Source organism: Musa acuminata, chromosome BXJ2-4, assembly GCF_036884655.1.
Source record: "Musa acuminata AAA Group cultivar baxijiao chromosome BXJ2-4, Cavendish_Baxijiao_AAA, whole genome shotgun sequence".
NCBI lineage: Eukaryota > Viridiplantae > Streptophyta > Magnoliopsida > Zingiberales > Musaceae > Musa > Musa acuminata.
Window position 1 is genome coordinate 41067169 of NC_088341.1, and position 63615 is coordinate 41130783.

General features: G+C 39.6%; 7 protein-coding genes and 3 non-coding genes across 36 annotated transcripts in view; 3 read left to right on the forward strand and 7 right to left on the reverse strand.

Moving 5' to 3' along the window:
- The window catches only part of LOC135610910 (probable xyloglucan glycosyltransferase 9), a 3667-nt gene extending 844 nt beyond the window's left edge, over positions 1 to 2823 (forward strand). The window contains exons 1-5 of the mRNA XM_065105945.1: positions 1 to 113; positions 209 to 517; positions 603 to 893; positions 991 to 1104; positions 1907 to 2823. The exon at positions 1 to 113 is cut by the window's left edge and continues 844 nt beyond it. Coding sequence (XP_064962017.1) covers positions 1 to 113; positions 209 to 517; positions 603 to 893; positions 991 to 1104; positions 1907 to 2527 — 1448 coding nt within the window. The 3' untranslated portion in view covers positions 2528 to 2823. The remainder of the gene's footprint in view (positions 114 to 208; positions 518 to 602; positions 894 to 990; positions 1105 to 1906) is intronic.
- A 1430-nt stretch (positions 2824 to 4253) lies between these two features.
- LOC135611433 (small nucleolar RNA snoR8a) lies at positions 4254 to 4344 on the reverse strand. Its single transcript, XR_010486574.1, has one exon. It is a non-coding gene; the product is annotated as a small nucleolar RNA snoR8a (small nucleolar RNA).
- Positions 4345 to 4628: 284 nt separating this feature from the next.
- LOC135611434 (small nucleolar RNA snoR8a) lies at positions 4629 to 4717 on the reverse strand. The gene has a single exon (XR_010486575.1). It is a non-coding gene; the product is annotated as a small nucleolar RNA snoR8a (small nucleolar RNA).
- A 5198-nt stretch (positions 4718 to 9915) lies between these two features.
- Positions 9916 to 11255, reverse strand: LOC103982933 (uncharacterized). Its single transcript, XM_009400032.3, has 2 exons — positions 10630 to 11255; positions 9916 to 10493 (listed from the first exon to the last, which is right to left on the reverse strand). The coding sequence occupies exons 1-2, from the start codon at positions 11117 to 11119 to the stop codon at positions 10063 to 10065; spliced, it is 921 nt and encodes a 306-aa protein (XP_009398307.2). The 5' UTR covers positions 11120 to 11255; the 3' UTR covers positions 9916 to 10062.
- A 2827-nt stretch (positions 11256 to 14082) lies between these two features.
- LOC135585153 (protein DA1-related 1-like) lies at positions 14083 to 24056 on the reverse strand. 7 transcript variants are annotated; one of them, XM_065105947.1, is made up of 12 exons: positions 23856 to 24056; positions 22725 to 22869; positions 22362 to 22443; positions 21152 to 21281; positions 20093 to 20213; positions 19941 to 20024; positions 18736 to 18855; positions 18321 to 18533; positions 18162 to 18224; positions 17929 to 18047; positions 17570 to 17628; positions 14083 to 14767 (listed from the first exon to the last, which is right to left on the reverse strand). In XM_065105947.1, the coding sequence occupies exons 1-12, from the start codon at positions 23861 to 23863 to the stop codon at positions 14448 to 14450; spliced, it is 1464 nt and encodes a 487-aa protein (XP_064962019.1). In that variant the 5' UTR covers positions 23864 to 24056; the 3' UTR covers positions 14083 to 14447. The 7 variants fall into 7 exon arrangements, with proteins under 7 accessions (XP_064962019.1, XP_064962018.1, XP_064962024.1 ...); XM_065105946.1 differs by having other exon boundaries at positions 22362 to 22452; positions 23856 to 24054; XM_065105952.1 differs by lacking the exon at positions 23856 to 24056 and adding an exon at positions 23536 to 23620 and having other exon boundaries at positions 22362 to 22452.
- A 1902-nt stretch (positions 24057 to 25958) lies between these two features.
- Positions 25959 to 26062, forward strand: LOC135611486 (U6 spliceosomal RNA). The gene has a single exon (XR_010486613.1). It is a non-coding gene; the product is annotated as a U6 spliceosomal RNA (small nuclear RNA).
- A 1337-nt stretch (positions 26063 to 27399) lies between these two features.
- On the reverse strand, positions 27400 to 30988 carry LOC103982930 (uncharacterized). 12 transcript variants are annotated; one of them, XR_671535.2, is made up of 8 exons: positions 30810 to 30988; positions 30649 to 30709; positions 30185 to 30571; positions 29617 to 29957; positions 29322 to 29542; positions 28780 to 28848; positions 28581 to 28692; positions 27400 to 27674 (listed from the first exon to the last, which is right to left on the reverse strand). XR_671535.2 is itself a non-coding variant. In XM_009400026.2 (6 exons), exons 1-5 carry the CDS (start codon positions 30927 to 30929, stop codon positions 29324 to 29326), a joined length of 1128 nt encoding a protein of 375 aa, XP_009398301.2. In that variant the 5' UTR covers positions 30930 to 30988; the 3' UTR covers positions 27400 to 27674; positions 29322 to 29323. The 12 variants fall into 12 exon arrangements, 4 of the variants coding, with proteins under 4 accessions (XP_009398301.2, XP_009398302.2, XP_018679927.2 ...); XR_671536.2 differs by having other exon boundaries at positions 27400 to 27692; XR_671537.2 differs by lacking the exon at positions 28780 to 28848.
- Positions 30989 to 41105: 10117 nt separating this feature from the next.
- Positions 41106 to 46078, reverse strand: LOC103982929 (probable transcription factor KAN4). 5 transcript variants are annotated; one of them, XR_010486377.1, is made up of 8 exons: positions 45152 to 46078; positions 44978 to 45054; positions 44705 to 44744; positions 44365 to 44518; positions 43578 to 43661; positions 43356 to 43457; positions 42931 to 43039; positions 42124 to 42151 (listed from the first exon to the last, which is right to left on the reverse strand). XR_010486377.1 is itself a non-coding variant. In XM_065105956.1 (7 exons), exons 1-7 carry the CDS (start codon positions 45543 to 45545, stop codon positions 42051 to 42053), a joined length of 936 nt encoding a protein of 311 aa, XP_064962028.1. In that variant the 5' UTR covers positions 45546 to 46075; the 3' UTR covers positions 41106 to 42050. The 5 variants fall into 5 exon arrangements, 2 of the variants coding, with proteins under 2 accessions (XP_064962028.1, XP_009398300.2); XR_010486376.1 differs by lacking the exons at positions 43356 to 43457; positions 43578 to 43661 and adding an exon at positions 41106 to 41390 and having other exon boundaries at positions 41850 to 42151; positions 45152 to 46069; XR_010486375.1 differs by lacking the exons at positions 43356 to 43457; positions 43578 to 43661 and adding an exon at positions 41106 to 41395 and having other exon boundaries at positions 41850 to 42151; positions 45152 to 46069.
- Positions 46079 to 48404: 2326 nt separating this feature from the next.
- LOC103982928 (uncharacterized) lies at positions 48405 to 50785 on the forward strand. 6 transcript variants are annotated; one of them, XM_065105959.1, is made up of 4 exons: positions 48411 to 48638; positions 48716 to 48834; positions 49072 to 49141; positions 50371 to 50785. In XM_065105959.1, exons 1-3 carry the CDS (start codon positions 48490 to 48492, stop codon positions 49092 to 49094), a joined length of 291 nt encoding a protein of 96 aa, XP_064962031.1. In that variant the 5' UTR covers positions 48411 to 48489; the 3' UTR covers positions 49095 to 49141; positions 50371 to 50785. The 6 variants fall into 6 exon arrangements, with proteins under 6 accessions (XP_064962029.1, XP_064962030.1, XP_009398294.1 ...); XM_065105957.1 differs by lacking the exon at positions 50371 to 50785 and having other exon boundaries at positions 48405 to 48638; positions 48716 to 48885; positions 49072 to 49134; XM_065105958.1 differs by lacking the exon at positions 50371 to 50785 and having other exon boundaries at positions 48405 to 48638; positions 48716 to 48865; positions 49072 to 49087.
- Positions 50786 to 51346: 561 nt separating this feature from the next.
- LOC135610911 (serine/threonine-protein kinase SAPK10-like) lies at positions 51347 to 56717 on the reverse strand. Its single transcript, XM_065105960.1, has 9 exons — positions 56278 to 56717; positions 54656 to 54730; positions 54466 to 54567; positions 54326 to 54379; positions 54151 to 54243; positions 53884 to 53976; positions 52669 to 52773; positions 52426 to 52524; positions 51347 to 51839 (listed from the first exon to the last, which is right to left on the reverse strand). Exons 1-9 carry the CDS (start codon positions 56452 to 56454, stop codon positions 51534 to 51536), a joined length of 1104 nt encoding a protein of 367 aa, XP_064962032.1. The 5' UTR covers positions 56455 to 56717; the 3' UTR covers positions 51347 to 51533.
- Between the last annotated feature and the right edge of the window lie 6898 nt (positions 56718 to 63615).

Sequence of the window (63615 nt, forward strand, 5' to 3'; positions counted from 1 at the left end):
AAGGGATAAAGCCCATTCCCAAGAGCGCCACGGGAACCTCCAAGGACCTTGAATCCGGCGGCGAGGACTACCCAATGGTTCTTGTCCAGATACCCATGTGCAACGAGAAAGAGGTAAGCTTAGTACAAAGCTTGGATCCTTGCGAGTTGGATTTGAGAGTTTTGAGCCAAAATTACCATATTTGCGGATTATTCTTGCCATTTTGCAGGTGTATCAGCAATCGATTGCTGCAGTGTGTAATTTGGATTGGCCAAAGTCCAACATTCTAATTCAGGTGTTGGATGACTCCGACGATCCCACAACACAGGCTTTGATCAAGGAGGAGGTGGAGAAGTGGCAGCAGAACGGGGCTCGGATTGTTTACAGGCACCGAGTGGTTCGAGATGGTTACAAGGCTGGAAACCTCAAGTCAGCCATGAATTGTAGCTACGTCAAAGACTACGAGTTCGTCACCATCTTCGACGCCGACTTCAATCCGTTGCCCGACTTCTTGAAGCGGACTGTGCCTCATTTCAAGGTATCGAGTCGTCTGAGCTCAGCTTCATCTCTTTGGTTATAAAACTCAACATTTGATGGTAACTCTGGTTTGCTCGTGTTTACAGGACAACGAGGAGTTGGGATTGGTGCAGGCAAGGTGGTCATTCGTGAACAAAGATGAGAATTTGCTGACCCGGCTTCAGAACATTAACCTCTGCTTCCATTTTGAGGTGGAGCAGCAGGTGAATGGGGCCTTCATCAACTTCTTTGGGTTCAATGGCACGGCAGGAGTCTGGAGGATCAAGGCACTAGAGGATGCAGGAGGATGGTTGGAGAGGACGACAGTCGAGGACATGGACATCGCGGTGCGAGCTCATCTCAAAGGATGGAAGTTCATATTCCTCAACGACGTGGAGGTATGACGAGAATTCTTTGGATAACCTGACATTTCTTGAATTTGCAGTGCTTGATGGAAGTATTAGACTTCTTCTCATGTCTATGCACTCTGTTCAGTGCCAATGCGAGTTGCCAGAGTCGTACGAAGCTTACAGGAAGCAGCAGCATCGATGGCACTCTGGTCCTATGCAGCTGTTTAGGCTCAGCTTGCCGGACATTCTCAGATCTAAGGTATGATCTACAAACCAGAATCTGAGAAGCTTTACTTCAAAGCATTGAAGCTTATTCTATACTTGTGAACTTTGTCGATTATCTTATCTTAGAGATAACCAACCAGCTGGTTAATTGTTGGAGGATATGACCATCTCAATTAAGCTCCTGTTTTGATCAAATTTAATTGACATATTTTCATGTAATTGACATACAACATCAGTGCATAAATTAGCTGAAAACTGAATAGTGACTGCATTCTCGATCCCTGATTTGCGTTCTTATCATGATATCTTTCAGCTATATTTAGTTACAATGGCAATATCTGAAGATACTATCGTAGCGCATAAGCATTATTCTATTTATTGACCTAATGATGATTTCCTCATTATATGTTGTATGTTTAGATATGTACACACTAACTTTGTACAAATCTATGCTATACTTCGCGGAGGATCTTGCTCTCGAGCATGTGTCCGATCGTTAGGAAATTGCAGAAGACTACTATAATGTTCAGAAGTTGGCAATTGGATTACTGTAATGTTCAGAATTCAATTGCCCGGTTTTGATAACTGAACTGTTTCGATCGCTTATTTCCGGTTCTCTTTTCTATTTTGCTGAATTGGAATGCGAATTGCCGCAACTTCTAGAGCAGTTATTTTCAGTCTCTTTATCACTGTGTGTTGATACTTAATAGAGCTAAAGCTACTGAAATTTTCAGCAGTTCAACTAAGTCTCGATTGTGTTATTACCGAATATTTCTTGCCGAAATGTAGGTTAAATGCGATTTCTTTTGAGCTAACAAGTGTTGTATCTATTTCAGATTGGGTTCTGGAAGAAGTCCAACTTGATATTTCTGTTCTTCCTCCTCCGGAAACTCGTCTTACCTTTCTATTCCTTCACCTTGTTCTGCATTGTCCTTCCATTAACAATGTTTGTTCCGGAAGCTGAGCTCCCTGCATGGGTGGTGTGTTACATTCCTGCAACCATGTCCTTCCTCAACATCCTCCCAGCCGCAAGATCCTTCCCTTTTATCGTCCCGTATCTTCTCTTCGAGAACACCATGTCGGTGACTAAGTTCAACGCGATAATCTCGGGTCTCTTCCAGCTCGGAAGTGCCTACGAGTGGGTGGTGACCAAGAAGTCCGGTCGTTCCTCCGAGGGCGATCTTATTTCTCTCGCGAAGAAGGAGCTCAAGCAGCAACGACATGTCTCCCTGCCTAATCTTGAAGCCATCGCAAACGGAAAACCGCAGCCTGAAAGGGAGATGAAGAGAAAGCATAACAGGATTTATCGGAAGGAGCTAGCGCTTGCTTTCCTACTCTTAACTGCGTCAGCTCGGAGCTTGCTGTCGGCGCAGGGTATCCATTTCTACTTCCTCCTTTTCCAGGGGATCTCATTTCTACTGGTGGGTCTTGATCTGATAGGCGAACAAGTCGATTGAAGGAGTTGGTGAAGATTGGATTTACCAGTACAGCCACTCATCATATTGAAGAACATTACTTTCGAGAGGGATCACTGCAAGTAATACTTCTTCTGAGTGGAGATAACAAGGATGTTCTTTTTCTTTCAGCTATCATTCATTTGTAAGAAATTTTGATGTTAGAGAGTAAAATAAACTTGGGTGAATCACTACCATGTGAATTCCCAAGTAAGAAGATGTAACAGCTCCAACACAACTATTACAGGAAGATGAGATGTTCACCAAAGTGAAAATTCTCTTCTTTTTGCTTTCTTTCAGATACTATTGTCACATTATACTTGTGTTTTAAGTGCATTTTTTTCCTTATTCAGGCTTTGGACCTCATTGATAATGTGAGGTTAAACATATTAACATCCTGGAATTATGCAAATTTGATCAATGTTCTTCTGCATCCTTCCCATATAAGCCAAAGCATCATTAAACTTGAACAGGAAAAAAAGAGCTTACAGCATATCCTGCAATCTCTGGGAGATTTTTTTTCCCCATCCAATTGTAGAATCTCTCTCGTTTCCTAATATCTAAAATACCCCTAATCACTCATGAATTTCCTGTTAGTGTTTTCAAGGACATCACAAAAATAAAAACAATATAACAATATTATAGTATTTCCTAGTATTGTTGAAAACAATATTACTATGTTACAGTATTACTTTAATATTATCAAAAATATTATAACACAATGTAAAAAACTTATAACAAAATAATTTCATACTATGTTATAAGAAAAAGTAAAAAAAGAATATTCAGAAAAAATTAGAAAAGAAAAAGAATTGCTTGAGAATTTTAAAAAAGTAAAATACTTCTTGAAAAAAACTCAAAAAGAGATTTTTTTTAGAGAATTGATGTAGGGGTTCAGACACTAACCCAGGCAATTTTATTTACCTAATTTTATTGTTTCAGTCTCCATCACAGTCCACCAAACAAAATATCAAATTGTGTTTGTGGAACATCATTTATCAACATGACCAATAATGTACATATTAGTGAAATACTGTCAAAAAAACATGTACCACACTGTTAGATTGACTAGAAAATCTAATACAGAAACAAGTTATTGACCTCTCTTGTTATCTAAAGAAACATTTCTTTCCCTTTGCAACTTCCCGACACCAATCTGTGTAATGTCACCTTGCCAGAGAACAAATATTTCTCCAAATGATGCACAGTGCCAAACAAAACTCTTCAAGCATTCAAGGAAAGACAAGAGAAGATCAGATAGCAGCATCTGCCATCACCAGTCCTGGCTAACCTCAATGTTCTACAAGGAGCATTTTTCACTCTAAAAGCATGATACGCTCTATTGCTGCAGGTAGCAGTTGCAGAAATCTCATCCAAAAGAATACCCAAGAAAAATTCACAATATAAAATCAATTGTTAGACATGCAGTAGTAAATGTTGATTAATCTTATCTATGCACACTGTTTCTTTTTGTTTCCAACAGATGACATTAGATGAATCTGAAACATCCTTGTTTTTAGTGTGTTCTTCCTCAAAAAACTAGAACGATTGAAATGCATTCAGCACAGTTATTTTCTCCCAAGCAAATATTATTTTGCTGAAATATCTGCTATATTGTCTCAGTAAAAAAATCAAACTCCCAACAAGAAATCTAATCAAACAAAACAAAAACAACGAAATCAAACACTACAATGACTGATATCGGAAGAAAGCCAGAAGGCTTAGATAGTGGTGCTCATATTCTATGGGTGTTAGAAGAGTCTGTCATGCCGATTCTACAGCATTCAGAACGAGGAATTTTTTATAATCACAGCACCAAGAATCTGCACACCGAAATACAACAGATATCAAAACTCCCACCTAAACCATATAACTCATCAAAGATCTTCCTTTTATGACAACTACCACATCCTCTATGGATCCCCAAGTCAAAGACATACTTAGAATCAAGAAATGGATTCTATAAGCACGGCCATACCAGTTATTAAAAATATCAAATAAAATCCGAATAAAATTATTGGCGAGCGCAACCCAAGAACCGATCTTTATCGATAAATTCTGAGCAAACAATGTCTGATACATACGGAAAGATAGAAGGCAGAGAGGTGCTCATATTCTATGGGTGTTAGAAGAGTCTGTCATGCCGATTCTACAGCATTCAGAACGAGGAATTTTTTATAATCACAGCACCAAGAATCTGCGTACCAAGTTACCACAGTAGTGAAGGACTCCTATCTCGATCATATAATTCCCCAAAGATCTTCCTTTTACGTCAACTACATTATCCTATAGAGATTCCCGAATAAGAGATATATTAGAATCTCGAAACGAAATCGATAGTCACGGCCATACTAGTTCTTGAAGAAAAAAATAAAACAAAATCCCTAAAAATTCATTGGCGAGAGCAACCAAAGAAACGATCTTTATCGACAATTTTTGGGGAAACAATGAGATCTATAATCACGGCGATAATTCGTGAAGGGGAAGAAGAAAAGGAAATCACATAGAGACATAAAAATTTAGAGGCGGGCGTAACCCAAAAACCAATCTTGATCAGTGAGTTTAGGGCTTTAAACGCCTCCGATCCATATGGGAGCCGAAGGACAAGCCGGCGCCATCGATCTCAGAAGCGATGAGCGGACTGACAAGGCAACGACTCCCGTCGAAGTAATCCAAATACAAAAAGCGAAGAAATTTCTTAAGAAGCAATGCATATTGAAGAAGAGAAAACGAAGGCGCCTGCGCTCACCAACGGAGCAGAGCGATCGATTTTGTTGCAGTGGCGTAGATCTCGTCCTTTATATAGCAAAAACGTAACCCTAGATTCTATTCGACAGGTGTCCATCTATTATTGGTTGAATCGGCATCTCTTAGTTGGGCTGGGAAAACCTTCTATGGCCTGCAATGTTGGGCTCAGTAATGGGGATGGCAATGAGACTTCAGTTGAGGTGGCAGATGAAACCACCTCAACGTTAGGGTTTAGGATTGCATGAGGTTTTTCTCCTAAGATTTAACCATAGAAATCTCTCTTTTATTTTTCTTCTGAAATCGGGAGAAATACGTGATTTGATCGTATCTAAAATAACTTTTATATTTTAAAAATTATAGCATATAAGTTTCTTCTATCAAGTTTGAGTTAACAGACGTTATAGCCTACTTACGTAATATGTCAACTCATAATAAATAATTAATATAATAATATATATAATTTAAGTTTAAAAAAAAGTTAAGATCTATTTTAGCCCATATAGTTTTGGTCTTGAATTACTTAAATCCTTATGGTTTATTCATGTTTATAATAACCCTTATATTTTTAAAAATATAGCATATAAGTCCCTCTCGTTAAGTCTGGGTTAACAAATGTTAAAATATACTTAAGTGACATGTTGACTCATAATAAACTATTAATATAATTAATAAACTATTAATATAATGATATATATAATTTAAGTTTTAAAAAAAATCGAGACCATCATCAATGACAAGAGAATGCATCATCTTGAAAGTGACTATTAGTAGCAGCATCGAGCCGCTACTGCCTAGTAAGCGTCGTACGCATGCATCCTCTCTCGCATTAACGATAAGCTTAGGGGTTTCTGGTCCTACCTCAAGTGGATGTGAGCTGACCAGTTCGACACTAAGCACATAGTGATTTCCTAATTCATCTTTCTCCTCCTAGGTGTCTTCCTCCCCATCGCCTCCTACTTCGTCTTCTCTTGCGCCCCCACCTGTCATGCCTACGATGTGGTGATCTAACTCTCCCTCACCTTCGTCTTTGACCTCTCCTATATCTACCTCTTTGAGTTCATCCATCACTATAACCTTCGTCGCTTTCTCTTCCTCGATAAGATAGGCCTTAATCATTTTTTAAACTTAAATTATATGTGTTATTATATTAATAATTTTATTATGAATTAGCATGACATGTAAGTAAACTCTAACGTTTGTTAACTTACACTCGATGAGATAGACTTATATACTAAGTTTTTGAAAATGTATGAGTTATTTAGATATGAGTACACCATAAGAATTTAATTGGTCTATGACTAAAATCATATAGGTTAAAATAGACCTTAGTCCTTTTTAAAATTTTAATTATATATATATTATTATATTAATAATTATTGTAAGTTGACATGCCAAGCAAACAGACTCTAACACATGTTAACTCAAATTTGATAAGATAGACTTATATACTATATTTTTTTTAAATATATAAATTATTTTAGATTGTGTACGACCAAAATCACATTGACTAAAATAGATGCAAATCTAATTTCATAGCTAACGCGCTAATAGATTTAGAATCCTAGACACTTTTTGTCTTCATCAGGCCAAACAAAATTAGCTGACTTAGTTGACGAATTAGGCCTTCACATATTAATCAAATTGATGTATCATTAATTTATCACATAAATTATTTTGGTGAGGAAAAGATGAGATTCCACATGAGATTGTTAAGGAAATTGCTTGAGTTAGACTTCCAGATAGGCTGCTGTGGAAACCAACATCACAACTCATTAAGAAAGTTCAATACTTTGACACGGTTATTTGTCTTGATCACATATCAATTTCCACTTCTTCTAGTCGATGTTGATCTCCTTATTTCTCTATAGTTTCTTGAGCAAATCTATACGAACATGCTTGCTTGACTGGATTGCATCAGGTTGTAATCTATTAATGCTGCACTTGCCGTCCTCCATTAAAATAGTTGCCGGAGAAGTTTGTTTGTTTCCATGGCTAATCCGAGTTTGGCTGCTGACACACATCTCTGCAGCACCAACGATGTTTAATGCTCTGTACTTTTGTTCGACCTGTGAGCATGAATCAGATGAAGTAATTTGGCTCTCTTTTTGTTCAGCATTTATGATCACAAACAACTGGCGGATGCACGGATGCAGCATTCACTTCACCGCGTTCTTCCCATGAATCAACAGAAGATTAATGCATTTTAATTGAGACACGTTCTACTATTATTCTCAGAGACTCGGTCAAACCCTCCATTCAACCTTCTCTCGATCAAGTCTTCCCTTGGCTTGTCAGGAGTCACATTTCCACCGGACAAAGCAATCCACAAACGAAGACTAACACTATATGAGCGGTCTTCCATCTCACTTTCAGTGCCGAACGAATTCCTCCTCCATCTTCTCTCCCTCATGCTTTCCATTGTCGAATTCTCAAAGCCATAGAGACCGGTAGAGAAAATAGTGCATGAACAGCTCCTCTATAAGTGCACCACTTCTCCTCCTGTAACCCAACACCGGAGCAAGAAGACCATGAGCCTCCACAAGTCCCACTCCCTGGTGAACATCCCCTTCTCGTGGGAGAACCAGCCGGGGATCTCCAAGATCACTCCACATGCAGAGGAGAGCTCTGCACAAGAACATGTCCGGCTGCCGCCGCCGCCGTGCCAATCCGATAGCCCGAAGCTGTCGGCGCACGGCATATACGTGCCTCTTCCGCCCTGCGCTTTCCAGCCGCCTCCGCGACAGGTTCTGACGAAGAAGGAGGAGGGGGAAGACCCCTTCCTTGCAGCCTACAGGGAGTGCACCAGGAGCAGGAAACAGGGGACGGCAGCCACGGAGAGGAAGAGAGATGTTTGGGCTGTGCTCGAGAGGTTTGGGCTTGGGTTGTCTTGCAGGAGCAGCTCTGGGGTCAGGGAGGGTGCCATACTGAGGTTGAAGGAGCAAAAAAGGGTTCTTGCCAACTCCAAGGGGAAGAATTACATCTTTTGATCCCTTGCAACACTAGTCTTTTTCTTGATACAAAATACAGGCAACAATTACATCTTCAAGGAGTTGTGATCATGTGAGATTACAATGATATTTTTACAAATGGATATTTGATGAAGAACTAACTGTATGAGTAAACATTTGATGAACTGCAATCCAAAGAACAAAAAGGAAGAAATGTGGTTTTCTTTCTTTGTTGGCTACAAATGAATGCCTTGAATAGTTTTTTTCTGGTCCAAGTCAAATCTTCACTTGTTTTTGTTTCTAAACTGTGATTAGGTGTGTTAATTTAGTTTCTTGGATTCTGAGTGGATACCAAATTATAAGATGCACTAATGACATTTTGTCTATTAGTTTGTGTTGGGCTACCACCTCAACTGTCTTCTGAGACTGATGCTTTGTATACATATATGGAAGCACACACATCCAAAGGAACAGACAAATAGGAAGGCCCCATATGTCGCCTTCCCTCTATAAAAAATAAAGAAGAGTCATTTGTTCTTCACAAGTGCACAAACTATAATTCCTGATGCTATTATTGTATTCTCCAACAAGAGTCATTTGTTCCTCACTGCATGCATGAACTTTGATCCGAGCATCAAAATCACCTTGATAAAGAGAAGTAGACTTCCATTCCATGAAGTTTGGTGCAGCATTTTAGAGTTGAGTTGAAAAGATGTCAATGGCTCAGAGGCTAAGATGTTGCAGAATTCTGATGTCTCTCATGTATGTATCAGAATGAATCCTCAGGTGTACCTTCTGGTTTTGTTCCGACTTCTCTCATCCAAAGATGTCTTCTTCTTCGCCACAAGAAACAAATAGCCCATGGTAAGATCTTGCAGAACACCCATGTCTCTCTTCCTCCTCCGTAACATCCACCGGAAAACAATAACTCAGGCCAACATCATGTAGAATACTAATGTCTCGTGTACCTGACTGAATCTTCAAAGCCAGTAAGCAAACAAGTCTGATGGCTTTTCACTTTCACCGAACTGGAAATGGAGATGAGATTCGAGAGTCGAGGGCGCAGATTTCACAAGCTCGAATCATGGGGAACTCTTCCGTGGCACAACAGCGGCAACACAATCGCTTTAATCATGTATTTTAGACTGGTCTAAGGGATCAACATCATCGTGCATCCTTCTTCGATCGTCTGTAATTAATATGCACATGGTTTGATAGAACCGTGGACCATGACATGTCCAAATAACTCTGTTACGCTGGACCATCGCACCTCCAAATAACTCTGTTCCACCTACCAGCCATTGCAGCAGCAGCAGTACAACATGGCTCTCTCGAGTGGAAACTCCCATGTCTCTGCCATCCTCTCCCCTAAGCATCACTCATCAGCAACCCCTCTCTCTCTCTCTCTCTCTCTCTCTCTCTCTCTCTCTGTCTTCTACATGCTGGACGAAATGCGAATTGCGCATCAAATCATTCTGCAATTTCGAGTCACTTAAATTCCATTATGTGGTCCTTAATACCGCCAATTACGCCTCGAATTGCCACCACATTCTGACAGGCTTGTGATGAACTGTAACACCATCAAGTTTTTCTGATGCTTATCGCATAAATCTTCAATCGTAACCAAAAGTACATGACACTTATTCTTCTTAGACTCAGCATACAATAACCTTAAACAGGTATTACAATAGACTAGTAATCCATCATTGGTTCTGAAGCAATCCAGTAGACTGCAAGCGAGCAGCTGATGAAGCAAGGATTTGTGTCTTCCTGTGGCATGCATTATGTTCAGAGATTTGCTACTGTAAGCGAGTAAATTTCACATGGCGCTGATGAATAGAATCAACATCTTTCCAAGGTGGAGTGACGATGAAGAACATCGAGCACAGCTTCTTCGCTGATCTCCTCAAAGATGATCTGTTCGATCTCAGCCCCAACCTCTCCTATCTCATGCCGAAAGTGGCTCCATTCTTTCCTGGACTCGGAGAAATCGACATCTATCAACTGGGATATATTGCCCAAAGCACATCCTCGACTCTCCCGTGACAGGATCATCATCCCCTCCTCGGTGATCTTCCCACTCCTCTCTGGACTTGGGCATTCGTGAGATTTTGAGAGCCTTCCTTCTACCTCCTTCAGCCAGTCTGACAGAAAACGGTGTGGGTGAAGGAACTGGGTCCTTGTGTTGGGGTGCTCTTCCAAGCCGATCCATGGAGCTTCCTTTGTGTCCTTGGGTGAATCAAAACCTGAGGTTGATGGCACCTCTTCCTCAACTGCAAACGAAGAACACAAGGGAGAAGCATATCATTCGGTGAAACAAGAGAGACAAATGTACCTAAAATCCACATGGAAGTAATCAGACAAGACAGACAAACATCAATGTTGCGTGCAAAGAGGAGGAGAAACAACCTTCATCAGAATGCAGCTCGAGGACTGACACAGGGCTGCGCTGATCGGAGCCGCCCATAGCTCTCCACTGCTCCTCTCTGTCCGGATCACCTTCGTCGGTGCCACAGGAACAAGACAGCCGGCGGAACTCCACAGCATTGTTCTTGCCCTTCATCTCGAAGAACGATCTCAAGACATTCCATCTTCCGATGCCAATAGCTCCACCATCCCACCTCCAAGCTTTCCTGATCACCTTGCCGTAGACAACTTTGTTCAGCAGACACCTCAGAAGTCCGGTTCTCTTCCTCCTGCAGCCATGGGTGCTGAACCTTCTCAGCCGCCTACAAGCACCGCCATGCCAGCACATGAATGCAGCAGCACTGGGATTCATTGCTCTATCCGAGTACCCATGCTCCAAGAGGTAGACATCCAGAAGAAAAGGCTCTTGTTGCTCTTCCAGCAGCTCAAAGAGCCTCCTACCATGAAGCATTGGCTTGGGAACAGAAGCCATTCGTCTCCAGACTCCAAGGAAGAAGAGAGGAATGGCCTAAATATCAAAAGGGAAGACGAAGATGGATGGAGAAGAAGAAGAAGCAGATGCCCATTCCCTGCAAATGTATGCGAAGTAAGAACCCAGCCAAACCCGGAAGGAAGGAGTCACAAGCCTTTAATCTGGACATTCCGCACTGAGCCCTGAAACAAAAACATCATTCTCTGCACTGAAAACCAGCTCACAGGCGGTGATTGGAAGGCTGATGCTCTGATGAAACATGCAATGACCAAATGCCCAAAACCTGGCCAAAAGAGAGTTTTGGCAAGTATCTAGTCGTCCCCACTTGGTTGTTGGGTAGTAGGAGCAACCATGTGTCCATGACAAGAGGGAGTGGCAGTAGAAAAGATTGAACTGATTTGTTGTTGGGATTTGTGTCTGGTGGTAATGGTGGCTTGGCTTCTACTCTCAAAGCAGTACGACGCATGTCATGGGTGGGTGGGTTGTGTCTACCATTATGGGAGAGGAAGTCTTCAGGGTTTCAAAGCCATCTTCTTCTTCTTCTTCCCCAGAGTCCAAACACTGTTTCTACCTTTCAACCTCGAGTCCAAGAACATCTGCACCTTTTCCCACGAACAATCACTCCCACCTCTCTTTAAATATACTTAGTCTTAGCTACAGTAATAGTGACACATGTACATGAAAAGGTGATCGAAAAAAGCTAAAGAGAACAACTGCTTGGGATGGAACACCATCTCCTAAAGTGGCCAACAGATCAACCAATTAAATATACCCTAAATCTGCACTCCTGACAAAGTCAATGATGATGAGAGTTGTGAAAGATTTCTTTGTTAGATTGACTCCCTTGAATCATGTTATCTCTTGATTGATGCAAGTCTTGCACTCTGATATGAGGCTTATTTTCTGTTTGGCATCATGTCCACCACCAGCAGACCATCACAAATCCACATAAACTGTTCATCAAAGCAAGTCCTTGCTAATTAATGCTGCTAAGCTGATTGCTTTGCCCCCTCAAGAACATCTGGGTGGGCTATGCCACCATGTAGCTATTGTTTTCTTTTAATCATTTAGCAGACACATGGAATTAGAGCTGACATGCAACTCCCTGTACATTACCAGGAATCCATTTAGGAATATATATATATATATATATATATATATATATATATATATCATAAAATATAAAAGAATTATTTCCACAATGCACATGATTCTTGAATGTCCTTTTATTGAGGAAAGACAATGGGGGTGGAGAAGGAAACCAGGATTACTTCTTGAATTCAAAGATTACATCAAGATGTCTTCTTGCAAGTGTTGAACTTGCAGAAATCAAGGAGTGTATATAATTAAGAAGGACTTGACTGCTGTTAAGATCTGCAGCCTTTTAACTCTTTTCTTTACAGTCTTTGCTGAGGATTAAAAGCATGAAAAAAAAAGGGAGAGACTTTATTCTGACCCCCAACTCATGTAACTTCTGACTTCAAAGGCAATTTGATCTCCCTCTGCAGCAAACTACTACTTTATGACACAAGCAACAGAAGCAAATAACAAAGTTAAAAAGGAGGAGGAAAAGGGAACACAACATTTATTGGGAGCAAAAAGAACAACTTCACCATAAAGCAACTGCATCAAAAGGAAAGGAAACAACTTTTGATTTCTAAAAGACAAAATATAAATAAATTGGTCTATGCACTTATGGTTACAAAAGTTTTATATATACTTACAAAACTAAAACAATTATGAATTTGCCTTTGTAGATAGTCATGTCAACTAATTGACATCATCTATGCACTCCTCAAGACTTTTCTGTGATGACAAGAATATTAAAAGGTTTAGATATTTTGTGTTTTTGTCTTTCAAACTCAAACTAACTAATATGAGAGTGATTAACATCTTAATATTTGAAGGGACAATTATGCATAATTTTTTTAGGACAAATATATTATTTCTGAACTTTGAAAAAGACATGAGTAGAAGTGTAGAACCTCAAAAAAATGAAAATAGAAAGAAAAAAAAAAATCTATGGCTGTTGTGAGAGAATGATAACTATCTTCTCCACCAGAGGCTGGCATTGGATCTAAAATTAAGCTTTTGAAATGTCTCAACCCATGAAACTATATTTTTTTTAGTACATAAGTTGCTTACTTAAAATTCAATGTTAATTACCTCAAAATGACTAATTACCTCAAAATGTTAATTACCTCAAAATGACTTACTTAAAATTCAATGTTAATTACTTAATGTTAATTACCTCAAAATGACTAATTATTTCTTTTCAAAAAAAAGACTAATTATTGTAGGATATAGTTTCACAAATTAGAAAACATTATGGTAACCCGTTTAGCCGTTACCCGTTTCGCTACCTCGTTTGCGTGTCATCAGGAAGCAACTCGAACGCACGAGGGCCGAGTTTTATGCGCGGCGTGGCCAAGGAGCCAACGAGAGGTCCACGTGGCATGGGATCCACTGCGGGCTCCATTCGGGGGAAATAATAGCAAGGGGGAGAGGGGACAGAGAAGCGGGTCCCACAGATATAGGCCATGGAGTACGCCGTGGCGGGCGGTGGGTGAACCCACGCCGAGTTTGATGCTGACGTCAGGATGAAGTTGGCGCGTTGAGATTCGTACAATCGTCTAAGAATGACTCAGATGCGCCCGACGGCCAAGTTGAGCATAACCACGAGACAGTCTTAATGACGTCTTATTAAGGGATAATTATTACATTATGAGTACATGATAGCCAGTTCAGGAGCTGCTGACACCGCAGAGAAATAAATTAAGCTTAATTTTTCTTTTTTTTTCCTCATATTTTTTTCAAAATAATCGTTCTATATATACCTCGGAAATTTAATAATGGAAAACATTGGATCGACTACATCAAAACTTATGGTTGCTGAGCACAGAATCTCTTAGTTCATGAGTTTGGCAGTGTTCTTCCCCTGCTAAAAACTGTCGATCCTCAAATGGAATAAAGTTATACAAGTGGTGAATTCTTCAAGATGGAAAAGTATAAGAGCCATGATCATGGCATGTCTTTTGAGCAAACATGATTCTGTCATACTTGCACACACAACTTGAGCAGATAGAAACCTCAATTTAGCGACAGTAGCTAACTTATATGATTTAGATCACTATTATTGAAAGCAACTCTCCAAAGAGAGAGTTCTTTATCCTTCAAAGGCTCCAGATTACAAAAAGAGAGAGTTCTTTATCCTTTGCCTTTATTTTTCTTTTGTCATCACATTCTTTTCCTTTGATCACATGTAGCTTCAGCTATAGAATTCAATAGCAGCAAAAAGAGGGATTATTACCCAGCAAAATGGGTTCCTTCAATTTGGAAAGCTTCTTGTGAATTTGATATGGTCGAGAGTACGTCTGAGACCATACCGATTGACTGCTCTGGTTGCTGCTCTATAACCAGCTCCATATACCGGCGAAGCATCCGCTTCTATTTCGTGTTTGAAACATTCTCCCAGCTTTCTCTCGGACTGAGTTCGAGCACCTTTTTTCGACGGCCTGGTAGTCGAAGAGGATGATGAGGTGGAGGCAACATTACTACCTGAACCTGCAACAATCTCAGAATCCAACCACATTTGAGCCAGCACCTGGCAGATGCCTTCTTCAACTTCTAGACTGAGAGATCCATATCCTGCAAACTCAGGATGGAGTAACATCAGGCGCTGCAATAATATCTATCGATATAACCTCATGAATCACCCAAGATTGACACTAGAGGTAGTATGCAGCTAGTGAAGATTGACGGAACAAGAAAACCAAGACAGATCACAAATAATTTGTAATTGCTACTGTTTCTCTATCCCAATTTTAGTAATTCTGCTATTGTGTAGATATTCAGATGACAATAATATAACATATAATTGAAAATGTTCTACAAATGATAAAGCATTTATCATAATTCATGACTTATCATTCTATGCCACCTTGGCAACTACGAGTTAAATTGAACTTAAGGATATAAGTTGCAAATAATTTTATCAAATATTATTTAATCTAATTTATACAAAAACAGTTCATTAATAATAAAATAATAATCATAATAATTATTCAATATTAATTAGTATAAAAAAACTCAAGATGACTATAATCATGATAAAACATAAATCACGTATTTATGTAAAAATAAATATTATTTCATAATTTTAAATGTATGCATGTAAATAACTACACAAATATCCAAGAACAAAAATTGGAATTTAAATATCATAAGCAAAAATTTTACTAATATGTCATATAAGAAAACTACAAAATAAAACCGTAATTTATAAATTTTTTTTTTAATTCTGTAATGACATAAATGAGTCGATGAATCATATTTAATTGGACATCCCAAAATTAAACCAAAATTGGACTGTTCAGATTAGACCCAACATCCAACCCAATTAAACCAATCAAAATTGGGTTCAGTCAAAACTGATTGATAAAAAATTAAGCTAAAATTAGGCTTCGACCAAAATTTGATTAAAGTAGGTCAAATTGGTCAATTCTATAATTAAGGATATAAGTAAAAAAAAATATTTTTGAAGGGCAAAACTATAATTTGTTGGGATATATATTGAAAATATTTTATTTTTGAAGGGTAGAACTGTCACGGGGACACTAACTAGAATTAAAAAAATTCAAAAGAGTAAAATAATCTTTTAATAGGTGAAAAAACTCGTAGCCTGGCCTGCGCAAGGCCTACGACCGTCACGGTGCACAGTCGTCTACTGCTGCATGCCACATGCTTGAACACCTCCACGATCAATCGATCTTTAATGGCAACCAACGCTTTTCAGTGACGCAACATAGCTGTTGCCCATCGACCACCGTTCACAGCTAATCCCTCATCAACATTCCATTCCCATGCACACGAATATCACCACCGCACGAGTCCTTATCAGTCGTGCATCCTTACAACGACATCTCCTTCGTAGGGTCACCATCCGTCGTTGCTACACAGCATTTGGCCACCACGCAACCATTGGGCGACCCACATCAGTAGCGCCGGTGTTCACGCTCAACCAATGGCCCCTACGTAGCCGCTATGAACCCCGACCTTCATCGTTGCCAATGATGCTGGCCGTAGCTAACAAACATTGTCATAGCTTCTGCCTTTCCCAACGACATGTTTGCTATGCAGTTATCGATTAAAGGCAGCGCCCAATAGGGCTGCTGACTTCTTAGACTACCTCACACAATGGCACCACTACATGTGTAGTGCCGCCTGCAGCTAAATCCTACCCCCACAGGCAACAGCGATGCCAACCAAGGCTGCTGTTGCCCACGGTGGCAACTGTCGCACGTAATGGCATCGTCGCAGCACTTCCACTGCCAGCGCTGCTGCACATAGTAGTTTCTGACTGCAGCAGTTGCCCGTCCAGTCTATGGCCGACAACCAATGGAGGTCGTCGCCCTTAATAGTGCTATCGCTGACAAGCTGCCAACGACGATTGACCGATCAAACACGAGCAACATGTCGTCCCTAGCTCTACCTGCGTAAGGCGAGGAACCTTGCAACGCCTGCAAGCAGGCGACAAGACGAACGAGATAAGAAAGCGAATCAATAACACAGACGGATCATTCAAGCATCGTACAATCAAAATCGAATAGCACCTTTTCCGCAAGCGAAAGGTGCTAATAAATAGATCTAATATACGTTTACGATCTAAGGTATTTGATTTCAAAACAACTTGCTTTGATACCAATTGTAACATAAAAATTGTAATCATGCTTCTGTTATGTGAAAAAATTTTAATATGAAGAACTGAAATCGAATAACCATAGATCGAAATTTAGATGTACGTACATTTCGATGTCATTCATAAAACATTTATCTGATCTGCAAACGCATCATCATTCGATCCAAAAGTTACAGCGATTCCAATTTGTAAGAACTAAACTCACCTTCTTCTCTCTTCCTATTTTTTCACAATAACACTATAAGCGATGCAATAGAGATTAAGGGGAGATGAAAAAAGATATGTAATCTCTCTTTTATATGTTGTCATGTGTTGAGTCCCTAGAAAACCCTATCTATATATAGGCGAGAGCAAAGGGTCTAGGATAAGTAATTAGGAGAGTTCCTCTCATCAAGGTCATCTCCTAAGAAATCCTATTATAATTGGACTTCCTTTCTATTGGCCGATAACTGTAATCAAAATCCAATGAGATCTATAATATATCTTATCTAATTAAACATGATCATATAATCTAACAAATAAGCGTGTTAAGGCTAGCTTTTCACTGGACAAGTAAGACTAGCAACCCACTGATGATGAAGTATAATCCTTTTGGTCATTGTTTACATAGCGTTGCTACATTGTCCTATTCTCGTGCTCCATTAATATCTGGAATCATACTTACAATGCTAGCATGAGTTGCCAAAATTATAAAAATAAAGCAAACTGTACACAACAAAAACACATCTGTGAGCATAGAATGAGTTGCATACCATTAAGGCGTAGCCATGCATGCATCATCTCATGAGCCAATATCGACCCTGTTAGTAATCTGCAAGAGAGAACTCAAATATTAAAGCAAAGTTTGCATGGGAAGATGCAATAATTTACTAGTTTTGCTAGTGTGATACTAAATAAATAGAAACTTGACACCATTTTTTCCAAGGAGAATATATTTGACAAGAATATCTTTTTTTTGTCTTAGAATCTGGAAAAAAGAAAAGAATCAGAGTTGAATGTGTAGCTAGGATAATTTAGCTGAAAAGTGACAGAATCTTAAGAAAATGCTAGCAGGGAAGGCATCTAAGCTAACAAAAGTAGATTGGATAGTGGAAAATAAATCGAAAGATACCTTGGTAGACCATACAGTATAAGAATTGCTGTGACATCACACCGTCTGATCAATCTATATGGCCCTGTTATCATATCTGTAAGTCTGTGTCCAGACCCCATTATTGGCCTTCTCAAAACCTAATGATTGTATTTTCACCAGTGATTATGACATTCAATAAAAATATTAACATAATTCACTCATAAAACCACTAGCAAACTGAGAATAACAGTTCTAAAACTGAGAACTCTTACAGTTCTAACAATCTTCTCCTCAGAAAGACAGAGACCTCTAGTTTCAGGGAGGTGATGATGCCCCTGTCCTCAGAAGTATATGAAAAGATTGTTATTACCAAAATTCTAAAGGAACAAAGTGCATGCTGTTTAACTCCAAAGTTTTGTTCTTTGACTTACATTCATTTCACCATCCATAGCTTCATTTAGAGCTTGTCGCTCAACTAGAAGGAGCGGAATCTGCTGTTCCACTTTCATATATAAACCTTCATAGAATTCTTTTATGCCGAGGTAAAGGGGTTGGCACTCACTTGTGTCCATTATTGCAAAATTAAGACACTCAAGACAAAGCTTCCGACCATCATCCAAAGTAACATATTTCGTGTCCCTTGGCTGAAGCCCGGCATAAGTAAAAGACAAAGAGAAAGAGCACAACTAAGCATACAATATAAGGCACTTGAACATAAATAAACAATAGCAGAATCGACCTTGGTAGTCTTTTAATAGTATTATGCTTCACGATACAACTAATTTTGGATCAACAATAACTATTGTAAAATGCAGAGAAATTATGGAGCGACTATCTTTTACCAACCTCCATTCTTTCACAACTGCAGCACATAGGAGTGCCATCACGCTCATGTAAAGGACAATACCTTTGCCCCCAAAAAGGATGAGCCCGGTATTCGATATGGCCATCTCTTATTGCAGGGATCTGCAGAAAAGGTCATTATGATGTATCCACAATTCAGAAATTCAGGGGAGAAGGTTCCAGTTAAGGACATAAATAACATGAACAAAGTTAAACTGGTTGAATTATTTTAGGCTTGCATAACAGTCAGGTGCTGACTTATATCAAAAAACTGTGTGTGGACTATGTAGTATGTACAAGTATGAAACTTAGAACCCAAGAGTTGTAATATGTGATTTTCACAATTGTTATGCTACCATGACTACAGATTACTTCTGTACATGGAAAGAAGGTTAAAAATATTTCTGGTATCGTCAAATTGGTGTAAGCACAAAGCTTCATAGAAGTGTTAAAAATACTTGGTTATAAATGCCATCTACCAAAATCAGGGAGTAGGTAGCTAATTAATTTTTGTTATTTTTTTCCTAAGAAATCTAGCCACTTAAAAGAGATGAAGGTTTTTCAAAGTAATTTGAGGAGCCTTCAGTACCCTTAAGAATTAAGATAACAGTTTATTTTCATGAAAGCAATAAAAAATAGAACTATATATACATGCAATGGAAATCATCCATATGCTTTACTCACCGGTCACGCCTTCAAGAAATAAGCAGCCAATAACTAAAAAGCCAACAATAAACAATAACAAAAGGGCGGGCCTTGGTACAATGGTGAGATTGTTTTGTTCCTTTGTTAGAGTGAGCCTTGGTACAATCGTAAAGTTGCTTCTTTGCAACCTGGGAGACTAGTTTGAGAAATAAGACTACTTACATTGATTCTCCCCAGATCCTATATTGGCAGGAGCCTCATGTATTAGGTATGCCATACAATAAATAAAAACAACTGGCTTATACAACACTTGGATATTTTCAACTGCTTCTGCATATATGTCTCTTAGATGCATAGATGATCTCTCATTTCTCATAGTTGAATATAACCCCTATTCCATATAGTTTTATAGTGTTGTTCTTTCCATGACAATCATCGCAAGTCAGTCGAAATATTATATGCATCTAATACGATAGTTTTTTTTGTTATTGTTTCATATAGATAAATTGCATATACTCACTAAGAGTGCTGTTTACAGTAGAAATATAGAAATACATACTTACATACTGCTTGCAGACATCACATTTTGGGTGGTAGAGTTTCCTATAGCAAGATTTGTGATAAGGACGATTTTCGTACAAAGATAACTGCATCAGATAAGCCAATGAGATTTAACAGAACCCAAAGATGACAACAATGACAGTCAATTCTTCACCTCATAGTCAGTTATTGGTTTATTGCACCCATGGCAACGGAGACACTCTGGATGCCATACAGCACCCATGGTACTCAAAGATTGACCACGACCAACTTCTTTATTGCATCCAGCACATCTCCTAACCAGATATAAGATCAAGGAAGTTAGTTATGCATCTTAAAATATAAAGTTACGATTTCTCAAAAAAATGAAGCACCTAGCTTTCCTCTACTGATCTTAAGCTGCAGGATCTGATCCAGAATGGATGGATACTGAGAACTGAATACGCAATAGATTATTTAAGAGAATATTACAGAACCCTTAAAATTTTTGCCTACAATATGAAGTTAATTTCTTAAAAGATGGTCAAGTTGGTGACATATGGGATTGCAACATGATCATACGACACTGGTAGTTTGTACTAATGTTTACCCATATGACAAGTAATTTGAGGTACATGGGCTGCTGCCAGCCTGTATATTGTGTCTGCCACTGACATAAATGGTCTCACACTGCCATTTCTTTAACAATGTCTAACGTCCATGTCCATGAATTCAGAACAATAATGCAATGTTGCATAGTGCAGCATGCTGCCTCATGACTACACATACTATGGTGCGTCGATCCTTGGTTCCTTGCAGCAGCTGTTTCTCTACACACCGTGGAGAGAAACCTTCAGGGATTGCTTGCCAAGAGATTATGGATGGGGAAGAAAAGGTTAACCCCCTAGGTATTAGTTGTCTGAGACCACCTTAAACAGGAATGTGGGATCTTTCAAATCAAACTGATAAAGCAGATAATTTTCAAACTCTTAACAGATGATATCTTCCAATAAAGAACTTGATCCAAATACAGATCTTGATCTTTCCAAGGTTCAAAATAAATAGAAAGCCTATCGCAGATATCTCAAAAACAAAAGCTTCCCTTCAATTCTTCAAGACAAACTGATAACTAGAAGTAGAGACTTGCTACCTGGTTGAACTCATCATTCTTTGTCATGATTTATTATGGAACTAATGATAACATAAGAGAAATGAAATGAAATGACAAATAGGCAAATAATTCTAAAACAAGTACCTGGAGACTGAAGGAAAGGAAAATGGATTAGGTTGACAAATTTGGCCATTTTGACGGGGTGGATATTCAGCATTCAAACTTTCTTGTAAAGCCTTTGCAAGCTGTTCGTCTTCCTCCAGAAGAGATTTGTCTAAAGAAAAGAAACATATGATGTTTTAAAGAAAATAATATAATTATAAAAAGAAGAAAAAGATTATATGAAGACCTGAGGCAACTTCCATGTTCTGAAGCTAAGAGGGTTAGAAAGTGCACTAAGTCATGCTATTGGCAGAAAGGTAGGAATAAAAGAGATATAACATAAAGTAGATCATAGAGAAGAACCATCTGAATCCATGAAGTGAGTTAATCAGACAGCGATGGTTGAATAGGCTTTATAATAAATTTAATTACTAACAAAGATGGTTTTCAGCAGATCAGTTTGTGGAGACAATAGTAATGTAAACCATAGGGTCCTAACTAGATAATACATAATTAAAGGCCTTCTGACAAGCAGAAAATCCATATGGGAACGTGATATACTAAGATTACCATGCAAGCTTGTTGAACATATTTTTTTGTTGCTAAGTTTCTCAATTCCCTGACTGCCTCAGTAGCATATGCATAAATATCTAAAAACAAAGACATTGCTGATGAGCTAATTTTTTAGAATGTTACAGTTAAGATAGCGGCAGTTATGTTTCTGATGAAGTCCCACAACTGGAAGTTCCTTTTTACAAAAAACCAACAGTTGCTCCACAAAAGAAAAAGAAAGAAAGGTCCCTCGGTTGTAAACCATAGTGGTTAATAAATTATGAGCTTCACTGTTATCACTTCTGTCACTGGCTAGCCATCCTGTGCTCTTTGTTGACAAAAGGGCACTAAGTTTGATATTATTCTTCTCATTTCCTTCCTATCCCCCAAGCAAATCATTTATATGGTATTTCTTATTTTCCACAGAGTTTGTCATGTCTTCAACATCTGGATGTCATTTCCCCTTTATAAATCAGTATGTAGCATATCTGCTCTTCTCAAAGATAAAAATAAACAGAAAAATGCTTTAAAATGTTAAGTCTGGGAAAGTTCAATAAAATCCAGGAGCTTTTATAATGATCAGATCTTCAACAACAATCTAGTTGTCTTTGCATTACATCCATAAGCCATTTGAAACAATTAGCTCACACAAGAATGAAAATGAACAGCTCATTTGCTATAGCAGTGCCAGAGTGCTAACCAACAGTTTTGCCTTTCTTCTGCTCTTCTTCTGATAGTGAAAGTGCTAGAGCTTGATCAATGTCTTCGTCATCATACTCCCGCTGGATACCCTAACATCCAGAATTTCCTGAGGTGTGACTAGCAATCAAAGATACAGGAATAATAGCCTACTCAGATTATTTAGGCATGGGGATGTGGAAGAAAATAAATATTAAATACATAATAAATGCACCGTGTAAGATTGCAATTACAACCTAGATTATTTAGAAACAAATTTTGTCATTGACAGCATTAAAATTTTTATTCCAAAGAAAACATTTAGATTGCATTAAAGAGAGATCCTATAGAGGACAAAGGCAGAAAGTTTTAACAAAAGGGTTACCAATGAACTAGAGGGTTTATTCCAAAAGCCATCATCCGCATGTCTTCCATGGCACTGGCCAGCGGAAAATTTCAAATTTGAACCTTTAAAGAGTTTGTTTAACCAGATCATCGAGCCAGATGTAATTATCACTAGTAGATTCTGCCTGCACAAAGTATGCAAGACTTAGAAAACAAAAAAGTTAAATCTATACGCAAAATGATAAATTATCATCAGAATTTTGATATGTAGAACATTTCCACAAAACAAAAAGGTTGAATCTTTAGGTGATAAAGGCCTTGATTCAAACTCATGTATGCATAAAACGAAAAACAGAAGATCCTGATTCATAGTCACATACCCATAAGACAAAAAAGGGAACGTAATATAAGTTTACTACAGAAAATTTCTCTGAGCAACAAGCCTCTCATCTCTTAAAATTATGCCTAATGGTAAGGAGCAATGCTCGTTAGTTGCGGTAGGAGGACAAAAATATGCAATATTATGCAAGATGAAACCTTTAAACATGCAGAACTAAGACCAACAACAACAAGAACATACAATCTGCAGCTGATACTCCGATACCAGCAGAGCAAAACACACACTGACCGGTTAAAGGTCTACTGAAATCCACAATAATACGCGAGAAATTTAACTGAGGCTCACGACACCTTTGCAGTTCAAAGAAAATGTCAACTTCTTAATTGGCTAAAAACCCACAATAATACGCGAGATATCTAACTGAGGCTCACAATACCTTTGCAGTTCAAAAACAATGGCGACTTGTTAATTGGCTAAAACCCCAAGAACTCATCGTTCGTACAATTCATACCTCAGGAAGGGTTGCAATTGATGCCCAGATCAAATCAATCCGGTATCATATTCCCTTCTCCACAAGAGGGAACAAAAAGGAATTGTTTTGTTCCATTAGGTCAAGGTAATTCTAAAAGATCACAAGATGGTCGTGAACTTGATTATCTCATCAGCGACCAAAGTCAAAAGAAAGACGAATCTTTTTTTGTTTTTTCTCCTTCCTTTTCGTATCACCAGAGTCAGAACCCAACACAAAAAGTGATTTGCGAGGAAGACGACGTCGGACTCGGCAGTCCAAAGAGCCCAAAGAGAACTACTTTTCTACGGCTTTGAGCTTACCAGCTCATCTACCTGCGTCGACGGAGACAAATGCCGCCACCTCCTAGGTTTTCTGGAGAGCGGAATCGAGCTGGGAAAGTGATTCTCGAGTCGCGAAATAGAGTGCGGCGTCTGCAAGGGAAGGATCAAAAGGTGCGGTGGCCCCAAACACCCATCTTTGATTCTTTGCAGGAAGCATAAATGCTGCTGCTTCTGGAGGAAGCCTCGCCGTGCTGTGCGCATCGCGTTCAATGCCGGAATCCGCTTGCACTTCACGCTGCACTCTTTATATGCCAGTGTGATGAAGAATAAGAAAATTTACAAATAGATCCCTAAACTTCAAGTTTATCCAATTAAAACCCTAAACTTAAATTACTTGAGTAAAAGAGATTTTTTCACTCATAATCTTGTTTAAGTATATCTCTTCTTCCTCCTCTCATTCTCTATGTGATAAAATCATATACCAAATCTCCTAAAATTTTAATTGAAACAATGAAATAAGTTTATATTTTACCACATGAAAATTCTCTTAGTATTTTTACAAAATACAAAAAAAAAGTGAATATAATTAATTGTCACTGGCAAGAAGATCTTTTCTATGGTGTTATGAAACACATACATGAAACTTGGATATCAATACAAAACAAAAGCTTACTCCTATATAAATCATATTCCAGGCTCACATATGAAGTCTCTCTTAGCAATTGTTTGTTTTTCATGTGATATTTGTGGCTAGAATAGATAGATTTGGTCATCTCACATTTAGTTTGAAATACTTTTGAGTAGGTTAATAAGTGGTAAGTTGTGAAGTATCATAGCTAATCCATCCTGGGTTAATCAGCATGCATAGTTAATGATGAATACTGTGATTTGCTTATCTTTGAATCAAACATTAGAAGTCATGAGAATTATGCAAGTATTTCTGCTGCATGAAACCTCCATTGTGAGAAGGAATATGCTTGAGATTAAAGATCAGATTGCTGGGATGCAGCCATGTTGTATTTGTTGACATTATACAATCATTTTGCTGCCAATCCAACTATATTAAACATCTTTATCACTTTATAACTCTTTCTGTAAATTATAGTTTTGTGTCAGCATATTTATCCCTTTTTCTCTTTCCTAACTCTACTCCACTAGTTTATGTAATATTCCTTTCCATTTCTCACCTCTTATGCTTTTTCTTTGTTTGAAGGAAGTGGAATTTCATGAATATTCAGTAAAAATCTTATTACTTTTTGATCAAGTCTAAGTTCTTATTTGCTAGTTTATCTTTTTCTCTATGAGAGCTCCTCATTATATGTTTAAATCATCATGTCTTAGTTACTTAAGATCGACTATAAACATCTTTTCAAGTCATTAATTTCATATAAAATAATATCTTTAGTTAAATTAATAAGAAGATCAGATGCTAGAATACTTTTTGTGCCATCATTGCTGTGTTTTGCTTATGGAAACTTGCTTTGGAGGCAGATGATGTCTGCTACAGTAGTCTGCATCTGGGCATCAGTTCAGTTCTGTGTGCTGCACATCATAGCCTATGATATTTCATTCTCAAGTAGATGATAGTGAACTGACACTACTGAAGAATGGTGGAATTGTTGTTGCTCTTTGAACAGGCAAAACAAAACTGTTCAAAAGAGAATGAAAGGTAATGCTTTCTTTGTGGAGGCTGTCTTTTTTTTTTGGGGAGGGGGATGTTTCATCACCCTGTTGAGAGTCTCCAGTAGAACACTAACTATTATATCTTCTAATCCAACTTAATTTTATGGTAATAATTTAATATATCCACCGAAATTAAAAATGTAAGAAGATTTGCAATTGAAACTATGTTTTAGGACAAGCAGAGAGAGAGAGAGAGGCTTTTCGATCGAAAAACAAATGTGAAACTCACAAAAAAAATTATGAAAAATATTTAAAACAATAAATGTGTATGTTAAAGAGGAAAAATATATTTTGGGAGAATAGAGAAGAATAATCATGTTTCTTTGTGATGCTTCATCATCTCGTGGCAAGCATAGTGGCTCTGCAATCCAAAAACAAATGAGGAACTCATTAGAAAAATATTTGAAACATAGTGGTGTAAATTATCGATATTAATAAAGGGTATAATAAAGGATGAATATCTCTTGGAAGACATACTATAAAATTAAAATAATACTTAAAGAAATTAGCATGGTCTTTGTGTAAAGGTGACATACACAAATTAAGAAAAGGTGCCATTTTTTTTACTACTCTATGAAATACTTGTAGGTAGGTTTTATGGTAAATATAGAGCTTTCCAGTTGAAAAATAAATGAGAAATTTATTAAAAATAATATTTGAAATATAATCTCATATCGGTGAATAATGGAAGGATATCGATGTTAATAAATGTGCATATTAACATCTTATTAACATCTCTTTGGAGGTATCCGATAAAATTTGATCAATACAAAAGAGATTAGCATGGCCTCATGACAACACACAAATCGCGAAATAATCAAAATATTTTCTACTGCTATAGAGAATACTTGTTTGTAAGTAGGTTTATTGACAAGCATAAATCTTCTCAATTAAATGAAAAATATGATCTCACAAAGGCACGCATAGAGCTTGCTAATTGAGAAACAAATAAGACCTCTCACAAAATTATTAGAAAAAAAATCAGCAATATAGTCTCAAATGAAAAAAAAATATTTGAAATATAGTACCATATAGTATTATTAGAGAAAATTTAATTTTTTTTCTACTATGCCGAATAATACCATGGAGACAAATAATGCAAGGATGTTGACACTTAACAAGTATAAAGCTTTACAATTGAAAAACAAATGAGAATTCATAAAAATATTAAAAATAAATAAAATATAATCCCATATTGATGAATGATGAAACGATGTTGATGTTAATAAGCATGCATGTTAAAATAGTTCAATGTTCCCTATGCAAGAATAACATGCGAAAATTGTGAAATGGTTTAATTTTTTTTACTACTCTGTGAAATGGTTTAAATTGTGAAATGGATGTTAACATGCAAAGATGTATTTGATAAGCTAAAAGGAGACAGCATGAAGTATAAGAGGTGGTCGTGCATAGACCATCCACAAATGGCATCCAGACAAATGATGCACATGAGGAATAAAGCAACACATAGTATGCACAAGGATTCTCTTATACATAGCAAGAAAGTAACATCGCAGAAAGAAGCCATTCTTTTCCACAACCATTGAAAATCCTGAAAGCCATGCAGAAGGTTCACGGCACCAAAGATTTGTAATTACAGTATGCAGACAATCTCCGAGAGGTCCCATTCAACTAAAATCAAAACCCGATGCAAATTAACACTTTTGAAATCACTTGATGATAGAAATATTCAAATATCATGTTTAAGTGCCATGAATGGAGAACAGTTCAAAACAACTGGCACATCAGAATAGCATGCATGTGCATTCAGATTCTGTGTCAAACGATAGTTTTTAGATTTTAGTTGGTAAAGAATATTGGCAGAGTGATAAAAAAGCAATTAATGTTTTATCATCTATTACTTCCCATTAATCTATATTTATCAAAGGACATTTCACACTGAAAGAAACAAGAACACATTTAGACTTGGCTATCCATGGACTAGAAATACAATATAGTGATACATAAGAAAGCTATATCAAATGTTAAAAGTTTCATACATGAAATCATGGGAGCCTGTACTCTTTGGGTTGCAGTTTTGCAGCTTTTTCTGTCTTCATTTCAAATGTTTCTTTTTGGCAAAGGATGCTAATATTTGAACCCATCACGGTTACAGATGATGCAGGATACTTTATAGCCTTCACTTGCTTGCTGGTGGTGTCATTAGTCTGTATTCTGCATGCATTTGAAGGCCTATGGAAGTTTCGATATACACTTATTGAGACAAGAAAAAAAAACTAAAAATTTCATCTGCATTGTAACAAATTGTTCCCAGGAACAGAATGTGAATAATGATTTGTTAAATTTAATCTTCTCATCTGTTACGTCTCACATCTATAGTATGTATACATTATCTAAATTTTGCAATGACTTAAAAAAAATATCAATCAAGCTGGAATAGAATGTGCCATGATTTACTATATATCACTTTACTCTATCCAAGAAAAAATATACACAAAATAACAAATAGGCATTTAAACTGCAGCTAAGTAAGCATTAAAATCACAACACTTCAGTGGATGATGAAACTAATCCAAAAGTAACAAAACAAATTCAATTTTTTATTCTGGCTGGAAAAGTTGGCCACTTCCATGGGCAAGGCAAGCTCATGAATTTAGCTTTAAAACTATGTTCATCGTATCCAATCTCTTGATGGATTATTTCCCAGAGATTGTGTCTTAAATCTTGGACAATTCAATCTCCGGGTTGGCCACCCAACAAGTCGACCTTTTTGAAAACATCTCTGAATCATCTAATATCATTATAGATCTGGCCTGCTGTTCGAACATCTTAACACTTGTATTTTCCATTTACCAATTCCCTTTTTTGTTAACTGGTATGCACAGTCCCCAGATTTCATACATTATACCTACATCAAACAGAAATCTTAGTCTGAAACATTACCTTCTTCTACCCTTCATGCCCAAATCATGCAACATTTACTTTCGTATGAATTTTTATGTCTTGAAGAAAATGTAAAAGAGACTTGCTATTGAATATCAACACTTCTCAGCTGTTAAAAACACTCAATCAGCAATCTATATGCATATACCAATAATTATAACAACTGCACCAGATTACCTTCAAATCCCATACTGTCCATTTTGGCACCAGCTAATTTTGTCAGTTAGTGCTTTTAAAGAGGTGGATTCTATTTCGTCACAATCATCCATCATCAAAGTCACCAATCACACTGCAGGAATAATCAAGGATAATTTAATTTCTAGATCAGACAAGCAATAAGTTCTTTTATTAAATTTGAGTCATGCCAGTGGACCACCAGTTCCTCAGGTACCATGCTGCTCTGCTCATGTGCACTATCATGACAAATTGAGAAAAGCTCGAGAGACTGCATTGCCAAACCAGAACTCATGAGGGAACATGCTTGTGCTGACAAAGCTGGCACAACATGTCATCTCAATAAACTGTTACTTCATGTGTTTTAGCACAGATAATAGTACCATCAGCAGTATAATATATCCTATTGGTTTGGAGACTGCAAAAAATACACAATAAGGATTCAAATGGGTCTCCAAATCACTTTTTTTTATAAGAGTTATGCATCTGCTATGAGTCTTTTGCCTTTTTACCTAACGGTTGCTCCTCAAGAATTAATGTGTCTCATAAAAGAAAGCATCCACCTTCATATCAACTAGAACTTCAAAATTTTCTTTTTTAATTTAGATCTTCAATTACTCTTGGGCATATTATGCTAGTTTAAGTTCCATTTTCAGGAATCTGGCATATCAAAGGTACTGTGCATCTATAAAACTTAACTAGCAGGTTAAACAATTTTAATAGCCGAATAAGCAAGGCACTTACATTCAATAGTTCTCTGCCACAGGTCTAGAAGGGAAAAGTCGTAGAAGAAAAGTCATTAAAGACCACAGGCAAACAACACCAAGGATTTGGAGAACGGCTAGCATGGAAATGAATGCGCTACTTCTTTCCATTACTGCAGTGTTCGTAGACGATCCTCTCATTAGAAACAATAACCTTTCTATAAAATGTGCACCCTTGTTCAACTGATACAGTCTATATACCTGCAATATAAAATCAGTCCAAGTACTAGAATTTGAATCGGAAAAGGACTTCAAGACAGGATCATAACCGATACCTCAAAGATTATTGGCAATACAGGCCAACAAGATGAATTACGTCTGTCGAGGTGTGTCTCAAATGCATATTGTGCAGCACAACCCATCAGAAATGGAGCAACGGCAACCACAGCAGGGAGACCAATCACTGGCCAAACAACATAGGCCGCAAGAAGAGGAGCAAACACCTTGAAACCCATGGTGAAGAAAGCCGAGGAAAGGTAGCCTCTGAGGCCGGTGATAAGGCTCCATCTTTTCGGGCTGAAGTCAAGATATGGGCGTTGGACATGATCAGTTACTGACAGAAATGCAGCAAGCCCGACATAGAATATGGCCTCTGAAGACAATGAGGCGACAATTTCTGCAGAAAATAGTTATATTCTTCAGGAAAAAATAACAAAAACAAAGTGGCCTTTATACATTAGGAAAGACTAAAATTGACATAGTTAAGCATGATGTTTTTTTTTCTTGTTGAAATAATTCTAATCTTATTGGTTTCTAACGTTCAATTTAATTGATACTTGTAACACTGCCCAAAGAATTTAATTGATCAAGTACTAAGTTATTGCCAAGAACAACGATATGTACCTGCAAGGATCTCATCTCGTAGAACCGACTCGATAACGTTGCCGAGAAAAAATTGTGGAACCACGAGCGAAGATATCAGCGCTAGAGGACCTAAAATCCACACGAGCGATCCTGTGCCGTCCTTGAAGGGGGAAGAAACCAGCTTCCTCTCTTCCACCATCTGGTGAGTCAATCCGCAGAAAGACACAGAACCCGACTTCCCACGAAAGGGGTCAAAGCTGCCCCTCGCGTGAGACCCAGACCGGAGGACCGCGTCGAAATCCCTCGCGCTAACCAAGGATCCAACGTTCGAATCAACACTGGACGGATTCGCCTCTTTTACCGCGCCGTTGGAGTTCTCTGAATCGGGCAAATAGGCTAACACCTTGCCCGGCAGAATCGATCGACCTTTCAGAAATCAACCGAAGCAACATCAAGATGTCATTTTTCTTTGAGATTCGGTCGACGGAGGAGAGAGAATTTACCTGTGGATGCGTTCCGGAAGCGGAAACTGCGGCCGTACCATCGAAGGTTAACAGGAGGAAGCTGCATCCAAAAAGTCCAAAAGGGTCAGGAGCATGTGGGGTTAGGGTTTTAGGGGGAGGTTTTGCATTCTCAGAGTCGCGATGGCGGGACGAGATCTTACGACGGCGGAAGGGCCGGAGAGGCTTCTGCGACGGGGGCAGAAGGGAGGAGTAGAGGAGGGAGGCGAGAGTTGGAGAAGGCGGCGGTGAACGCAGCAAACGGACTGTAGCCCCGTCGTCATCTCCTCCGGATGCGGTGGTCGCTGGGAAATCCAAAAACCCCGTGGCCTACTACTACTACTACTACACGAAACCCTCATCGGATAAAAAGTAACATGATTTTACAATATTATATTATGTTAATATTAATACTGTATTTCTAAAAGTATCGAAAAGAATCTACAACTTATTTTGAGAAATTCTCGTATAACTTTTTTAAATAAATATTTTAACAATATTTTAACTATTTTAAGAAAACAATATTTTCATCTATCCCAGAGTGCTTTATAAAAATTTTTCAAAGTTAGAAATTTATTTTTGAGAATTTATCCAACTTTATATATATATATATATATATATATATATAGTATTTTTTCTAAAAATATCTTTATTTTAGATATTTTCTAAATAATTACTCTTTTATTTTAGATATCCTAGAAAACTATCTAAATTACACCTCATTCACCCTTTGTTGGTGAACAAATGTACCGTGGCCGATGAATCAGCACGGCTTAGTCCACGGGTCAATGTCGAGAGTCTTCTGCCGGTTGAGCTGGATGCCGAGGTCGATCGGGCCCTCACGACGGGGTGCTAATCAGCGTTCCTTGGTGTGCTGATCCGGGCGCTATGTACGCTGTGCTGCGTCTCTCCTTCTCCGGGGTGGTTGGTAGCTCATCTTCGTGAGATGATCGTATTTTCCTATAAAAATAGCCCTCGTCGGGATCACGAGGCCCCTCCGACGAGCAAATCAGTGAAGTGATCAATTGATTTTTCTCCCCCCTCTCTCCCCTTTTCCTTGATCAGGTCGGGGGTATTTATACCTGCGTGTGGAAATTAGTCGGGCCCTGATCCGACATGGCCATTGACTCTGGGGGCGGAACAATCTCTCTGACGAGGTGACGTCTTCGGGGGTGCTTAAGCGACGTCAGATGGCACTGCCCTAACAGTAAACGACATCGCCCCCAGCTCTTGGGATGGTCAGGTCGCACCGTTGGAACTTGACATGACATGCACCCCGCTGTCACGGACAAACTTCTAAACAAGGTGTTTGATGTAATGCTTATGTATGTCCGTGTCGTTTGGCATGTTCATGCCTTGTACAGAATGTAAAGGGGCAGTCGAAGGCTTATAAGTCCCATTTTAGTTGGGTTGGTGGCCTCTTTAGGCTTGTAAATAAAGGTTGTGTCATGTGGACACGTGCGAGAGCTTTTCGGTCTGTAATGGACCATTTTACCCTTTGTTGTGCCACTGTTCAGAGCTTGTAAAGTCTGTTTGTAATTTGCTTTGTCTATGAAGTGTTTTTCGGACATGTTTGCTTGTGGATCCCGTTTGAGGCGTTCTCTTTAACCCGTTCTCTCTTTTGTTGGTCCTAAGGGACAATGGGAGGCTTCGGGGAGGCTGACCTTTGTGGACGGACGCGCAAGGGTGCCGCACGACTTAGGCAAAACCAGCTAAGTCCGTGTCATATGGTATCAGAGCGGGACAAGCACTCATAGAAACACTTGACATGCAAACGTGGGGGACCTAGCGGGGCTGCGTTGAGGGCAGTCAGCAACGCGCGACCGTTTGAGGGAAAACGGGCATGGAGATGTAGGGAAAAGAGTCGCTCAGAGGAGCGGGCATCTGAAATTGGCATTCAGAGGAATGGCCAACCCTTCGCGCAAGAGGCACCACGAGAACAGGCAAGCTTGGAAGAATTTGGAGCACACAAAGGTTGGGATGGCTGAGTTTGAGCTACGGCTCAACGTTGACAACTATACTTGATGGTGCTATAGGCAAGCGAGGCGCTTGGCAAGAATGAGACCATGCAAGGTGGAATGAGTTGCGCAACGACCAAAAGAGTTATGCAAAGCTCACAGAGGTGAGGGGAATTGCTAACTCGAAGAATTTGGTACTCATGCATGGGCTTGTATGCGGACGACGGAATGTTCGTGGCCATCCCAAGGCGACCGAGACTCGGCGCCATGGAGCATTGAAACTTTCTCTTTGGCAAGCGTAGGATACGTCCGTAGGAGGCTGAAGTGTGCAATGAGTTCAGCATGTTGCTAGGCCTTGAGGGGTGCAGTGGGGGTTGTATTGACGTGGAGTCGCAATCTAGCAAGTGCGTTTGCAGGAGGCAGAACAATGCACAGTTTGTTCAGCAGATCGGAGTAGTCCAAGGGGATGGTGGTCTCCGAAATGAAGAGAGATGTTGCTCCAACGGGATAGTTATCCAGGAGGGATAAGTCCCGGCTCTCCAGAGGGAGAATCATGTGAGACGGACCTCACATGTTGAGGAGGAGTACCTCACAAACAACAACTCCACGAAGCTCGATGGACTGAGCAAGCGGTAAGGAGTTGTCGCATGATCTCGCTCGAGAGAATGCATTGGTGGATGCATTGCGAGATCAAGTGGGGGAAGCAACTTAAATGAAGGCACACTTGGAGTCGATGTGGAGATCGGACTCAAGGGAGGGCTGACCTGTGGAATGGTGGGCACGAGGGCCACCATCGACTCAATGCGAAAACGAGGAGCGGAGCAACTTGGGCGTAACTTGGTGAAGTACCCAAGCCGCATGAAGGGAGCCAGCAGAGAAGTTGGAACATGGAGCAGAAGCACAGTGCTTTCCTTAGACAGAGGTCAAAGACATGAACTCTTGCAGAGGCAAGAGTAGGATCATGTTGTTCGATGGGTCCTTCATTCTGACGGAGCGGACTCATCTTGCATGGTGCCAAAGACGAAGGGAGCTTCGGGGCACATGCACCTTATCTCGGAGGAGCATTTGATGGAGGAACTAAGGCGACTCAATTTGCGGAGGCGAAGTTGAGTTCAGAAGGCCTTAGCACGGGGCAAGAGGACGCAGAGGCGGGTACTCTTGAAGAATATGCCACAGTGTTGTCATTCAAGTTGCCATGAAAGAAGCGGTGCGCAGCGGAGATTGTGCTGGTAGGGGCAGAGGCCCAGGATCCAAACAATGGTGCACAAATTACAGTGAAGTCGGTGGACTTCGGGAGCTACTAGGCGACGGACTGTCCTAGAGCGGTGCTTCATCTAGGTGTGACCCAAGAGTGGGTGGATGAAGGTCGATTGCCAAAGGAGCGAACAAAATCGAAGGTGGAGGAGACCCTGCGATGTATTGGCAGAGGCCACACATGGAGGGTTCACAATTCGAGTTTATTCCACAAGGATCAGAATGCAATGGAGATGTCACCAGGAGGCGACATGGTGCAGCGGATCGTGGTGGGACAGTTCGTGGCAATGCGATACACACGACAGAGTCCCGGGAGGGACTAGATCATATGGAGGTATGATCGGGAGCTACTGGGAGCTCCACTTCGGTGAACAACACGACGGCAAGAAGGGCTATCGATTCAAGGAGTGAAGGTCATGGTACCGCAGAGGCGGGTCTTCCGTGCGTGCATCGAATTTTGCATCGGACGAAAACCTTGGTCATCAGCATATGGGGGCTGTGTTCCACTAAGGGAAAAGTTCGAATGCAAGTACCAGTGAGTTCCATGGGAGGGACTTGATCATGCAGAGGTATGATCGAAGCAGCTGGAGAGTTGGACTGCTCCAGAGCTCATATTCGCTTAAGGGAGCCCGACAAGTCAGAGGACAAGGTCGAGTAAGCGAACGTTGCTACCAAGGAAGCTAAGGAGAACAGAATCGGTGCAAACTCTACAACGTGATGGCAGAGGCCATGCATGGGAGTTGCAGTCTGTCTTTCCATCGACAAAACGGACTGCTTGGAAAACATAGAGGTGTTGAAGCAGGGGGTTGAAAGGGGCGAGGAAGCGACGACGAGTCCAGAGGGACTTAGCTACCCAAAATCAAGCATCAGTTAGAATGGAGGTGGACTCAGAGGAGTGTCACAGAGACATATCTACTGATTGTGAAGAAAAGGGATTCAGAGGCGAGGCGACGGATAGTAGCGCCATGGGCATGGCAGCGCCATGGTACCGCAGAGGCGGGACTTTCGTGAAAGTCATTGATCCCTTGCTCTCACGGAGGGAGAGCGCTTGGTCGTGAAAGGGGCCGAGGAGGTGGAGCATGCAGAGGCAATCTCCAAGTACCGAGACAAGGCTGAAGGGCAGAGGCCAAGAAACTTCATAAGACCGGTGTCAACAAGTTTCTCATCAAGATAGCCGTAAGTGAAGGACTTCGGGTCATGCAAGAGTGCACGACCAAGGAACGAAGCAAGCAGTACGCGGTGCTGTACCTTTGCTACTCAGTGTAGTAGGCGGTAGGGTTGATGGAGAAGACGGTACAATCCCAGAGGCGACCTCATCTATCAGAGAATTACACCAAGTTGGGGTGAAAACTTCCTGCATTCCAGAAGTTCAATGGCATTGAGAAGGTGAATCACAGTAGCTAACTCAACGCAAGGAGTGCAAACACTTCAAGTGCTTCAGAAGTGTGAGCAAAGAGCAGGCGAAGACCAGTAACCAGCTCGATGCATGAAGTACAACCTCGAGGAGGCGGGCGAAGTCAAGTAACCTTTGCCTTCTCAACTCTTAAGAGAATGGGCGAAACCGAGTACCCCAGTTCTCTTATCTATCTAGCAGAGGAGCTCTGCACAAGTTCAAAGACCCTTCGAAGATAATGGAAGACAATAGTTGTCAAATCCTCACCAACGGTGATCAGTGCTACTGAGAGTAGATTGTCCGCCTCATTTCCCAACGAAATACCAATCGAAAGCGGAAGTGATGCGAACCTACTTGGATGTGACAACTAACTGAAAGAAGAGTCAATGAGCAGATTTTGTGGAGGAAGGACCCAAAACTTCAGAAGTTTGCGAGGCGATGCTCGTTAAAGCTCCAACAAGCATCCACCCAGTTCAAGCAGCATGTGGAAATTTTGAGAGACTGGCGCAGTAAGGATGGTCTTTTTCCTTCATTTGGGGGATCCGTAAGAATCAACACAACTCAGCCAACCCCACACCAGAGTCAAGAGTCATTGGTGAGTTGAAGCAGCATGGCGGATCAAAGGTTCGACTACTCAGAAACAGCAGCGGAGAGCAGCTGGGAGCCAGGAGGCGCATTGCAGCTAGAGCAGAAGATTGAAGACTCAGCAAAGGTGAAGAGTTGCAGTGTTCACAAAGGCTTCGACGAGGACGTCGAAGGGGTAAGTGGGGGAGAATGTCACGGACAAACTTCTAAACAAGGTGTTTGATGTAATGCTTATTTATGTCCGTGTCGTTTGACATGTTCATGCCTTGTACAGAATGTAAAGGGGCAGCCGAAGGCTTATAAGTCCCATTTTAGTTGGGTTGGTGGCCTCTTTAGGCTTGTAAATAAAGGTTGTGTCATGTGGACACGTGCGAGAGCTTTTCGGTCTGTAATGGACCATTTTACCCTTTGTTGTGCCACTATTCAGAGCTTGTAAAGTCTGTTTGTAATTTGCTTTGTCTATGAAGTGTTTTTCGGACATGTTTGCTTGTGGATCCCGTTTGAGGCGTTCTCTTTAACCCGTTCTCTCTTTTGTTGGTCCTAAGGGACAATGGGAGGCTTCGGGGAGGCTGACCTTTGCGGACGGACGCGCAAGGGTGCCGCACGACTTAGGCAAAACCAGCTAAGTCCGTGTCACCGCGGGAGGCGTACGGTGTTGCGTCGGTCTGCAATATTTGTCGGTGGTTCACATAGGGCCAAAAACATGTCTTATCACCCTTCTTACATTATTATCATCATATTCACCATCACCCTGCATTTTGCATCGTCTCCCTTTCTCTCAGCCTTGCTAGAGCTATTGCTCACAATCCTCATGCAAGAAAAGACGGGTGCATAAGAATCATTATTACCCTCACAATCATTGTCGAAACTATTGCTGGTAACCCTCACACTAGAAAAAAGAAAAGTACAAGAACTATCATCGATCCTATGCTCCACGGATTTGTCTGATTCAACCATAATGCTGTATTTTATCACTGACGAGTGAATTGTATATATTGACTTGAGCAAACCAAAATAAGGCATCTCCAAGAAGCATAACTTAGCATCAAATCTTCTCCACAGGCATCAAAGTATAAAAGGCTGCAGTATGTTTCAGTACATTGTGATCAGGTCAGACTGTGAGAGACACATGCAGATCTGCGTTTGCATGGCAGTTTGATCGCAGTGTAGAGTGGACAAGAGGATAATCAAACTAGTTGTAAGCCTGCTGCTGTTCTTGAGCTACCCTCACATCTTCCTCACCATCGAGAGTCCTGTCACCATCATCATCATCATCATCAAGGGCAAGAGAAGGCATCATCGAGCCATCTGCTGGGCTCACCGTCCTTCTCCATGGCCGGTTGCGAACGGAGGTGGGACTGGAGAACGGTCACCAGCCGGTTGACGCGCTTCCGGTGGCGGATCCTGCTGAGCACGACGTCCTTGTCGAGGGACCGCCGCTCCGCGCCGTCTCCTGCGTCCGGACCCTTGAGGTAGAGGGAGTTGCTGACGGGGCTTCGGGCCACCTCCATGGTCTGGTTCTCGTCGCCGGAGGAGGAGGGAGGCTTCTTGGCGACGAAAGCCATGGCTAAACGCTGCTTGAAGCTTCAGCGACAGCGAAATGGAGATACTGATGAGGCTGAGAGGAGGTGGGGTTCATATAGAGCTGGGGTGGGGCAAAACCAGGTTCGGGAGGACATGGTTTCTTCTTCTCGTCTCTATTTCTTCTCTTCATCGGTTTGCCTTCAATTGTTTTATGGATTTTGGAAAACGATCCCACATGCATCCACCCAAAATTGCTCTTAGATGAACTAAATTTTGGAAAACGACCTCACAAGCATTCACCCATGAATGAAATTGATATTAGTGAACGATCTCACATGAATGAATTAAATTGCTATTAGATGAACTAACTAACTATGTGTTGGTTGGTGTAATGCTTATCGATTTTAATGAATTATGGATTTAAATATAAATTTAAACGAAAAGATGGCTACAGAACTTGAAATGTTAAACGTGGATTGAATATACTTTTAAATCAGATTTAGACACTCTTTAATTAAATTTAAAATAAATTCAAATGAAAAATTATAATTAGTTAATTTCAGTATATTCAAAAATAGTAAACACATTATTTTTTTTTCAATTTGGGATGATATTGCGTCGTTTTTTAATTTAAAAATATGTAATGTGATAAAATCAAGTTAAAATATTTTTAAAACAAGTGTGAATAGAAAATTAGATTATCCTGAGGGTTAATTACGTATTATCTATAATATTCGTTGCTTCAATAAAATTTTTTAACGTTATATAGGGATCTTAATGTTTCACTTTTATAAGTATAAAAATAAATTTTGAAGGGATAAAAATTGGAATATTAAAAGTAACTGATTATAAAAGATAATTTATAATTAACCTCTGAATTTAGTGTGATTAAGAGGTTAGTCAAATCAGATGGATCTAGTACTTCCGGCCAAGTAATGCTTTGAGATTCGTGCACTGTAGGATGCGATTACCCACCTTCTAATCCTCATCACGTACCCATTGCATTCGATCACATCCACATTCAGATTCCACATGTCTTCATCAAGATCCGTCGAACACGACTTTTACAGCCGGCAGGACTAAACTATTGATAGCTACACGCAAAATTTCATAAGACCTGCGGAATGTTGCATGCATATATATGCGCCTGCAGAATAAGTAATTTCCGTATTTTTACGACTAAATTTATTTGGACATATATAAATTATTGTAAAATATATTAAAATATGCATATATGTTCACTGTAGTTATTCTCTATTAATTGAAACATTAACTGAAACATTTAGAGACATTTTAAATATTATATATTTATATATTTTTAAATTGGAATTATCTGATGTTAACTTCAATTAGCTGTGGTTGACATGAGATTTTGGATGAGTCCAACTCTTTGACCAATTTGGGTTGGTCAAAGCGCTCAGCCTGATAACTTAGCAGCGGAGCCAACTAAATCCGTCCACGTGTTCGTCTCTGTGTGTGCTTCGTTCCAGGACCGAGTGACGGACTTGCCGCGTGTCCGTCCGGCCACAAACAGAGGACAGGAGGAGGAAGCAAAACCAGCAGCTACCGACTCTCCTGCGCTGCCAAACCAATGGGAACCAGGTGGGAATTGTCGCCCCAATCCGAGGGCGCGGCCGAAGCGTCATACTTGCCCGTCGCCTCCGTTTAGAGACGGCAATCGATGCCCACAGTTCCTTGATGGCGTTCTGTTTCCATCCTTCCCCCTCTTTGATTGAGATTTCAGCAATATTAACTTGTGGCTCGTTCAGAAATGGATCTTTATCATCTGCAGCTATGTTGCTTTAGGAGAGATTTAGCAGTGGATGCGATGTTCCTGCTTTGCTGCTGAGAGAGAGAGAGAGAGAGAGAGAGAGAGAGAGAGAGAGAGATGGATGTGTTTAGGGAGTCGTCATCCTAATTGCTTCAGTCGACCTATCCATATCAAAAATCTAATCAATCTATTCATGACTGTTTAGCCAATTTGTACCTCAGGTGTTGGTCAACTTGATCACTTTGGGTGCTTTGCTGATTTGGTCATGTCGGTTGCTTGGTCGACTTGGCCACCTCGAGTGTTGATCGATCTAGCCAACTTATGCATTGGCCGGCTTAACCACCTTGAGTTTTGGCTAACCTAGTTGCACTGGGTGTTAGCCAACCTAGTCACCTCAAGTGCTAGTCAATATGGCCATCTTGGGCATTGACCGACCTAGTAGCATCAGGCATTGGTCAACCAAGTCACTAAGTGTTGGTTGACCCGACCACCTTGCGCATTTGATCGATTTGCCTACATCGAACATCGATCAGTCTGCTTGCATTTGGCATCAATCAAGCTACCCACAATAGGCGCTTGGTCGACCTATCCATATTGAGAAAGTGAGCTCTATGTTAGAGATGCCAATGCTTATAAAGAATGTGTTAGCCACCAATTTGCTTTTCATCCGCAGGCATGTTGAATGCCTTAGATGCTCTCATTCGCGAAGGATGTATCATGTGCTAAAGATGCTTATGTGTGCGAAAGATACATTGGTTCTTGGGATTTTTTTTTTTTGTCTATAGAGGATACATCGCACGTAAGAGACTCTTATGCCCGTGAAGGATACATCGAATATTGGGATGCTTTGGACTATTTTAGTCATGCTATCATCGAAAGGAGCACTTTAGGTCATTTTGATCATATTGTTATTAAAATGAGTGCTTCGAGACGTGTCGGCAACACTACTGTAAAAGAAAGTACTTTAGGCTATGTCGATCGTACTATTGATAGTCTTCGGGTTATGTTGATTGTACTAACATCATATATAACATTTCGAGTTGTGCTAACCATCCTAACGTTGTAGATAGTGCTTTAGGTTGTGCTGATCATGTTGTCCTCATATAAACTACTTCGGGCCATTTCGGGGTTGTGCTGATCGTAGGGAGTACTTCGGGCCATTTCAACCATGCTTCGGGTGTGTCAGCCACACTTCGGGTCATATCGATTATTCTTCAAGCTATGCCAATTATGCCATGAGTTGGGGGTGACACACTCTTGCTAGTGTGCTCTTTTAAGCAAGTGAGCAAGATAATGTTCTTGTGACATAGGACCTCTTTCTAGTGATAAAATGATAGAAATGATGTAGGCGATGTGTGAATTAGCTCAACTCAGTTTGGGTTCATATGCGTAAGAAGTCTGATGTGGTCAATAGGATAGCTCCAATACTCACTTGGGGGTTGAGACATACTCGGATATATACTTTGTAGTCGATATATATAAAGATCGAGATTGGATCAAATTCTCGATGTGATTTCTTAGGTATATGCTTTGTAGTCGATATACATAAAGATCGAGCTTGGATCATATTCTTGATATGATTTCTCTTACACTTAATTCAGTAGCCAATAAAGGTAAAGTAATTGTAGTTAATAGTTACTTACCTAGATTGTTGTGGCCTAGTGGTCATTTTATAGTAGGTTTACCCTGGGGAAAATTCTCATAGGATTTATCTATTATCTTGCTTATGCTGGCTATCTACCATATGTCTGAGCCTTTGTTGGTAGAAATATTTCCCCTATTAGACCAACACATTGCTAATTGATCTCCTCTTCCTCATTTTGGATGTAAATTCTAGAATTTTACATGCAGAAAGAATACGTTCAATAGGAGGCAAGTATTCCATCACGAGCATTATCTTTTTAGGTGTAAGATTACAAGTGATGTTGTTAGATCATTGAAGATTATATATGCCGAATATTTTGAAGCTGATACATGTCTCAAATGCTTGTTCTAAATGCTGAAGCAGTCTACAAGAATTGGCAGAGTGGTTTCAAAGACAGAGCAATCTTATGATTGCTGCAACAATTTGCTCTTCGTGGCATGGCTTAGAACTGGGAAGCTAAGAAGAGAAGCCTCTCTCCCTTTCTCGTCACTATGCCCTTCTCCACACTCAGGCCTGAACTCCCAGGAGAAGAGAAGATGTCGTGGCGTTCGCCCCGCAGCTTGTCGAGCTCCCCACTGCATATCTCCATCAAGCTCCACATGGCGAAGTCACTACCTGTTCTGCTAGAAATAACAAGATGAGGACTTCTTGAATGAGACTGCAGAAGCCTCTTGAACGGGATGTTCCCTTCTTTTCATTCCCTTAAAATTTTCTTTTCCTTATACTTTATTATTGACATGAAGCTCGAAGGAATTGACTTCTGCTGCTGCTGAGGCTCGACTGCAAGCATGATGCGAGGAGGCAGCAGCAGCAGCCATGACATACCCATAGTAATTGTCCACTGAATCAAGAACTTGCCTTACCCTTTTGATCTACTAATCCCATGGTTCTTAAAGCCCGCGGACTAATCAAATAAATGCTGGATTGGAAGTTGAACGGGAAAGATCTTTTTCTTAATATCTTAGGAACATTTCTTCTACTTAGATGTGAAATGTTTCAGAGTCTTGTCAGAATGATCTACACAGTCTCACCCTAAATTATCCAGAGACCAGACTTTACAGGCACATAACTCACCGGTTGTGTTTGGCTCTCCTGCAGATTCTCGACAGCGAGAGTTCATCATCTTCCAAGCAAAACTTGAACACCACCAAAACAAGTTATCTCAGTACCATCAGGATCTCTTTCTCCTTTTTCTTCCAGATTTCTTTAAATGATCAAGCTATATAATTCACAAGCATTTTAGAAGCGTCATGGCTTCCTAAGGAGATTTCAAGGTCAGGCATCTTGGTATGTGCAGCACCAATGGAGTTTGGCACCAGGTTTAGCCGTTGTTCCTGTGACTGGGTAAGTGCTCGTGGTTGATCTTCCACCAGTGCCTGCTCACAGGTGAAGAAAGGTCAGATCTTTTTTGTTGGATCAAAGAAAAAATATGAATGGTGCATCAGTGATAGATATGTGGTGAAACATGATCAGATTTCATCCTATAACACTTTGGGTGTCTGTTCTTTTGCAGACATTCTTGTTTTCTGTTTACTCTTCAAAAATAGAAAAAAAGCACTTTTAGATATCCTTTAAGTGTTTAAAAATAGTGTATTTGTCCATATATTATGAAATTGCTTGTTTTGAATGAATATAGACACATAATTAGTGCTGAAGAATATGATGTATAGAAATCTCTACCTTTCTCCAGGAAACCAGCTATGCCACCAAGTTCAAGTACATTATTTCTTGAGTTTCCCCTCTAACAACAGTAAGATATACTGAACATTTTCAGTGTATGTGTGTGTATATATACAGTTAAATGCTTGTAAGAGATGGAAGAAGAAAGCAGAAAACAGAAATATATCAAGATGATCAAGGATATTCCACTAAAATGTAGGATGCAAGCAGTGACAGGCACAATAATTATCCATGTCCTATTCAATGGCTTCATCAATCTAAATTCACCCTTATACTTTCTTCTCATACTATCCATTGAAACTACAAATTCAAGGTTTTATATCAGCTGAAAATTTGTAGGAGTGCTGCAACTCTAGGTAAAATAAGTATCAGATCCAGCTCCTACTTAGATGTTTTATTGTCTTCCTTGAAACTTAAATTATCCTCTTGTGTCATCAATGTCAGCACAAGGGAACCAGAAGTGTTGTCTGCATACCTGGTAGTCATTGCTTAGCAAATCATCACTTCTGAAGAAGGGATATGCCAATCCATTTTGTTTGATTGATGGGTTCCAAGCATGCCTCTCTGCAGATGGATACATCTCTCTGCACACAAGATGGACAATGAAATCAGAAATTTATTGGGCAACAAAATGATATGGTGTGTCAACATTAGATGTGATATATATGTTTGTTGCTATGGACAGATATAGATCCAGTTTCAGCAGCAACAGTGTTGCACAGTTCTCACTGTTCCAGCCACATCACCCTTTCACAAAGTTACAAACTGATTTGGTTGTCTTTTGTCATTGTTTGTAGCCTACAGTCATGAACCTTCAATCCAAATGGGACAGGGGCAATCTGACATCCTAAGGACCTCATAAATAAGAAATAAGTGAGACATAGCAATCAAAATATGTACCTTTGAAGGATCAGAGGCAAGATAGAACAATAATGTCATGAAAAATGAGGAGATGTGTGTGTCCAAACACTTCCAAGAATTATCCAAATGAAGTTGTCCTGCCTAAAAGAATAAAACCTCAAGTATAATAAGCAAGTGATAGAAAAAACTAGGCTGAATACTTGTGGCTTCCTTGGCAATGTTAGGCCCAAGTGTAAGTGGTGACTAATTAGAAAGGATTACCAGATGTGTGACACAATGTGCAAAACCTTTTCTATCCCTTCTGTAGCAATTCTTGGGACCCTTCTCTTCCTCATCTTGGAGTTCCTACATGGGACAAGATCACCTAAATGTTAAGGATTTTATGTTGCATCATACACTTTTTTGCTTACTGCAGTCATTTTTCCTTTTTCATTTTTTGTCTGACAAAAGCTACTTGTTTAGGGATTTTCTGACAAAAGTCCTTGAGCAACTTTTCCTTCTTCATGGACTGAGTCATATAACTATGTTGGCAAGAAGGTGAGATTAGGCAACAGCACATGATCTAGTGATGCTTTCATCAACCAGTGGTTTCCCTTAATTCATTCAAATTCAAACATTTTCTGGATCTGGTTATAAGAACAATGTCTTATACAATTAAACAATGCCATTACACCTAGTAAATGCCTGGAAGCAACCTCCATGTGTGCAAGACAAGAACAGTAGGCACAAATCCAGTGGTCAAACACATGAAACCCTTGTGTTCCTTTGTCCTTAAATCACCACAACCTCAGTAAAAGAATACAGGGACAGCTGGATCAAGACTACTTGGTTTGACCACAGCTATCTATCAACTAATAACTACAGAGACAAATCATTATTAAGTGATCTACAGAACAAGATGACACCCCCAGTTCATCTCTAACTTGTTTCAAGCAGCATCAATTCACCATTTCAAGGTGGCAAAATGGTATCCACCACATGCATGGGCATTCAATGGGAAGGTGAATAGACTGATGCAGAAAGGAGCATCTGGAAGAATTAGACTGACCTAGGAGATTTGACCTGTGTGGTTGGTGGGGTTGGTGTGCTGAGGGAATGATAAGATGAAGTGATCTCACTCCCAGCTTTATCACATGGCAGTCCTCCCTCCACTTCCTCCATCCCTGTCCTCTGGCTAATGCCCATATCTGCCTGACCTTGACCTGCAAACCATTTCACCCACCACTGAGATCCAAATGGATGTGCTTCTCGGTACAGCAGACTAATAAATCAAGCAAGAAAAGGCCAAGCCATGGCCGGGTGATGGTATCGGCGTCCCTTATAGAACAAACACCAAAGACATTTTGGTGGAGGAGGCTTTCTGTGTTGGAGAAGGAATATCCATGTACCTGCCTCTCCTCTGTCAGTGCTCTTCACTGTTCTGTACATCTGCATCGACATGCACATGAAGACTATTAATGTAATGCAACCAAAGGAAGGATCCAAAAGGTCACCATGCTAAGATTAATTACTTCAATAGATGCCAGTTTGTCCTTTGCACTTGGATGCATGTCGTGAACCCAACACAAAACCCTAATCCTACTAGAATTACCAGGAGTTGTGCAGGAAATTTAGGGAATATGAGATCGACAAGCAGCTATTTTCTGTGGTTAGTTCTGTACCTGCAGATGGCTCTTTACATGAGCAAGTGTGAGATCCTTGACGTTCATCAGCTCCAATACTGATTTTGGCGTCGCTCCTGCGTGCCAAAATGACTCGAGCAGGATGATGTTATCACTCTTGAGCATGACAAGAACAATGTCTACTATAGTGAAAGCTGGAGTTGGGATGCTCACTCTCGTGGCCGCCGAGGAGCTTCACCGCATGAACGAAATGTGCGTGTAAGGTGGACGTCCACCTCATTCTCGGAGCCCTAACGCTCCTCTTCCCTCCATGGGCCGACCTCGAACTCCGCTTAAATCCACAGATCTGAGGACGATGAAGCTTCTCATGGTGATTGCTGAGACTTGACCCTGGTGACTGGAGCCCTAGGCTCAACCTCGGTTCAGCATGGTTTAACTCCCCGCCGTGGTCATTCTGCAAGAAGGCTTGATCGTGTCCCATGTCGCCCTCGCTGCTACCAGAGATCGTACCTGCCTCCCCCCCAAAAGCCCCCATCATCGAAGCTCCGTCGACGGAGACCGATGGTGGACTGATGTGGAGTGAGAGATCAGGATTGATGGTTGACATTTGAGCTCGATGAGGCAGAAGGTGGAAGATCGGGATCAGCAATATGTAAAGAGTTTCCCCGCTGAGAATTAACTCCTAAATGAAGAGCAGCTTCTTGGAAGAAAGAAGGGCTGGAAAGAGAGCCAGAGGTGGTGGAGTAGAGTGAGCGATGAGAAGGAAATCGAGTGGGAGTACTGGGATAAATAGAAGCTTTTTTCCGTGATTATTAGGTCATGAGTGGGTTATGATTTCCAGGGGTACAATGTTCGAAGACTATATAACAAAGAAACTAGAGAGAGAGAGAACAAGACAGTGAGAAGGCAGGCCTGGAGATAGGAGAATGGCAAATAATAAATGCTGCAGCATCGCGGGAAGAGGTGCAGCCATAATTGCAGGATTCCCAGATTGCTAGGCACGAAAAGAAAGATACTGACCCAGAGGAAGAAAGAGAGAGAGGTGTATTGCCTAGAGAGAGAATGCAATATCTCTTTCCTCTTCCATGAAAACGAAGGGAAGAATGGCTTTAGGTATAAATGGAGATGGATAAAGAGAGAGAGAGAGAGAGAGAGAGAGAGAGAGAGAGAGAGAGATGTCCTGGAATATGAGAAGAACAGGAGAACAGTTCATTTGACATCAACAGATAGTGACCTAATTTGCCCACTATCTCTCCGATGGTGCGGTTCCTGAGTTGGAATCTGGTGGAGCGATTGGAAGATTGCCAGCAAGGTGAACAGTAAATAGACACAAGTAAATCAAAGAAGACAGCACCACCGGGCACGTCAGATGTTGGCAGTGCATAAACAATTCTGTATATTAGGACTTCCAAGTTCTTCATGTTCAGCAAATTCCTGTGGCATATATCATCATCCTGAGCTAGATGTACTCATTACTAATATATATATACTGCAGTGGAGCTCTCCCCCACGCACGCGTTGAATGCATGCCATTCCTGTGCTGGACACATGTACGTGTGGGATTAGGGGAAGAGGAGGAGGTCGCTCGCCACGGCCGACGCCGGGTTGGGATGCCCGGCGACACCGGAGCCGAGCCTCCACGTGCATGGATCTGGGCCGATCTGGGCCCTAAGTTCGACCACTCGACGGCTAGCATTTGTCGTCGTCCCTTCCCCGTCTTCCCCTTCTCCGGTATTCCCTCCTCCTGTCCATGGATGTATTCTCGAGCCCCTCGAGAACCACGTGGCGCCCACTCAGCGATCCACGCTGCTCCCACGTGCCCATGTCACGTGACACAGGGAAACCCTAATCCCTGCATAACTTTGATCATGACAGACTTTCCCATCTCTCTCCTTGATGTAGACAGTGCAATTATTGGATTGGATCCGATTAGAACGGGGCGTAGATCGAGCTTTTGACCTGAATCGCATTGAAGAATACTTTGGAGAAGCACTACACCTGCCATGCAATGGAAGCTTTTGGCTGCTCCATCGAAGCACTACACCTGCCATCGAACAGCAGCAGAGCTGTGACCAGAACTGGAGTTCAATGCCAGCATATATTGCACTCGTTGAACTTTTTATCTCTTGGTAAGTCTGGTCCCCAAGAATCACAAAGTAAAACATAGTTTGTTTGGGTGAGAAACAAATGGAAGCTTGTTCTCTACAACATTCACAGGCTGTGGTAATCTCTCTCCTCTAATACTTTAAAGAGGCAATCCCTGTGACTCCTCAAGAGCAAGCTAATGGAATGATCTTGTCTTCTCTGAGTCTCACTCCTTTTTCTCTCAGTTCAGTACTCCAATAGGACCACCGAGTCTCGTGTCCGTCGAGCTCAGAAGCACTCAATAATTGAGCTCAAAAGCTTGCCTCCTTTCTTACTCCACCCCCCCCCTACCCTTTTCCTTTCTCTTCGAGGAACGAGAGCCACACACCATTTTCCTGCCTCAAACTTAGCCCCCAAAAGCCACATGTTACGTAGAAGTCATACACCCTAGAGACGAAAGGAATACACTGTAAAGATACTCATCTTTGCTGAAGGTTAGAAACAAAGGAACGTGCGTTCATGTTCATGCCAATCTGTCGCCTCGAAGGTTGAATCAGTATTATTAATCGATTTGTAGGAGCATATTGTTCTTGTGGCTGTGATGTCGCCTTTGGATGGAGTTGGTGTCGCTGCACCTTCCACAGGTATGGCAACCCATATGGCATGGATGGATATGAACCGAGTCCTGCACTTGGTTGTGAAACCGCAAGAGAGCTTGCATTTCAAGATCTTTCTCTTGTAGATTGTGATCTCTGTGCTCTTTCTTTACTTGGGGAGCATCTGTGTTTGAAAGAATTATAAGTAACAATCAATCAATTGTTTGTTGTCACATCTTGTGTCCATCAACCTCTACTGGTGAAACGCATTACTTATAGGGGATTGTGGCAGAAGATACTGTGTGGGAATCTTTGTCTGCATCGTAATATAAGGAGATGGCGACGATCCGAAGCTTCTCCTGCAGGAAATGGAAATATATATGCGGTGGTGTTGAAGGCCTCCAAAGAGAGATGACAGAAAAGACAGTGAGTGATATTGGAACGAGATGCGTTTTCCAAGGTGTAGAGGACGAACTGCGACACATAGTCCGATTGACGGAGGACGTTCACGTAGGATGAGAACGATGTTGTCGCTTTATGATTCGTGCGCGTTGGAATCTCGAGCGCCGTGAATGATGTTGTTGGCCGTTGATCGTTCCATCATTTTACCCTCGAGTGTTGTCGATGAATGGGCCTTAGTCGTCGAGGTTTGACCCATGAGGCCCATGGATCGGTCACAGACTCCGGGTTGAGGCCTATTAAATTAATATAAGGCCTCTCTAGTCAGATCCGGATCGTCCAAAGCTCATGTTTCCCGTATCGGATCATATCATCCGCAATCTTAAAGCACCCTGGATCTGGATCACCCGTCGTCTCGCTCCTTTCGAAAACCCTAAACGTTCGACGCGGCTACTGTTCTTCTATCTCCAAATGGCGTGGCGCGGATCGATCTCTGGATCGCTGCTCGCTGCCGCGCGGTCCTACTCCCCCCGATCGCCGCATGCGGTTCGCCGACTTCCCTGTCCGCCCGTCGCCGGCCCCCGCCTCCAGCGCCGCCGCCTCCCCCTCTCCCCTCCCCGGTAAAAACTTTTAGCCAAAAGGTCTTCGCTTTTTCCGGTTCTTTTTTGATCCCGGTGGTTCGTTTATTTCTCCATAGATCTCTGGGAGAATTAGGGTGCGCGCAGTCCTTCCTTCCACTTTACAGCGTGGTGGCCGCCCCTCGTCTCACCTCCCACCTGTCGGTCAGCGCGAGGGCATGCTGTGAGCTCTCTCAGGGTACCTTCCGTCGCACTTGTCAAGATCGCTAGTTAGTCCTCTCGCTGTCAAGTATGCCAAGTTCTTGTGAAAAGATGGAACTTTTTTCTTGGCTCAATAATGATCATGGCATGATGAGATCTCTGGTTTAATTACTAGGGTTTTAACTATTTTTCTTGATTCTCTATTCTGCGTTCTTTTGTTTTCTCTCTTTTGAGTTTTGGTTGATACGAGGAAATTGGAATTGAGATTTGATAGGGAAAAATGGAAAAGATGGTTGATGCAGAAGAGATGGCGTCGTTCAGTGGGAATCGCGGTGTAAGCCGATGTAGGTCTCCTCTTTTCCCAATTGATCTTCCCACGGTAGATGATCAGGAGAGCTATTTTAGAAAACTTGGATGATCATCTAATAACTTTTAAGTAATAGTACTGCCATTTGATCATTAAATCACTTGAAGAAAACAAATACTACCCTCTGATCATTAAGTGTTGCCTTTTCTTTTTATATGGATACATGTATTCTTACTACATTTTGAATGTGAAATGTTGACTTGATGGTTTCTTAATTCTTCTCTCATGCATTGTATTAGTTCGTTATGGCTTGATTACATAATAGACATCTTTTATGGTTTATCTACTTATACTGGAATTAATTTTACTAGTTTCTTTTTATATCCCTCGGACGGCTTTTGAGATGACATCTCCCGAATGAACATGTTGCATCACTATGCCACACCTTTCTGGAGTAGTTGCTCATAACCATCGTTTTCTAAATACTTTGTTAGGGATATATGCTGATCTTTCGTTCATTGAAACTTCGGTCTTGGCTGTTTCAGAGAAATATTGGATGCAAATCTACCAACCAGTCCTTTTATACTATTGCCTAATGTAAGGCTGAAAAGTTTGTACACTTCTGTGAACGTCGGACAGAAGATCCATAGACCAAAAAATTTCATGCATAATGCTACAATTTTGAGAAACAAAGAAGCAAATATGTACACAAGTTTCTCCAATTTAGAGAATATAGTAGGAGAATATGGCAAGGAATATAGCAATGATATGGTAAGAGGCTAGTACTAGATGAGTGGTAGGAAGGAAGAAATGATGGCTAATTGCTTAGAAAATCTTGATCTGTATCAATCAGATTCATTAACACTGTGTTTTGACAGTTAGGCAAACCCCGTTATAGTCAAACAACAAAAGTTTTTTCAGAAATCAGAGGACTCAAATTTTTATGACTCTTTATCTATGTTTGTCATGAATGTTCCTATGGAGAAAATTCTAGACCAATCTATCTAAATGTACCAACAGTAGTTCATCTTTGACCAGTGAGATGGGACCTACTGACATCTTGTATTTTTTTTATACGATAGTTGACAGAAATTTGCAAACATTATCTCTTACAGGAGTTCGCCCCTTGAGTGAAGAAGATTTAAATTCTGACTTTGTAGGTTGCATCCATGCCTTCAGTCTAAGGATTAAGTTTTAACTCTTGCACAAAACTATATTTACATCCTGATAGAATTGGTCACTTAAAACATGTTATAATGTCTGCAGGTACCTGAAGGAATTAGGATCGCCGCATGGTTGGTAAACGAAGGATTCTTGATAGGGGTTGTATGAGAACCTGCTCATGCATTAACCGAAAGATTTGGAGAAACTTTAAATGGTCTCTTTGCTTGTGTCGATGCAAGAATAAGTGCGACTTTTGCTTCTGATGAACAGCTGCTGGGGAAATTATGCTTCGCTGGTTTAAGTGGCGCATTCTTTCTTCAACTGGTGTTACAGTTATATGCAGTGTGCACAACCCAACTTGATGCTGGTTGCTGCCCTTATTATTAGTTGTCAGCTGCTATCCTCCAAACAATTCCACTGCAATTCATGTAACATAACATTGTGCTCATTTTCACTGTCAGTAGCAACCTGCAATAGTTTACTTTCTAAAGGCCAGCTGATATGGATCCTTTTGCCATTGAGTAGCGTTCAAATCTTGTCTGGTATCATGAACTCCCAACAATTTTGTTTGAACCAACAGTGGCAAGCACCTTTGTGAGTATTTTTCTTGTGGAGATTGTATAGGGGTACAAACTTCCTGACTGTAGGGAGGTGGTTTGTGCTGACTAATAAGAAAAGGTTAAGATTGATCTCTTGAATTATTTGCATGGAGGAGACTCCACCATCATTATGTAACACCAACAAAGATGGAAAACACAGACTAGTTCTCATGATGGAACTTTGTGCCCCAACAGCACTCTGAAGTTTGCAATGGTTGATGCTGAAAGATGATGAACTGAAAACTTCACAGATATGAGCCACAGGTTAATCTTGCATTGTTGAATCTAATTAGATTAGAAGAAATCACAAGCAGAAGGGCCGAGAGATACTACAATCCTTTCCTTTTACTCTGAGATGTGTCTTGTGTAATGTGAAAATCCACTTTTTGAGCCAAAGAGAAATTAGCTTCTCATCACCTTACCATGTCCTGCAGATTACGAAGTGGTTGAATCCACCGAAGCAGCAGCAAACATCCGCATTAATAGACAATAAACAACCATGTTTTTATGCAAACATCACCAATGTTTGAACTTTAATACACGACCCTTCTAGCATCAAGGGAAGACAACAACTGGGATTTGATACCCGTTTTACAATCATATCAAACATCTTGCTACCTAACTTGGCTCGAGACTCTGGTTTGGTGTCTTTATTCCATCACAAATTTACATAGCATAAACCATCTCCCCGCTACTGTCGATATCAAGATCAAGATCTGAGTCCAGGTCCTCCATATCGTCGTCGTCATCATAGTCATCAATATCGAGACTACCCATCAGGTGTTGATTGAGTCCACGAGCACCGGCTGCAGGTATGGTGGCCTCCTCTAAGATGTGCATTATGTCCTCGATCTTTTGCATTGGTTGGTCAGGCTCCTCGTACTCATTAGTTATCGTCTTGTCATCCACTAGGTCAGCAGGAAGATTCTTCAAGAACCACTCATGGTTGCGTATCTCAGGAATTGTTATCCTCTGCAGATTAACACATTCGGTGAATATAACTACGAACAGTGAACCGACTATCAAAATACGATGCTCCTCAACAAGAAAAAAATGTTTCTCAGAAAATTAGTTCTTGTTCGCAATAATTTTGTTTAATAGTCATAAGTTGATAAATGCAGCACCACAGTCATGATAATATTGCTTTGAAGAAAATAATGATCAACATTGGAAAGATCTATTCATGTTTCAGGGACATGCAAAAAAGAAAAAGAAGGGAAAAACCAACTCCCACACTTCCTGAAAATTGCACAATGACTAGATTTCCTCTTACCTTACCTACAAAGGTTGTTAATTCTTCAATTCCTTGTATCATTGGTCCCAACTACATGTACTGATCATTTGAGACAACATCAATAATCCCTCTTACATAGAGGCATATAACCTCTAACATCATAATAAGGTTTGTTTATTCTAAATCACAAGTTGTTCAACTAATGAGAAAAAAAGCACTAAGATGTCACCGCCTGAATTTATCCTCAAAATGCAACAAAAAACTGCTTTCTCATTAAATTGTGATTTGTCCTTATAAAATAATTCACAGTCATTAAGTGCTTACCATGGCAGGATTGGCAACAAAAATTCTTGAGATAAGGTGTTGACATTCCAGAGATATGTGAACACCGTCTGGAACCGAGTACTGAACACTCAATATACGCTGCAACAGGAAGTAATTAAGTCAGAGATATGCGAACACAGTCTGCAACTGAATACTGAACACTCAATATATGCTGCAACTGGAAGTAATTAAATCAGATAACATAATGCAATGTTCATACAATAACGTGCTAATAACCACTACCTGTATTGTTTTTCGGAAATTTTTAGGCTCCTCTGGATCCTCAAAAGGATATGCGCCTACTAGCATTACATATAAAGTAACTCCACAAGACCATACATCAGCAATCTACAAAAGTCTTACAAAAGTTAGGAAGAACAATACAAAAATAATTATATAAATGATGATAATAGATAAAGTGAATAGGTTATATGATTATAAGTATTTGTTACAAATTTATGTAAAAGACATGCAATTACCCCGCGACACCAAAGACTAGTAGGAAATTATGTAACAAAGCAATACTGCATTCATTATTACCGACTCTACAATATAGGATGCAGGTAGAACAAAGCAAAACCATAGAGAAAAACACTGCATAAATATCTTTATGACCATCATAGATTAGGAAGCACAAGACACAGTTAATAAAAAATGTTATAGTTTCGTCACTGGAACTATGGTCACCTCTATACATAGATTTGAGATGAATATTTTTTTCCTTTCAGATAAATATTTTGCTTAAATATAAGTGCAAGACTTGCATTTTTTTTGCCACTATATAAAGGGCTTTTCAACTCATAAAATATCATCTTGACAGTAAATGACTCTTGAAAGCATCAAGTTGAACACGAAGTTATGGGATATGTATACATGAAAATCTCTCTCCTTGCATGTATGTAATCACACTATCTATTCCACCAGATCCATGCTTTCATGACTGCTCAAGCAGTACCATCCATGCTTAACTGGCACTTCAACCTCATTTGCTTACTTCCCTGACCCACCTATGCAGCCATCCAACCATTTGTCCAGTACATGTTTTCAAGGATGAAGAATATAAAACACATGGCAGCCTGTACAACTATTTTTCTTGCAAGGGTACCTATTAAGGTTCTCTTTGGGAGTTAGCGCGTGCGCGCGTGCGCGCGCGTTGCAAGGGTACCTATTAGCGCGTGCGCACGCACGCACGCACGCACGCAACCACGCAACGCACGCACGCATGCACGCACGCACGCACACGCACACACACACAAGACCAGATGACACGATACACGATTGTTTCACGGTGAACTTCTATTGTTTCTACGGCTAATTAAATTCTTGTACTGGATATTGGTATAATGCATCACTAGGTTTTATGCATGATCAACTTAAATGCTTGGCCATATTTATACTGCTACTCTCAGTATGAAACAAACGAACTGTCACGACAAGGAATACTGCAAGAAAATTTACCTTGCCATCATATTCCTTCTTGAGTAGAACTTCAGGAGCAATATACGCTGGCGTTCCAACGGTCGACTTTGGTTGTGAATGCAAAACTGACGACTGAAAATGCAACATGTAAGCAATTTAATTGTCATAAGTTACAAGATAAAAGAGAGCAAAGGAGTGCCGCCGGGTGTATGAATTGTCTCTTGTTTGAGAAACTAGAGCTCCAGAATAGACAGGTGTATAAATTGTCTTTTGTTTGAGAAATCGAAACTCGATACTAATTTATACCTTGGAATATCCAAAATCACATATCTTCAGACGAGGAGCAGCACTTCCATCTAATAAAGTGTTTTCCAGCTTCAGATCACGATGACATACTTGCTTGATAATAAAGAAATCCACAAAAAAATAAGCTAAGAGATAAAGATAATAGAAAACTCTTGAACAGTTCTATTTAGCATACCATTGAATGACAGTAGCTAACACCTGATATAAGTTGCTGGAAGAAGAATCGTGCCTACAGTGAAAAAAAGCATAGAGTTAAGACTGATTTAAGATCAGATAAAATACAATGAAATAGCAAAAAATAAGGTACACTAGAACCTCATCTTCATTGAAGCGTCCTGCACTGCAAATACGCTCAAAAAGCTCACCACCAGAAGCATATTCCATAACAATAGCCAGATGGGTTGGAGTTAAAATAACCTAGAAAGATTTGTAGTAAAGAAAGTTAATAATAACTATTTTTTATTCATAAAAGCAAGTAAATCGATATCTTCAGACATGAACTTACCTCTCTGAACCTGATGATATTTGGGTGCCTCAATGATCTATGGTTAATTATCTCTCTTTGAACATTTTCATCTATCTGTATAAAAGAATAGAAACCGTCTCAGACAGCATCAAAAATCAAGATGTTGCAGACATTCTAAATCTGACAACTCTACCGAGGTCGTAGATATAGCTCCTTAAACAGTTAGCAAACAATCAACTAAAAAAGTAAGTCCTCAGTTATGTTGGTAAACAGTTAATGAACCAGCTGATCCACCGTGTTTTACTCACTTGGTCAGTTAAGGTGAGCCAATCAGTGAAGAAACATGATTAAATCCTCTTCCAACATAGATCATAGGTTCTGGATATTAATTAAAACTGCAAATTGTATACATGGAACTCATGTGACAACATAATATCATTTTGTTGCTAGCACCGCAACTGAACTTCTACGGTCCCCTAACAACAGTTGTTCAGTCTTGAATGACGCTTTCACCATAATACCAAAGCAAAACAGATAGCCATATACTGACGATAACAAAGTACTGTTAATCTCCATTATCTATAAGTCAGTTGTCAACAATTAAATATCACAAACCCTCACTAGGTTCATAAGTCCTTCAGAACAAGGGACCACTGGGCTCTTTATGAAACTGAGAAAAATAGAAACCAACAAGCTATAAAAGAGTGTTATAGCATGTTTATTTTTAAGAACATATCATATGTTGAATTTGAAAATTTCTGGAGGATGGAATACCCCAAAAGAAAGCATTTTAAGTTCTAGGATGAAGAACATGAAAAAAGATAGGGGTCAAAGGAAGAGCGTGGCACTGTAAATGTGACTAAGGCCTAGCAGGCTTCAAGACAACCAAACATTTAGCCAGGATCAAGGAAGACTCTTCCATTACTGCTTTCTCGTGAAACAGAAAAACTAATTGAAGAACAAATTTGTGCTAACCACAGGCATAAGTTTTATTCAAACAATAGATCATTTGAAGAAACTCAAAGAACATTCCAAAAAGCAATCAATTGCTTAATGATAAGAAAACATGATTTCTCCTTAATATTTCATGTAGAAAAAACCTCCATGATGAAATTATATTATCTTTTAAAATGTTATTGTGCACAAGAGAAATTGCCAATAGATTACATGATCGCATGAGGGAAAAGAGCATGCTTAAAATCCTCATCCTGAATATGCTGTGAGGCAGATACTACAAAAGAGGGCAAATACTATATTCATCCCAGAACCAACAAGATACAAAAAGGAAGATCAATCACCATGTTGCCGTGGCGCTATCATTAACTAATTTAGAAGAAGAACCATCCCCACTAGAGCTTCACACACAAAATTCACTAAAATAGGAAATCCCCGAACCTTGCTAGTGCCAATTACTAAGTTCTAATTACGGAATACACATGAAGACATAATCTAATTAACCAATAAATTCACTAAAAAGATATCAAAGGTTGGGACTTACAACTTCAAGTGACTAAAAATAGATTTTTCTTTTTACGATAAAGGATGCAAAAAAACTTTGGGGGTATTCACATATAATTTTTTGTAACCGAAAGCCTAATAAAGATGGGAACTTTATAGGTTAAACCTAAACAGAAACACCACGCAATCAGCAGCGAACCAACCTTCTCGCCTCTCTCGATGTACTTGACGGCGACCAGTTCTTTGGTCTGCTTGTCCCTCATCAGCCTGGCGATCCCGAAGTTTCCCGACCCTATATCTCTCACCAGCTCGTACCGGTCGCTGTCGTGCATTATCGGCAGATCCATCGCCGGCCCGACCGTCAGCGCTGCCCGATCCATGGCCGCTCTCGCATCAACCTCCTCTCCCGAGCCCGATTAAGCACTTCCCTGCTGCCGCCGCTTACGATCGTGGCGCGACGAGGGCCGCTCGACCCGATCGGTAGCGGAAATAGACGGCTGACGGAATTAGGCGTGCGCTGCTCTCTCCAACGGATTGGAGCTCGGATCGATCCGCTTCCCCTCGCCCCTTGGACCGCTATCTCTATCGCCAGGGCCGGGGGTTTTGGTGGTAGGCGTGATGAACTCGTGACCTCCTCTCACCATCTCCACTTCAAACGCTTTAAGAAACGGGCAGAGAGCGAGAGGCGGTCGCAACGGACGTCTCACACATGCGATCGCCTGCCACGTACATTGCCCCATGATCAGCTTTGATCATAATACTTTTGTCCGGTGATCAACGCCGTTGGATCCGAATCGTGTGCATCGGAAGAGTTGACTCTGTGATTTGCTTCGGTTGAGAGATGTAATTATGTGCATGCGGGCGTTAATCATTATTAAACATATTTAAATTAGTTTATTAATGTATATATATATATATATATTTAGTCCAAATTAAAATTTGAATTATTAATGAACTTACAATAAAATATATATATAAGCATTTAATTTTAAGGAACTAATATGAAAATTATTATTGAGTATGCAATGATATATAAGCATGATAGATTATTTGATTTGCTCTAAAAAAAATAAAAAAAATAAAAAAAAGGAAAAAGAAAGCATGGTTGGTAAACCAATTTGCTGCATAGGCAAGAATCCAAGAGATAAAAATATCCATTATCCTAAGAAGACAATCTATGATAGCTTTTATCATCCAATATGGTAGGGTGGGGTCACACACACCTCAAGTGGTTGTGTGAAAAGAGATAAGTGATGATTGTCCACCTCAACAAAAGTAGATGATGGAAAACAACATCAAATTGCAACACTTGAAGAAGAATCCTTTCTTTCTCATCTCTGATATATAAAAATAATTAGAGAGCGGTGTGACTCCTCCAAAAAATTTATTGGCGTGCAATGTGGAATCAAATGTCATAGTCAACAGAGGATATCATCCATGATGTCACTGTCATGGCTTTTGTGTAAGTGGACCAATTCATCATCATCGATATTTAGGTGGTGTCCGATAAGGAGAAGATGGTTTATGGCTCTTTCTCTCTCAAGACTTGTTGATTTTATGGCTCCAATTTCGTTTTGTTTTTGGGGATTAAATTCTGACTTTGAAAGAAAGAGATGCATACTGATGGAGGAAGGTTTAGGGAGAATGTCACCGGTTCAAATATATTTTCTCTCACTTAGTTTCATGTGAGATTAGATTTTGATCACTACGAGACATATATATGGCTCTCTCATCTCTTATCAGGGAAGAAGAAAGGTCATCATAGTTTATGAGCAATGAGATGGATTCTATCGGGATGATAATTTTTAAAATATATTTTTTAAGTTGGAATTCATTTCTAGATAGAGAAAAGATGAAGAAAATAAAAAATAAAACCGAAATTGAGAAAGAGAATTTTATCCTTTTATTCTTGGGAAGATCTTTGTTTATAATATAAAAAATTCTAATGATATTCATGAAGAATTTTCATAAGAATATTTTTATCTTTATTTGGTGATAATATAATAAATTATTTCTTTTTAAAAAAGTTCTATTTAGAGTCATTTCTTACTATTCACAATCCTTTTGTTCATTCATAATCTTTTTAAAAATTAATAAAATAATATTTTTATCATTTATAATATCTCTAATTTTATTTTATTTTTTCTCCCTTTTTTTTATTCCCCCCACAGCTTATCCTATGCACCCTACGCTAATAATTTTTAAAGACTTAAAATATAATATTTTTTGGATTAATATAGTTGACCTAAAAAATAATGTCTATTGGACGATCAAAGAATTTACGTAATCCTAGAAATGTTAAATCATTAAAACAAATATCAAAAACTATTTCTTACTTTCTCCTCTTCAATCTTTAATTTATCCGATTTTATTATTTATCTTTTTTTTTTTTACGTCACCTTTGACGATTACAAGAGAGAAGGCGGAGGAGAAGAAGAAGAAGAAAAAAAGATTATTAAAATTAAGTTATATATATATATATATATATATATATATATATATATATATACACACACAAAGAAATAACCTAGGAATATTTTTAAGAATATTCAAACATATAAATAGATTATCATTGTTTAAAATATAATAAACTTTATTCAATATAATAAACATATAAATGGTTTTTTCCTACTTCACAATAACCATCTATCATCAATCTTATTGATAATGATATATATTTAATTCACTTATATTGATGTTTCCAAATCTTCTCCTATATATTTAGATAGTGCTAACTAGCGATAAAGAATCCATCAATTTAGAGCTCTCCTATTCTCTTTAGTTCTCCCATTAATTGTTCCCTCTTCCTCTATCTTGCCAGATGCAAAATTGGATCCATTAATCAGAGTATAGATCGAACGTTCAAAATCCTATAGTTTCGTTAAGATTTTGTTAGATCATTATAAGATTTTGCGACTTCACCCTTTAAATCATAATTGTTGGATTGTAAAATTAATCATAGGTGGGTTGTATTCTGGTTTCTTTATCTCCTCCAAGAAAAAAATCAGAAATTTGATGGTGGCATTTATTTTTATTAATTCTCTTTGTGGAGAAATATAACAAAAAGAAAAATACATTCCTTTATTTTAATGCTTGGATATCTGAGAAATAATGGTTGGAAAATGCTGAAACATAATCTCTACTTGAAACCCAATTCCTATCATTTTCCAAAATGAAAATAAATGATGCTTTTAGTCTGTAGCTATCTCTCTCTTTCATCTTAGAGCTTTTCTATCTTTAAGGTCAGTCACAGGAGAATAATCTTTGGCAACAATTAAGTAAGTTAATTATGATATCCAAATTTACTCTCACATGAAATATGAGGCAAGAATTAAAATAGTTTATGAAAATTGACAGGTCTACTTTTATCATTATCCTATTAAATCATATCATAACAAATTATATTAGGGTAGATTTTAGTATTAAATATAATAAATAATCCCAGAGAATTTGATTAGTTTATATGATTAGAGAAAATTATTATTATTATTAATTTAATCTTAGGTATTTTAAATTAATAATTCAGATTGAGGAATAGACTCACTCACCCTGCTATCATAATGTTGTGAGTCTTCAAATATAAACTAAACATAAAATGAAAGGTAAGGGAAGGAGCCTTTGGGTTTTGTGCACTAGTCTTGATTCCATGGGCCCTCCTCTGCATGCCAAGCACCATGTTTCCTTGAAATCAAGCTTTCTGAGACTTCCACAAGAGTATAAGCTACTGCAGAAACCCACTTGACATGCCTGACAACAAGGCTGATACTGTGTTTGCATGCCAATGATTTCTCTCTTGAAGCACAAGAATAAGGTCTCAGTTTGATCCCATATTGTCATGCAAACCATCTGAAACCTAACCTACCATTTCATTGACAGATACAACATGTATTTAATTATCCATGAAATCTACCCACATCCCTTCAAGGTGTGTGTGTATTCCTTAATCCACAACCCAAGTGTCTTGCTTGCTTTAGAAGCTGACACCCAAGAAAGTGATATGATATCCAGTGATGCCATGGGATTTCTTATGGTCGAGGGTCACTCCCATGTTGCATGTTCAATTAGACTAACACCTTAAACATGTTCTTATCATCTTGGACAGGTTCAATATTCCCCCTTCCCTCAGATGAGGTGAACAGCACACAGAATCCAACATTTTTGTGAGGAGATCAGTGGCTGGGAATCCTGTCCTCTCCAAGGTCACACCAACTTTATCCTTGCAAAAAATGGAAGCCACATCTGTTTGACATCTCACCTGACCATGAATTCTGCAACACTTGTTCTGCCTCCATCGCTGACATTGGAGATGATTTCGAGGACTTCAAGCTTGGCCTTCTGTTTCTCACCCTGGAACAATGAAAAAGGGGTGGAGGAGAGGGTTGAATTGATCTCTTACACATTCGTATCTGATCTAGATTTGCTTGATCTTGTTGTCAAATGGCTTTATACCTCTTTCTGTAGTCAAAATAAGGTTTCCTTTTCATCCTCATTGCTGAGAAAATTACTTCTTATAATATAATTGATGTGCAACTTCAGAGATTCAATGAGTCCATTAATTGGTGCTGCAGTGATATAATAGCTATCTTATTCCAAGTTGACTGTAGACTCATTAGAAAAGTTCCTACTCTGATTAGCTTATATGACAATTGATTAGCTATCGTTTGACATGGCATCAACCTCATGCAATTAGGCATAGGGTCAAAAAGAAAAGCACACACTTTGTAGCACTCCATGTTTGTCATTTGACAAGGAAAAAATGACAAGAGAAATATCTTATAAAGTGCTATGTGAGATTGCATTCAAGATCAAAGACAAATGATGCATAATTTTAGTAATGTAGTGGACACAACTGAGGTAAAAATACAATTTATCAGATTCAAACTGCTTAGTATAATGCCAAAAAATCACTAGATATGCTTGCAAATCCTTAGCATTTCATGTATACCTTACAAAATTGTAGAAACAATACACTCGAAAGAACATATAATTAATTATTCATGTATATCCTTCCAGAGCATAAATTACTGAAGCTACACATATAGGGTGTATGTTACAAGTTCAAACGAGTAGTTAAGCATGTAGGAGGGTTGCTCAATAGACATACAAGTATCTATATCATAAATTTATATGACAAACTATGTAGGTTTGGAATTGGAATGTAGTAGCCCTAGCTCTAGCTTAAATACAATACTCATACAGACTCTATCAGGTCATCAAGAACAGTTGTTTAAAATGTATAATCTTTCTTTCCTGGGAAGAATTCCAATGCCAAGGAGTCCAAAACTTCATCAGAATAAGGCAGCAGTCGATCAAAGTTGCTGTGGAAAGTGAAGTGATTTCTTCCGTGCACTCTTTCCCATGAAAGCAGCAGCATATCCATCCTTCCATGGTCCATACCACCGACAATATAATGTTCCTATGAACATCAAAATGTTATGCATATTGATGAAGTAAGGCCATCTTCATCCTTGTGCATGGTGTTGATCCCACAGCTGCTAACATTTCTATGGTCCCTCTTGTCCCCACAGGTTGCTGCTGGGTCCTACATCACTTCTGGAACCACGTGGAACATGACAAACAAACAAGAATCTAGACACATCATTGTGGGGGTGGTTGCTTGGGTATCTTGTTTTCTTATCTCTCTACTCCATTCCATGCATACTTGCTCTTTGCTAACCACTGCTTTAGGTTTTGTGGAGTTGGAATCTAGTTCAGCATCCAATGCCCAACCATAAATGAGGCATGTCTGTGCACAGGATAGATCACAGAAATCTTTTAGCCCTCCTCCCTTCACAGTATCTGGTCAGCAGTGCCTTCCTTGCAAGGAAACGGAGGGCTTCATCAGAATGCTATCAGTTGGCTGAATGAATGCCTTGCAAAGAGGTGTTTGCAAAGCCACATTTCAGCATTAGGCAATGCAAGTTTTGGACTTGGCTTTAGATCATTCATGATCATCTGAATTTAGAACAAGTATATGATTAAGAGAAGCAGACTCTCAATTCATTCAGATTAGAAGATGTAGTTTTCTTTCCTTTTCAGCTCTTCGATCAATCTGCCTTCAACCACATCATCCACGGAATCAAAAACCCCTCCTCCTGTTTTTTGTTTCTCTTTGTGAGACTTGTAGTCGTGAATCACATGAAATTGGCTTTTGAGGAAGGAAGGGGTGTTCGTCTTCTGGCATCATTTTCCTCAACGCGCACCCTTCAGATTGTTGATGCCATGGAGTCAAATCTTTGTGTCTACTTTCCACCGAGAAGAAAGGTTCTTCGAGTGATGTGATGGATGGCCTTTCATGTTCCCCAGGGTCGTCACCACAATGAGCTACTAGGAAGCCACAAATGATTCCCACTCTATGATCCTTCAATGCCCCCATCAAGCCCGATGAAGTGGGTACTTTGGAGAAAAGGCTTGTAATATTTCAAGATTCTCAAGCTTAAGGCTATCCAACAATTATCCAAAGTTTATATATATATATACAATAAGTTATATATCTTAAATTTTAATATATCTAATTCTCTACCAAAATTTAAGCTAAATTATTGGATAATCATTCGCATAAATCTATTCCAAGAACATATAATAAAATTGTTCAATAATATAGGAGAGTTTAATGGGGGAACTATAGATATTGAGGAAGTTAAAGAAAAAGTAGCATCTTTGCAAAGGAATATTTGATGAGTCAAAAGTATAAATCTTTGGCTCAAAGCATTTTGTCTTCTCTTTCTTCCTTCCTTCCAAAGGCATTCCAATGCTCCACCCTCACCTGCACAATCCTTATCCCTTTATCCACATAGAAATAATTAGGTCAATTTTCCCAACGAATTGGCATTTTGTTCTGCACATTCATATTATTTCCTTCTTACACAGAGCAGCAATTTCATTCATGGAATTCTGCATATATTAATGTAAATTATCCAAAATATCATGTATATATCATATTCTTTTTATATATATGCTCATATGGTTAGATATATATCCTTTTACTGGGGATCAAATTGAGATTATTCATGTCGTACAATACGGTTTCCCCGGTCTTTAGGCATACTGGCAGTGGCAGTGGGCCCATCCGTATCCCACAATGGGAGCCACGATTGGCTCCAATTACACGACAAGTAGATGTGCGGCTAGAAGCGGATGCTCTGTAGCAAAACAATTAGGATTCTTCAATTACACCTTACAAGGGACCAAACAAGAGGTCCCAACTCCTGTGGGGAAGTCTCCATCTCAACGAGTAGTTTCCGAAACGCCTCGGACTTGGAAAAGATCCACACCATGAAGCGTCTAATTCACGCAAGTCATTCTCCGTGATATTAAGCATGGCTGATAATACAGTATAAATCATTTTTTATTTTGTCGTCTCTTTTGATATCCAATCTTATATTATTAGTTTCCATAATTCCATTATATTATATATACAATATGACCCTAGTTTTTTATACATTAAATAAAATAATTTAAATTCTATCTTATTACAAGTACCTACTCCCAACCACTTCGGGAAAGAATCTCGGAGATCTTTTGACCCCTAACAAAAACAC

Coding starts and splice junctions, on each gene's coding strand:
- LOC103982933 (XM_009400032.3), bottom strand. CDS start 11,119: ATGGCTTCTGTTCCCAAGCCAATGCTTCATGGTAGGAGGCTCTTTGAG. Junction 10,494..10,629: donor CGAGCTGCATTCTGATGAAG/GTTGTTTCTCCT, acceptor CTTCGTTTGCAG/TTGAGGAAGAGGTGCCATCA.
- LOC135585153 (XM_065105946.1), bottom strand. Junction 22,453..22,724: donor ATAAACCCTCTAGTTCATTG/GTAACCCTTTTG, acceptor TCTGGATGTTAG/GGTATCCAGCGGGAGTATGA. Junction 20,214..21,151: donor TCCTTTCCTTCAGTCTCCAG/GTACTTGTTTTA, acceptor ATATCTGGTTAG/GAGATGTGCTGGATGCAATA.
- LOC103982930 (XM_009400026.2), bottom strand. CDS start 30,929: ATGACGACGGGGCTACAGTCCGTTTGCTGCGTTCACCGCCGCCTTCTC. Junction 30,710..30,809: donor TCTCCGGCCCTTCCGCCGTC/GTAAGATCTCGT, acceptor TTTTGGATGCAG/CTTCCTCCTGTTAACCTTCG. Junction 29,543..29,616: donor TATTGCCAATAATCTTTGAG/GTATCGGTTATG, acceptor TTTATATTGCAG/GTATATAGACTGTATCAGTT.
- LOC103982929 (XM_065105956.1), bottom strand. CDS start 45,545: ATGTCAACCATCAATCCTGATCTCTCACTCCACATCAGTCCACCATCG. Junction 42,517..42,930: donor TGCTAAGCAATGACTACCAG/GTATGCAGACAA, acceptor TACTGTTGTTAG/AGGGGAAACTCAAGAAATAA. Junction 42,152..42,455: donor AGCTGGTTTCCTGGAGAAAG/GTAGAGATTTCT, acceptor ACCTGTGAGCAG/GCACTGGTGGAAGATCAACC.
- LOC103982928 (XM_065105957.1), top strand. CDS start 48,490: ATGGCGTGGCGCGGATCGATCTCTGGATCGCTGCTCGCTGCCGCGCGG. Junction 48,639..48,715: donor CTCCCCCTCTCCCCTCCCCG/GTAAAAACTTTT, acceptor ATTTCTCCATAG/ATCTCTGGGAGAATTAGGGT.
- LOC135610911 (XM_065105960.1), bottom strand. CDS start 56,454: ATGGATCGGGCAGCGCTGACGGTCGGGCCGGCGATGGATCTGCCGATA. Junction 54,380..54,465: donor GACGCTTCAATGAAGATGAG/GTTCTAGTGTAC, acceptor TTTTCACTGTAG/GCACGATTCTTCTTCCAGCA. Junction 54,244..54,325: donor TTAGCTACTGTCATTCAATG/GTATGCTAAATA, acceptor TTTATTATCAAG/CAAGTATGTCATCGTGATCT.